This window comes from Lissotriton vulgaris, chromosome 4_1, assembly GCF_964263255.1.
Source record: "Lissotriton vulgaris chromosome 4_1, aLisVul1.2, whole genome shotgun sequence".
Lineage (NCBI taxonomy): Eukaryota > Metazoa > Chordata > Amphibia > Caudata > Salamandridae > Lissotriton > Lissotriton vulgaris.
Window position 1 is genome coordinate 146225225 of NC_141691.1, and position 72089 is coordinate 146297313.

General features: G+C 46.2%; 1 protein-coding gene across 2 annotated transcripts; it reads left to right on the top strand.

The window, feature by feature from the left end:
- Positions 1 to 411: 411 nt before the first annotated feature.
- On the top strand, positions 412 to 53502 carry FGF16 (fibroblast growth factor 16). 2 transcript variants are annotated; one of them, XM_086966732.1, is made up of 3 exons: positions 412 to 884; positions 39758 to 39861; positions 52212 to 53502. In XM_086966732.1, exons 1-3 carry the CDS (start codon positions 611 to 613, stop codon positions 52455 to 52457), a joined length of 624 nt encoding a protein of 207 aa, XP_086822858.1. In that variant the 5' UTR covers positions 412 to 610; the 3' UTR covers positions 52458 to 53502. The 2 variants fall into 2 exon arrangements, with proteins under 2 accessions (XP_086822858.1, XP_086822859.1); XM_086966733.1 differs by having other exon boundaries at positions 52215 to 53502.
- Positions 53503 to 72089: the final 18587 nt, after the last annotated feature.

Here is a 72089-nt window from a genome sequence, read left to right on the forward strand (position 1 = left end):
GAGCGCAAAAGTGCGCGCATCTGTGTGTAAAAAGAGTATTTAATTTCAGCAGCATTTATCGTATTAGACGTTCCTGGAAGGCCATTAACAGAAGGTTAATGCATGGATCCGATGATAACGCTCACCAGAGCTGGCAGACACGTTTATCAGTATGCATGTGAGCACAGCCTATGGGACGAAACCTGACCAGGGTACGAGGAATATGTAACTTGTCCTGCCTTTTTTTCATGATGAAGAGGAGGCAGGCACTCCCCCTCCCCCCAACCCCCTCCAAAAGCAAGTGAATGGACGCGGAGAGGGGCACCGGGCCAGGGGGATGCCAGCGAGGTGTGGCCTGTATTTAAATCTCCGATATGTCGGTGCTGAGGGGAGTGTGTACGTATATAAAGTGCGGTCGGCATGGGGTGGGCAGACACACGTCCAGACATGACAAGCCTGGGGAGCGCGTCGGATGCGCGGACCCGCGGCCCTGCACGGATCACGGAGGAACCGGCACAGAGGCCCCTCTGAGGGGACGAGGCGTCGATAAAAACTGACTTTTTGGAGGAAGAGTCCGGGATTGCGCGCCGGTGCCGCGCCCACACTTGTTGCGCGCGTGTGCCGCCCTGCCATGGCTGACATCGGGGGGTTCATGGGGGCCCTGGATTGGGATTTGCACGGGTTCGCCGCCTCCCTGGGGAATTTAGCGCTGTCGGACTCCCCCGGCTTCCTGGCCGAGCGGCTGGGGCAGATCGAGGGCCGGCTGCAGCGGGGGTCGCCCACCGACTTCGCGCACCTGAAGGGCATCCTGCGGCGGAGGCAGCTGTACTGCCGGACCGGCTTCCACCTGGAGATCTTCTCGAACGGCACGGTGCACGGCACCCGGCAGGACCACAGCAGGTTCGGTAAGAGCCGCGGGCGTAGCGCCTGCGTGGCTGCCTCGGGGCGCTAGCGAGCTCGGGAGAAGCAGGCGGGCGCATGATTCCCATTCACATCCCAGCTCAAGAGAGTCCAGGACAGTGTGTGTGTGTGTGGAGTGTGTGTGGGGGGGGGGGGGGCTCAGGGTGAGTCAAGGCAAAAAGGAACCCTACTATCATACTTCCCTCATACATACCACCTCACACATCCCACCTCCAGAGAGTCCAGGACTGGGGGGTGGGGGGAGGCCAAAGGGGAGTCAAGACAGATGTGAACCCTACTCTCATACTTCCTCGAGGCCCAGGTTTCTCGGGAGAATCAAGACAGAAAAGGACCCTCATACATACCACCACAGGGTCCAGGCATCTCGGGGACCCCAGGGCAAGGCAAGTCAGTGTGTGAAGCCTACTCCCTCACTATTCCGGGGCCAGGAACTCCCAGGGGCTCACGGCGAGGCAAGTCAGGGAGGGACTTACTCCTATGTTACATCACCGGGGGTCATCGGGGCGTGGCAGGTCTGTGGGTGTCCTCACCTCGGGGTCCCTCGGGGCGGGGCAGGTCTGTGGGTGTCCTCACCTCGGGACCCTCGGGGCGGGGCAGGTCTGTGGGTGTCCTCACCCCGGGGTCCCTCGGGGCGGGGCAGGTCTGTGGGTGTCCTCACCTCGGGACCCTCGGGGCGGGGCAGGTCTGTGGGTGTCCTCACCTCGGGGTCCCTCGGGGCGGGGCAGGTCTGTGGGTGTCCTCACCTCGGGGTCCCTCGGGGCGGGGCAGGTCTGTGGGAGTCCTCACCTCGGGGACCCTTAGAGACCTCGGGTTGAAGGAGGTCGATGGGAGTATATCTCACACAGACCGCTCTTTACTCCGGGGCTTTTGGGGTACCTCTTGGCTAAGGAGGATGTGCCCCCAAAGGCTGTCTCAGGGTCAGGAGTCAGGACCCACAGTGGAGCTCAGAGCGAGGCAAGTCCATTGACGTTCCTCATTCACCTGATGTCTCTGTTACTGGTCTCTCGGAGCCGCGTCAGAAATGACTCAGTGGATGGATGGATGAATGAATGTGGGATGGATGGATGGATGTGGGATCGATGGGTGAGTGGGTGGATGGATCAGTGGGTGGGTGGGTGGGTGAGTGGATCTATGGGTGACTGAGTGTGTGGATGGATGGGTGAGTGGATGGATGGGTGGGTGGATGGGTGAATGGATGGATTGGTGGGTGGGTGGGTGGGTGGATGGATGGATGGGTAGGTGGGTGGGTGGGTGGATGGATGAATGGGTGGATAGGTGGGTGGATGGATGGATGGTTTGGGTGGATGGATAGGTGGATGTGTAGGTGGGTGAAAGGATGGATGATAATATGCACTTGCCTTCATTTAGTGCCCTTAAATGGTTTGGTAAAATTATATTCGTTCATACAACATAACATAGAAAGACTTATAGGTAATGTAGGTAGAACACGTTTTTGGAAAGTGGGAATATTAGCGTTATGCCAACTTGGGTGAATGCCAGCTATCTTCATCCAGAAGTGCGGCCAGTGTAAACAAGCAGAGCTATTGCGTAGGCACTCACTTGTGGCCAGGTTAACGAGCTCAAACGTGTAATGACACTGCCTGGAGGCGCTATAAACAGTGCGCGCGCACACCCATCTCATACTTGGTAGCTACCCGAGCTCGGCTTTGCATGCCCCATACAATGAGTTTACACAAGTGTTTAGGCTGTGTGCACACTACCACAAACATACTTTAAACTGTATTGGGGGCGGGATTCAGGACATTTTAATTTCACGCACATTTTCTGGAGCAAGACGTAGTGAAATCATCGCGAAGTGCCCGGTTCGCGCTTGAAGGGCACTGCCCGGCATCGCTGCACGGGTGTGATGGGAGCATCTGCAAAGCGCTCATCCGAGGCGCATTCCTGCATGTCTGCTGCCTGGCAGGGTGCAGGGTGGCAGTCTAGCCAGGGTGAACCGGGGCCAGGGGTAGTAGGGTACAGGATCTAGGGGTGCCCAGGGTACAGGAACCAGGGGCACTGGGCATAGGAACCAGGGGTGCCCAGGGTACAGGAGCCGGGGGTACTGGGTATAGGAACCAGGGGTGCCCAGGGTACAGGAGTCAGGGCTGGGGAAAGGAAAACTGGGGACCCCGGCGTACAGGAGCCGGGGGTACTGAGAGATAGGAACCTGGGCTACTAGGAGATAGGAACCATGGGTGCCCAGGGTACAGGAGCAGGGGTACTAGGAGATAGGAACAAGGGGTGCCTGGGGTACACGAGCCAATGATACTTGGGGAAAGGAACCTTGGCGCGCCCAGGGTACAGGAGCCAGGGGTACTGGGAGATAGGAACCTGGGGCGCCCAGGATACAGGAGCCAGGGGTACTGGGAGATAGGAACCTGGGGCGCCCAGGATACAGGAGCCAGGGGTACTGGGAGATAGGACCCTGGGGAACAGGAGCCAGGGGTACTGGGGATAGGAACCAGGGGTGCCCAGGGTACAGGAGTCAGGGCTGGGGAAAGGAAAACTGGGGACCCGGGGTACAGGAGCCAGGTGTACTGAGAGATAGGAACCTGGGCTACTGGAAGATAGGAACCAGGGGTGCCCAGGGTACAGGAGCAGGGGTACTAGGAGATAGGAACAAGTGGTGCCTGGGGTACACGAGCCAATGATACTTGGGGAAAGGAACCTTGGGGCGCCCAGGGTACAGGAGCCAGGGGTACTGGGAGATAGGACCCAGGCGAACAGGAGCCAGGGGTACCTGGGATAGGAACCAGGGCTGCCCAGGGGTACCGGGGTATAGAAACCAGCAGTGACCGAGGCGCAGGAAATGGGATGTTCGGGGTACAGTAGTTCATGAACTAGGATTGGGGGACACTTCAAGAGAAGCAGTGGACAGTAGCTAGGTGGGAACGTTGCTCAGGAAGTGCGCGTCCTGGCGTGAGAGGGGGTGACGAGGGGTGGCAAGGGTACAAGCACTCAGGTGCCCGCGGTATTAATAACAAGGATACCGAGGACACTGCCACTGGAGGCGTGGGTACTGAATGTTGGCACCAACAGTACCGTGTTTGGGTTGCTGTGACGCCTGAAGTAGTGGTACTGAAGGTACCGGTAAGAGATTTGCCGAGAACGCCGGAATTAGGGGCGCTGAACCCCCGCCGCTTTATCAGATACAGTGGATAGTGTGTGTGTATGTGTGTGGGGGTGTGCGTGTGTTTGGTTGAGGGCGGCGGCACTGTGCTCTTTATCCACAGGCTGTTTCTGCGTCTACTACCTGCAAGTCAGCAGATAACTCCGTAATATGGAGAGAAGCGAGAGAGACAGAGCGAGGGGGGTGGAACCGAGAGAAGGGAAGGAGCCGGGCTGGGAAAGTAGACTGGGGCACATGAGAGGTAGAAAAGGAGAGAGAGAGGCAGTGAAAAGAAAGTAACAACTAAGAAGGAAAGGAATGGAAATGTGAGGAGGAGAGAAGGAAGGAAGTAACTGTAAAAAGGAAAATAAAAGTTGAAGAAAGGGTAAAACTAAGGATTTATTGGTGTAAAAAGAATTAACAGATGGAGAGGTGAAAAGAAGAGCGGTGAAAAGAAAGAAGGGTGGGCTGGTGTTTGGATGGAAGGACCAGCGCATGGGGGGCAGCGTCGAAGGCTGAAGGGAAAGGAGAAAGGATGATTGAATAAATGGAATGATAGGACGGTGAATGAATGGATGAATGCAAGAGCAGATGGGAGGAAGGGTGAAGTGACCGACGAGTGAACAGGTGAATGGTTGAGTGATAGAAATTATTGACCTGTGTGAATAGTGTATGGGCGGATGTGTGACGGTGAAAACATGGATGAATGAAAGGGTGGATGGAAGGTTAAAAGGATGGATGGGTAAATGAACAGAAATATGGAATCATTAAAGGGTGTATGGCTGAACGGATGAATGAAAGAAAGGAAGCTTGTGTGGATGGGTGGATACTTTGGTGGATGGGTGAAAGGATGAATGCATTGAATGACAAAACAAAGGATGAATGGAATGGTGAACTAATGGGTGGATGGAAGTTAAAAAGTGTGGAGGAAGAAAGGTTGAAGGAGACTCTCCTGGGGCGGGGCGGCCTGCTGCCTGGCATTGGAGGTACGGAGCACCGTTGGGGTATTTTAATCGCGTGGCTCCTCCCCTGTGTGCCCAGGCCCAGGGCGCTGGAGCTTCAGGTCTGAACACACTTAAACAGGGAGGCACAGATGGCAGTGAACCGAGTGGCTGCAAAGGAACAGGAACCCTGTGGGGTGACTGAAGGGGAACCCCCAGAACTGAGAGCCCTGTAGCAAGCGATAACTGCAGTACAATACTGTGCGTGACTGGGTTACTAGAAGTGGAATTTGTAATGGCACTGGACTAGGGGTACTGTGGGTACTGGGACTATGTGGGCGTGGTGGGATTGGAGTAATGTGTGCTGTGGCTGCTAGGACTATGTGTGCAGAGTGACCTGAAACTAATAGTGCTTAGAGTACTGGAACCGAGAGTACTGGAACTAGAGGTGCGGAGGGTACTGAAACTAAAGGTGTTCAGAGTACTAGAAGTGAGAGTACTGGAACCAGAGGGGCGGTGGGTACTGGAACCAATTGTATTGGAACTAGAGGTGCTGAGGGTACTGAAACTAGAGGTGCAGAAGGTATTGAAACTAAAGGTGCTTAGAGTACTGGAACCGATGGTATTGGAACTAGAGGTGCTGAGGGTACTGAAACTAGAGGTGCAGAGGGTACTGAAAGTAAAGGTGCTTAGAGTGCTGAAACCAATAGTATTGGAACTAGATGTGCTGAGGGTACTGAAACTAGAGGTGCAGAGGGTATTGAAACTAAAGGTGCTTAGAGTACTGGAACCAATAGTATTGGAACTAGAGGTGCTGAGAGTACTGGAACCAATAGTATTGGAACTAGAGGTGCTGAGAGTACTGGAACCAATAGTATTGGAACTAGGAACTAGAGGTGCTGAGGGTACTGGAACTAGAGGTGCTGAGGGTTTTGAAAATAAAGGTGCTTAGAGTACTAGAAGTGAGAGCACTGGAACTAGAGGTGCAGAGTGTACTGAAATGAAAGGTGTTTAGAGTATTGCAAGTGAGAGTACTAGAAATAGAGGTTTGAAGGGTACTGAAATTAAAGCTGCTAGAGTACTGCAACCGAGAGTACTGGAACGAGAGGTGCAAAGGGTTCTGGAAGTAGAGGAGGTGAGGGCACTGGTATCAGGGGTGCTGATGGTACAGGAAGTAGAGGGCACTGAAGTCAAAGGTGCTTAGAATACTAGAACTTGAGGTGCGGTTGGACCTGGAACTAGGGGAGCTGACGGTACTGAAACTAGAAGTGCTGGTGGTACAGGGACAACATGGGTGTGATGAGTACTGGAATTATGCTTGCTGGGTGGGCTAGGACTATGGCTGCTGAGCAGCTTGGAGGTAGAGCTGCAGAGGGTACTGGAACTGGAGGTGCCTTACGGTACTGGGACTATGTAGGCGTGGTAGGTAGGTATTCGAATGATGTGCGCTAAGGTTCTGATGACTATGGCTGCTGGGTGTCCTGGGACTAGAGGGGTGCAGAGGGTACTGAAACTCGAGATACTGAGGCTATGTGGGTTTATTGGGTCCTGGAAACATGTGTGCTAAGTGTACTGGGGCCCTGAGCTCCGAGGGGTCTGGGGCTGGAGGTGAAGATAGCACTGGGACTATAGGGGCTGAAAGCACTTGGACTATGTGGGTGTAGTGGGTACTGGGAATATGTGTGCTGAGGGCGCTGGGCGTTTAGGTGCTGCCAGCTTACTGAGGGTTCAAGCACTATAAGTGCTGAGATCTTGGGACTTTGGGTGTTGCGGGCCCTGGGGCTGTGGGTGCGAGGGTCCGGCTCCTAAATGCGCCATGGGTCACTAGAGCGAAGGGGTCCTGATGATACATAAAGTGGGGCCACTGATTGTACTGAATGGAGGGTACAGGGGCTGAGGTGGGATGAAACCTAGGAGGTTACTCCTGAATTAATCTTTCGTAGAAGAAGAACTTTAGGAGCTGGGGTCCCTGGAAGTCAGGGTTCTGGTGCTATTGGTTGCCGGCGCACCAAATGTGAATAAACATTGGATGTCAAGGGGCACCAAAGATGCTGGAAGGAGGTTCTGGATCTATGGGTTCTGAGGACAGGTGTGATGAAGATGCTGCAGGTACTGGACCTAAAACTATTCTGGGAATTGGAGCTGCCAGTTCTGAGGGTACTGGAACTAGAGTGCAGGACTCTGGTGATATTTACACCACAGCTGTAGGTTTACTACATGTTCCTAGTAAGACTTCCCTCCTGTGCACACCAGACCCTTATCCCTTTCCTCCACCCTACCTTCCAAACAGGTGCTTCTCCTCTGCTTGGAACGCGCCCTTCCTCTCTGCTTACCCTCTGCCATAGCTTCAAAGCTCCACCGCCGCCTGCCTTGGCCACGCAAGGATCATACCACCATGCCCCACAAAGAGGGGCGCTCAGCGAGCACCCCAAACGCATCAACCCAATGCCAAGCAAAGTGGGTGGCTTTTATATTTTTACTTCATATTCAATCAAGGCATACTACCAGGGACTTTTGTTTGTTTACAACACATTCAATCCCACTTCCCTTTTAGCAGAGTTAAAATGTATCAAATTCATCAAATTTAGAAGTTTGTGTACAAGTTGAAGAATACAGATCCTGTCAGCCTTTTTTGTCTTTGTGGGATGGATAAAAGGAGTGCCACCGAGTTGGGGATCAACAATACCATGGTATCTGTACGCAGTATGATTCGCTTGGTAAAAATTATATAATTATAAATCCACTAAATATAGGTGTTGTTCATAATACGCATGCAGAGCACTGGAAAGCAAATTCACAATAAGCGATTAGAAGGGACCTTGATGCACAGGATTACACAGAGTGGTCAGCGGGGATTGCCAGGATTAGAATGTAAAGCTCCTAATCCACATCTCACAATTTAGACACTTGACTTCCCTTCCAGGTACATGATATTGACACAAGCAAAATGATCTTAGCTTACTTCCATTTGATTGACTTGGTTATAACAAAATGAATATATCTACTTGCAACTATAAGCCATGCACGTGTTGTGTGGGCTTTGACTGTGAGTACAAAATCACAGTGTTGCATATATCACATATTGTAATTGGTATTGTTGGGTGGTATTGACACAGCTCAGCATCTGTGGTTTTCATTGCATCTTGGTACAAGGGCTGTCTGAGGGGTGTTGTGTGTTTCTGAGGAGCTGCTTGAATCCATATTCCATGTCCTTGTCCCAGTGTTCATGACATGGTGTCTGTGCCCTGGTGTCAATCATTATCCCAATCTTAGTGCCTCAGAGTCCTTATCTCAGTGTCGTCTGTACCCTATAGTCCACGTCCATCTGAGGGTTAGCGTCTCTGTCCTGAGGATCCGTGTTCTTGTTCTGCTGTCAGCATACATGTCGGTGTGCTGGTGTTAGAGCACCATCCTTGTACTGGTGTCCATGTCCTGGCGTCCGTGTTTTAGTGTCCTTGTCAGAGTATCATTTTCCTTGTCCTAGTCTCTGTAGCATGGTTCCTAGTGCTCATATCCATGTCTGGTTCAGTATTGGTTTGCAAAGGTCAATGTCCTGATGTCCGTATCCATGTTACGGTCTGTATCGGTTTCTATTGGCTCATGTGCTAGTCTTCATGTCCATCTCATGGTCAATATCTGTCTCCATGGTCCATGTTCCAGTGGTTGTGTCCATGTCTGGGTCAATGTTGGTTTCCAAGGCTCCATGTCCTAGTGTCTGTGCCCATGTCTCAGTCGTCAATATTGGTTTCTGGTGGGTCATGTCCCTGTCCTCGCCCCAGTGTTCATCTTAGGGTCACTGTCTCTTTCCTGTGTATCCATCTATGTCCTAGTGTCAGGCTACATGTTCATGTTCTTGTGTTAGTGCTGCTATCCTGGACCCAATGTCCATGTCCTGACGTCTGCGTCACAGAATTCATGCCCCAATATCCGTTCCCTTGTCCTAGTCTTCGTATCTGTGGTCAGTATCAGTGTCTGATGGTGCACATCCCAGTGTCTAGGTTGATAGCAGAGTCAATATCGCTTTCCAAAGGTCTGTGTCCCATTGTCTTTGTCCTTTTCAGAGTCGATGTCTGTCTTCGATGATCCATGTCCTAGCATTCGTTTCCAATGGTTGGGTCAATATAAGTCTCCGATGGTCCATCTCCTAGTGTCTGTGTGGATGTCAGATCAGAGTTAGTATTGGTTACCAGAGTCCATGTCCTAGAGTCTGTGTCCATATCAGAGTCAGTATCAGCTTATGGGGGTCCAAGTGTCTGTGTACATCTCAGAGTCAATGTCGGTCTTCAATGGTCCATGCCAGTCAATTGTTGTTTCCACAGGTACATGTCAATGTGTCCATATCATGGTCAATGTGTGTTTCTGAGGTTCCACGTCCATCTCAGGGTCAAGACCTGCTTCCTGAAGGCTCATGTCTGTATCGGGGTATCCACATTGATGGCCTTGTCCCTTTGTTCATATCCAAGCGGCTGTATCCCATGATCCAGAGAGTGGCCCATTGCTAGTCCCCTTGTTCCTGTGTACATATGAGTTTCCGAGACTCACAACTTGAATGGATGGCGTTTCTTATGTGATCTGTTTGCAAGTAAAGCATCCTTTCTGATATGGGATTTTTCACTTTTGCATGTTAGGCAGTATGACCAATGAGGATGTCAGAACTAATGCTGTAAGACGCAATGTTTTCTTTATGCCTTATCATAAGGGCACACACAATATCTGTAGCAATAGGGTTGCTACCTTTCTCACAGAAACATACCATTTATTTGTTTAAGGATTTTGCAAAGGTTTGGACATGATACTTAAATAGAACTCTGTATAAAATCGACTGTTTTCATTTTAACATGGTTTTACTGTCTTTGTTTACTTTGCATATCAGTTGTACATCATTAAGGCAGCTCTAGAAAATATTTTAGTGCTTCTTAAATTTGCACTTTAAGTACGCACTGAAAACAGGAAAAAATACACGTTTTAAGTGCATTTCCTAATTTTTGCTTTAGCCAGTATGTAAAAATACTGGCCATGCTGGTAAAAATAACGGCCAGTTGGCAACTTAGTCAAAGCATAGTTCAGAAAACCGGGAAAGGCAGAATTTTGTCTTTGGAATTGGAATGCGTGAATAAAAATGTTGTCAGTCTGGTTGAGTTTTTGCAATCAGAAATGTAGAGTTAAGGGAGGGTTTGTGGGTATTTCTGGAAAGCCGTACTTGCAAAAGTAGGTGAACACCCTCCCCCAAGCTTGTGAATTTATGAGTATTTACATACCCTTTGTGGGTGTTAATCCCGCTCTGTAAACAGTTGCAAGTTTACACATGTCATGGACAGGAGTAAGTGTGTTTCCTGATGGCATTCGGGAGGGCGCATGTGGAAAAGTAGTAAGGATATAGGCGGAAGTGGTTTGAAAAGTAAACATTAGGGTCAGATTTCGGAATTCAGATTTGGTGAAAGTTCCAAATGCGCACATTTTATGCAATAGGTCTGGGAAAATGAGGTCTATCATAGCTTTACAGGCAAGCCCTGGGGGTAAATTATGTTATGTTACACAGTTGCCTTTTATTTTATTTGTGTATCCCATAAAAGTTAGAAATGTGCTCCAAACACAGGAATGATGATAACAATTTTTTTATTTTTTTATTTTTTTTACCTTTCCTATTATTATAAACCGACTTGCTTATAAGGAATTCAGAGCTGTTCATTGTGGTAGAATATACATTTTTAAAGTCTTACAATAAACAATCACCTTTGATGTTGGAAATGTCAGATAGGCAACTACTGCCAAAATACTCAAATTAATTCATCTGTCATCCTATATGCATTTGAGTACGGATTTGTCACACGGCTCTATGCAGAAAATGCACAGAAATTGCGTGGCATCATATTAGCATTGATAATTATTGTTTTTTGTGCAGTCATTAGCACAGGGCATGGGGTGGGCATGCAAGATGCAGTCAATGAGATTAGTTTCTGGTTATTCACAAACATATTGTGTGCAACTTTTCAAACCAAACATTATGAAACACTTAAAGGTGGAAGTAAATTATGTTATGTTACACAGTTGCCTTTTATTTGGCCTCAAAGTGCTCTGGTGCAAAGCTTGTCTGCGGTTATGGGTTTGCCCATAGACTGCCCTCTCATGGCGGGAAAGAGAAGTGCACACACCTATATATCATTGGGTGTAGGGGAACGGGTTGCTTGCAGAGAAAGGCATTTCCACATGATTTACCACGACAACGCAGATTGAACCAATTCAGGGTAGCGCTGTGAAGCTCCACAAAGTCAGAAATCGAACGAAGATATAAGAGTAAACTGACTCGAGCTTTCCACATGATTTACCACGACAACGCAGATTGAACCAATTCAGGGTAGCGCTGTGAAGCTCCACAAAGTCAGAAATCGAACGAAGATATAAGAGTAAACTGACTCGAGTGGATTCCGATGTTAGCCAACCCAGCTCCCTGAATTGTGCCCTCTGGCTTCTGAACATTTCGTTTCAAGGCAGCAGGCGTGTGAAATGCACTAGTTTGCACATTACTACTGAATGTGAGTAGAAACAGTCACTTTGTACACCTGAGAGGTCACCTGAAGTTAGTTCCTTTGGGATTGGTCAAAGCTGGTGCTTTTGTGCTGTTTCTAAAACAAAAGTCGTGCCATGGCCAAGCGGACATGTGAATGCAGGTGGAGAGCCAGGGAGATAAGGATGGGACCAGAATGGAACAGGAAAGGACATTTTTCTCTCTGATTACTTTTCACATAATTACATTTTAAATTCCAAGGACGGTGGAGGATGGACTATTAGTAGCCGTCCAGGAGCCCGCTTGGCTTGTTACTAATCCTTCCTCAACTCGAATGACAATTTAGAGGGCATTCCTGACATGCAGCAAGAGCCTGGCGTGTTAGTGACTCTGCCCCAGCTCTACCAAATTTCTTTTACCAGCCTAAATGGAGCTCTTGTCCGCCCTACTACCCTTTCTGACTCCCCGCCTGGCATCTCAATGCATCTGACTCAGCCCTCCAGCTTTTTCAAGGCACTGGCCTGACGGGATGGGCACTGCCCACCCTTGACTAGCCTCTCAGGGGTATCCTTGTGACATTAGATTGAGGCAGACTCAGAAGTGCCAGCTTTGCAGAGGCACTTAAATGGAGTGATTACACTACGCACGACCAGCAGTGGATACACGCGCCTGCGTAGCACCAGCCTGAAATGTGACGTGGAGTGTCTCAGCCTGTGCCAGCACTTCTCAGGAGGATTACAGAGCACTTCATAGCAAGACAGTCTCTGCACTACTTGGTAGAACTCAAGTACCGTATCTGAACCTCTGAACAGAAGTACAGTGCTTTGAGTAGCGCTGAATCGGCACTTCTCAAAAGGATTATATCTTTAATATCCCTGTGTAAACAAATCTTAGCAGGTCTGCAATACTTTTAGTAAAATAGTATCAGCCACTGTAGCATCACTTCTCAGCAGAAGTATAATACTTTTAGTAACACAGTATCAGCCAGTGTTGCAGCGCTTCTCAGCAGAAGTATAATACTTTTAGTAACACAGTATCAGCCACTGTAGAAGCACTTCTCAGCAGAACTGTAATACTTTTAGTAACACAGTATCAGCCACTGTAGCAGCACTTCTCAGCAGAACTGTAATACTTTTAGTAACGCAATATCAGCCACTGTAGCAGTACTTCTCAGCAGAACTGTAATACTTTTAGTAACACAATATCAGCCACTGTAGCAGTACTTCTCAGCAGAACTGCAATACTTTCAGTAACACTGTATCAGCCACTGTAGCAGCACTTCAGCAGAAGTGCAATATTTTTTATTAATACTCCATAGCACTTCTCAATAGTACTGTAATACTTATAATAAAACTGTATCAGCACATATCAGAAGGTCTACTATACTTTTAGTAACACTGGGGCATATTATCAAGAACGGCGTTAAAATTATTGCCGGTTTAGCTGCAGAAAACTGCTGCTAAAGCGGCTATATTGGCCTTGATAATATGCCCTGGAGGAATTCAATAGAAGCCCATGTTTACACCAGAACATGGGCTTCTATTGGAATTCTCAAGGGCATATTATCAAACCCATTATTGCAGCTTTAGCGGCCGTTTTCTGTCGCTAAACCGGCGATCATTTTTAATGCCGTTCTTGATAATATGCCCCACTGTTTTAGCACTTCTCAGCAGTACTTCCTTTAATATTGCATCAGCGCTTCTCAATAGGACTGTAATGCCTTGAATAACATTCTATCAGCATGTTTCAGCAGGACTAAAATACTTTCAGTAACACTGTACCAGCTACCGCATCTGCACTTCTTTACAGAACTGCAATACTTTCAGAAATGGTATCAGCGCTTCTCAACAGGACCTTAATACTTACAATATCAGCGTATCAGCAATTGTATCAGCACTTCTCAACAGAACTACAGTACTTTCAGTAACACCATATCAGTGCTTTTTAAAAGGGCTGTGAATCGTGATACTTTTAATAGCACTGTATCAGCACATGTAAGCCGGCTTACTTTACTTTTACTAACATGATATGCTCATTTGTCAACAAGACTGCAATACTTCCAGTAACACTGTGTAAGTGCTTCTAAATAGGACTGTAATACTTTTAATAGCAGTTTAATAGCACATACCAGCAGGCTTACAATACATTCAGCAACACTGCATCAGCTATTACAGCAGCACTTCTCAAAACAACTACAATACTTTCAGTAACACTGCACCAGTGCTTCTAAATAGAACTGTAATACCTTTAATAACACTCTAATAGCACATAAACACATATTAACAGGCCTACAATACTTTCAGCAACACTGCATCAGCTATCATAGCAGCACGTCAAAAGAACTACAATACTTTCAGTAACACTGTATCAGTGCTTCACAATTGGACTGTAATACTTATAATAACACTGTATCAGTACATCTGAACAAGCCTGCAATACTTTCAGTAACACCCTATAGGCACTTTTCAGCAGGACTGTAATACATTTAATAACACTGTATCAAACACATCCAAGTAGAGCAACATTAGTTTCAGTAACAAGTATGCTTATTTGTCAACAGGACTACAATACTTCTAGTAACACTTTATCAGAGAGTCTCAATAGAACAAAATACTTTCAAGAACACTGTCAGACATTCTTAACATGACTACAATACATACAGTAACAATGTAGACGCACACCAACAGCATTACAGTTCTTACAATAACACCATATCAGCACTTCTAAATATGATCACAATACCTTCAGTAACACAGTATTAGCACCTCTCAATAGGACATCTTACCTTCAGTTAGTAATATGGAACTCACATTTCTAAACAGAAGTACAATACGTTCATTCAGACAGCATCACCATTTTTCAGCAATAACATTGTAAAATTAGTTTTCAACAAGGCTACAGTACTATCAGCTGGACAGTATTGTTACTTAGAAGTACTACAGTAATTTTGTATATCTAAAAAAATCGCAGTGCAATAGTATCAGTACTTCTTGGCATAACTGGAATGCTTCAATAAGACAGCATCCATGCTTCACGGCATTGCTGCAATATTTCCAGTAAAAGAGTATTCACTCTTGTTGGCAATGTTGCTATACGTTCAGTAAGTCTGTATCCACACTTCCCGGCAGTACTGCTATACGTTTAGTAGAACAGTGCCCAGTCTAAAAGTATAGTAAGTTGCTATACTTTCAATAGGGCAGTGACCAAACGTCCAGGCAATCCTACTGTGTTTTCAGTAGGACATTGTAGCCACAGCTTGGCAATGCTGCTATGCTTTTAATAGGACAGTAATGACACTTTGTAGCAGTACTGCTAAACTATAAGAAGCTCACTGCCCACACATCTTAGGAATGCTGCTATACTTTCTATAGGATAGTGTTCACAAGTCTCAATAGTACTACTATACTTTCTGTAAGACAGTGGCACTTGTCTCAGTAGTACTACTATACTTTCTGTAAGACAGTGTCCACGTGTATCATTGGTACTACTATACTCAATGTAAGACAGTGCCAATGTGCCTCAGTACTACTACTATACTTTCTGTAAGACAGTGTTCACTTGTCTCCGTAGTACTACTATACTTTCTGTAAGACAGTGTCACTTGTCTCAGTAGTACAACTATACTTTCTGTAAGACAGTGTCACTTGTCTCAGTAGTCCCACTATACTTTCTGTGAAACAGTGTCACTTGTCTCAGAAGTACTAGTATACTTTCTGTAAGACAGTGTCACTTGTCTCAGTAGTACTACTATACTTTCTGTCTACATATTATATCAATACGTTTTTGTATTGATTCTTCTTGCCAAGAAAGTCTAGGCTTATAACCTCTCTCCAATGGATCTGCCCAACACTGATCGCGACCCTTGGTCTTGAAGTATGAGACAATGTCAACTGACTGTAGTTACTGACAATTTTGTGAGAATCACAATCCAAAAGCACAAAGCAAAGCAAATGGATTCATTGAAATCGTACGTCCATAAATATAACCGGTTTTTATTTCTTGATGCTTTATTTTGATTATGGCTGATCAAATTTTTGAATAATCTCCAATAAATATTCATAGTAAAACTATGGAATCAGTGCTACTTCGCCCACACGGCTCAATAACAACTCCACTGTGTCAGTGACACAACTCCCCTGTGATGTCATATTGTCTGTGGTACAGAACCAGCACATCCCTGCAGTGATGACATATTGTTTGTGGCACATCACTATCACATGATCACACTGATGTCATATTGTTTGCGGCACATCACTATCACATGATCACACTGATGTCATATTGTTTGTGGCACATCACTATCACATGATCAAAGTGATACCATATTGTTTGTGGTACGTTATTAACACCTGTCTGCAGTGGTCATATTGTCATTGGTGCAGGACTAGAATATCTCTTCAGTGATGACATATGGTTTGTGGTACATAATTAGCACATGTCTGCAGTAAATGTAAATGTAAATGTACAGGAATTTATATAGCGCAAATCACCGAGCGGTTTCTAAGCGCTTACTTAGGGAACCCGTCCTGGTATTCCCCTGTGAGATAACCCCGGCAGGGTATCCACAAGGTGAAAGCCAGGCATCCCGCCGCGAGGGGCCGTTGTGGAGATTAAGCAAGCTATTGCCCAGAGAAGCAGAGTGTGAACCCGTGAATCAAGTAGGCACCGGAGCGAGAATTGTCGAGTCCATGGACATTTTGGGACTCAAGACCCCGCCGAGCCGGGAATTGAACCCTGGTCCCAGGTTGACCTCTGCCTGCCTCCTTTAACCAGTGAACCACACTTCTCCAGTGATGTGATATTATTTGTGGCACAGCATTAGCGCATCTCTGCTGTGTTGTCATATTGTCAGTAGCACAACACAGCATGCCAGATTGTCTGTGAGACAGCATTAGCACATGTCTGCAGTGAAGTCAGATTGTCAGTAGTACAATACCAGCACATGTAATGTAATGTAATGATGATACTTGTAAAGCGCACTGTTACCCCATCTCGGGGTGTCCTGGCGCTGAAGACCGCTGGGGAACCCATCCTGGCTTTCCCTGTGAGATGGTCCCTTCTGGGTATCTCCAAGGTGAAACCAGGCATCCCCGGCGTCTGAGGGGGGCCGTTGTAGAGATGAGGCAAGCTTAATGACCAGAGTTGCCGAATGTGATCCCTGGTTAGAGTAGGCACCGAGGTGAGAATTATCGAGTCCGTTGACCCTGGTCCACAACCCTGCCACGTCGGGAATTGAACCCTGGTCCCGGGCCGTTCTCTGCTTCCGGGTCTGCCGCCTCTAACCAGTGAGCCACACCACTCCACATGTCTGCAGTGATGTCAGATTGTCAGTGGTACCGAACCAGCACATCTCTGCAGTGATGTGATATTATTTCTGGTACATCATTAGCACTTGTCTACAGTGATGTGATTCTATCAGTGGTGCAGGACTAGAATATCTCTTCAGTGATGACATATTGTTTGTGATACATCATTAGCACATGTCTGCAGTGATGTGATATTGTCTGTGGTACATCATTAGCACATGTCTGCAGTGATGTGATATTGTCTGTGCACAGCATTAGCACATCTCTGCTGTGATTACATATTGTCAGCAGTACAACACCAGCACATGTCTGCAGTGATGTCAGATTCTGTGTGGTACATCATTAGCACATGTCTGCAGTGATGTCAGGTTGTCTGTGGCACAGCACTAGCACATGTCTGCAGTGATGTCAGATTGTATGTGGAACAGCACTAGCACATGTCAGCAGTGATGTCAGATTGTATGTGGAACAGCACTAGCACATGTCTGCAGTGGTGGTATATTGACAGTGGTGCAGCACTCACTCTTCTCTGTAGTTAGGCTATGCAGTCAATGGTAGAACACTCACACTTGTCCATAGTAACTCCACAGCTTGAATAATGCCACCTCATAGGTGTCAGTGGTAGAGCACTAGCCCTTATTCACAGTAATAGTATATTATCAGTGGCACAGCACTAATGTCTCCAAAGTGATATCATATTGTCCGTAGTTTACACTCGCCAGCAGTGATGTGACTGTCATATGTCAGTGACACAGCACCAGCACCTCCTGCAGTAAGACGTGTCAGTAGTGCAGCAATCACGCTTCTCCGCAGTGATACAGCACCCAAGGGTGTTTTTCCCACCTACCCTTTCCGGGTGTGTCTGGCTCTCACTCCCCTGCAGAGGGTGCATGAACAGCGGGTGCCCTGGTGGCATCTTGCTGCCTTGCTACCTGGCTGAGGGTCATCTGTGGTGCTTGTTGGCGCATGCGCGGTGCTACCGCCTATAGAGGGTGCCCTAGCAGGCTGCCTAGCACTGCTTTGCTGCAGCACATGACTATGACAGGCTTGTGATGTCTGAGGTGTGGCCGGCCTGGGCAGCAGGCAGGAGACTCTCCAGAGGACAGGATAGTGCGCCCCAGGGTGACACCGTTGGCGGGGACGTGTGCCTGCACCCTGCTCCTGGCGCCATTGTCTGCTGCAGATGGACTGACGCTGGGATGCACGCGCCTAGAAAACGTTTTAACTAATGTTGTAAGGTTGAGTTTAAAATAACCATCGTCATACCTGCCAACTTACAAATAAATGTCACAGTGTCAGGAGGGGGTGGGCCTTGGAAGGGGGTGGGGCCTCATACCGTGAGCTACCCAAGAGACACCCTGCCCCTTACCCTGCCACCCGACTCCCTCCCCCCTCTCTCCCCCCCCCCCCCCCAAAAAAGGTGTTGAGGCTGATTCCAATGTACTGGGTATGTTTTTACACCTCTTAATGGACATCAGAAGCTGGAAATCTGCTTCATGCAGTGGTTTTCAGCTTGTCTTCCCTGCCACCGTGTGATTTCGACTCCTCACCGTGTGACCGTGTAAAGGGAGCCGAAATCGAATGACACGTGGTGGCCCCATGCGAGTTGGCAGGTCTGCATCGTGAAAGAGCCAGTGGTGAAGGAGCACCAGGGCCAGACTGGCCGTTGGGTATCGTTTCCACGGTGGGCCAGAGGGGTGTGGGACTTTTTTTTACTGGGCGCTGGTTTTGCAGCAGTGTTGCAATATCGACCCCCAAAAGCGGGAGCGGTGCTTCTCATCCCCCCCTCTCCGTCCCACCCCACCCCTGGGATCTGCCAGGGCTGGTTGCTGTTCGCAATCCGTCCCTGGGGAGCACACATTACACAAGAGCCCTTGGTTGCTCTGTAGCTTTTAGAATGATTTTTGAAAGCACATACCTTCATGTGGAGGAGTCGCACGCAAGTCATCGACTTTCTAGAACATTCGTCCCTTTGATATTGTTTGGCTTTGTAAACTTTGATGTGTTAAAAAAATCTGTGAAAAGGAGACTTTTGTGGCACTAAGAGAAAAAATACTCATGAGAGGCGTTAAGTCACGGAGAGCCCTGGTTCAGCCGTGATTATTGCTTACAATTAGTTGCAGAGCTAAACACACAGCTGTGAACGTTTTTAGCACTTCACGATTTAATCTGTCCGCTGTGACCAGGGCTGGGCAGAGCCTGGCAGCCGCCTGCAGACTCAGAAGGAAGGGGTGCCAAGGAGAACTTGCAGAAAGCAAATGTTGCCTTCTGGCTCTCCCCTTCCAGTGTCCATCCTCCACCGAGACCGCTCCAGCCACCAGAGCTGGGCTGGGCATTCTGCCAATCTGGCACTTCCCCGGTAGGATGCGACAGGGAGCTGCTTTCAGAGCAGAATGAGCTACCATGACCCAAGCACGGCCCTTATATATAATGTTTGACAAAAGCTTGCCTTCACCAGTGTTATATAGCTAACTGTTGTGAGTATTCCATACCTTGCTAGTTTTCTAAACTATGCTAACCAGTTTGCCCTCGCTAGTCTGTGTTCCATCATTGCTTCTATTCAGTGCTTAATTTGAGCCAGAGATTTCCGGTGCTCAGCACCGGTACTTAATCGTCAACACCGGTGCTTATAGCACAACCTCAACCCAAATGTATTGGAGCGCTTTTAATGAGCACCAGTTAAGGACACATACATTTTTTGTAGGCACGGAAAGATTACGTGATTTGCCCAGAATCACAGGATGTTGAACCTATGCCATTAGGCTGGACTGTTCCCATGAGGCACAGGGTCAAGACTGATTTGCATATGGCTGTGTCTGAACTGGGGTGACGAAGAGAGCTAAAGAATGATGATGGATTCAACCCAGATCTGTGACTGGTGGTGAGTGTCTGGAAAGTTTCAGTGCTCCGTCTATCATCTCCTTGTGTTTGCTTGGTTCACTCTATAGTCACTGCTTCCGACAGCGGGGCAGGTATTGGCACTGTTGTGTAAGCCACCTTCACTGTGCAGACTACGCTTCACAGAATGGTGCCACCGTAGGCCATGTTGTATGGACCTGTTTATTTTGTGATTTACACTACCCAAAATGGTGCATGCATTGGCGCTGTTGTGTAAGCTGCCTTCTCTTTGGTGGCGCCACTTCTAAGACTGGTGCAGTCATTGCCCATGTTGCACGATCCTGCTTCACTCAGTGACTAACACTACCCAGAATGCTGTAGGCATTTACTCTGTTGTATAATCCAACTTCATTTTGCAGACAGCCCTTCCTAGAATGGTGCAATTTTTGTCTATGCGCCTGTTCACTTTGCGACTAACACTACTAAGAATGCAACAGGCGTTCTCACTGTTGTACGAGTTCGCTTCACTTTGCAAACAGCACTTCCCAGAATGGGCCACACATTGGGCAGTGTGGCACAAGCTGACTTCACTTCGTAGTTGAAGCTTTCTAGAATTGTGCATAGAATGGGCACTGTTGTCTGAGTTTGCATCCCCTTGTTCTCTACACATCCCAGAATATTGAACGCATTGGCCCTGTTGTGTGCACCTACCTCACTTTATAGGCAGCGCTTCCAGAATGATGCAGATATTGGTTGTGTTGTACAAGTCTGTTTCACTGTGTGATTGACGTTTTCTAGGATGCAGCAGGCATTGGCAGTCTTGTGTGAGCTTGCTTCACTTCGGAGACAGCGCTTTCCAGGATGGAGCAGGCATTGGCACTCTTGTGTGAGCTTGCTTCACTTCGGAGACAGTGCTTTCCAGGATGGAGCAGGCATTGGCAGTCTTGTGTGAGCTTGCTTCACTTCGGAGACAGCGCTTTCCAGGATGGAGCAGGCTTTGGCACTCTTGTGTGAGCTTGCTTCACTTCACAGACAAGGTTACATGGTGCAGAAGGCATTGGCAGTCTTGTGTGAGCTTGCTTAATTTCACAGATAGCGCTTTTCAGGATGGAGCAGGCATTGGCACTCTTGTGTGAACTTGCTTCACTTCACAGACAGCGCTTTCCAGGATGGAGCAGGCATTGGCACTCTAGTGTGAGCTTGCTTCACTTCACAAACAGCGCTTTCCAGGATGGAGCAGGCATTGGCACTCTAATGTGAGCTTGCTTCACTTCACAAACAGCGCTTTCCAGGATGGAGCAGGCATTGGCACTCTAGTGTGAGCTTGCTTCAGTTCTCATACAGTGTTCCATGGAGCAGAAGGCATTGGCAGTCTTGTGTGAGCTTGCTTCACTTCACGTACAGCATTTCTAGAACAGAGCAGACATTGGCACTCTTTCGCCAACCTGCTTCACTTCTCAGACAAGTTTCCAGGGTGCAGTAGGCATTGACACCTTGTGAAAGCTTGCTTCACTTCACAGACAGCACTTTCCAGGGTGGAGCAGGCATTGGCAGTCTTGTATGAGCTTGCTTCACTTCACAGAGAGCCTTTCTAGAATGGAGCAGGCATTGGCACTCTTGCGAGAGCTTGCTTCATTTCACAGTCAGCGCTTTCCAGGATGGAGCAGGCATTGGCACTCTTGTGTGAGCTTGCTTCACTTCACAGACAGCGCTTTCCAGGATAGAGAAGGCATTGGCACTCTTATGTGAGCTTGCTTCACTTCACAGACAGCGCTTTCCAGGATGGAGCAGGCATTGGCACTCTTGTGTGAGCTTACTTCACTTCACAGACAGAGCTTTCCAGGATGGAGCAGTCATTGGCACTCTTGTGTGAGCTTGCTTCACTTCACAGAAAAGATACCGGGGGGGGTGACAGAAGGCTTTGTCACTCTTGTGTGAGCTTGCTTCATTTCAAAGACAGCTCTTTCCAGGATGGAGAAGGCATTGGCACTCTTGTGTGAGCTTGCTTCATTTCACAGACATCCCTTTCCAGGACGGAGCAGGCATTGGCACTCTTGTGTGTGTTTGCTTCAGTTCACAGACAAGGTTCTAGGGTGCAGAAGGCTAGGGCACTATTGTGTGAGCTTGCCTCAGTTCACAGACAAGGTTCCGGGGTGCAGAAGGCTTTGGAACGCTTGTGTGAGCTTGCTTCAGTTCACAGACAAGGTTCCAGGGTGCAGAAGGCTAGGGCACTCTTGTGTGAGCTTGCCTCAGTTCACAGACAAGGTTTCGGGGTGCAGAATGCTTTGGTATGCTTGTGTGAGCTTGCTTCAGTTCACAGAAAAGGTTCCAGGGTGCAGAAGGCTAGGGCACTCTTGTGTGAGCTTGCCCAAGTTCACAGACAAGGTTCCAGGGTGCAGAAGGCTTTGGCACTCTTGTGTGAGCTTGCTTCACTTCACAGACAAGGTTCCATGGTGCAGAAGGCATTGGCAGTCTTGTGTGAGTTTGCTTCATTTCAACAGATAGCGCTTTTTAGGATGGAGCAGACTTTGGCACTCTTGTGGGAGCTTGCTTCGCTTCACAGACAGCGCTTTCCAGGATGGAGCAGGCATTGGCACTCTTGTGTGAGCTTGCTTCACTTCACAGACAGCGCTTTCCAGGATGGAGCAGGCATTGGCACTCCAGTGTGAGCTTGCTTCAGTTCACAGACAGTGTTCCATGGTGCAGAAGGCATTGGCAGTCTTGTGTGAGCTTGCTTCACTTCACGTACAGCATTTTTAGAACAGAGCAGACATTGGCACTCTTTCGCCAACCTGCTTCACTTCTCAGACAAGGTTCCACGCTGCAGTAGGCATTGACACCTTGTGAAAGCTTGCTTCACTTCACAGACAGCACTTTCCAGGGTGGAGCAGGCATTGGCAGTCTTGTGTGAGCTTGCTTCACTTCACAGAGAGCATTTCTAGAATGGAGCAGGCATTGGCACTCTTGCGAGAGCTTGCTTCACTTCACAGAAAAGGTACCGGGGGGGGGGGGGGCAGAACGCTTTGTCACTCTTGTGTGAGCTTGCTTCATTTCACAGACAGCGCTTTCCAGGATGGAGCAGGCATTGGCACTCTTGTGTGAGCTTGTTTCACTTCACAGACAGCGCTTTCCGGCATGGAGCAGGCATTGCACTCTTGTGTGAGCTTGCTTCACTTCACAGACAGCGTTTCCAGGATGAAGCAGGCATTGGCACTCTTGTGTGAGCTTACTTCACTTCACAGACAGAGCTTTCCAGGATGAAGAAGGCATTGGCACTCTTGTGTGAGCTTACTTTACTTCACAGACAGAGCTTTCCAGGATGGAGCAGGCATTGGCACTCTTGTGTGAGCTTGCTTCATTTCACAGACAGCGCTTTCCAGGATTGAGCAGTCATTGGCACTCTTGTGTGTGTTTGCTTCAGTTCACAGACAAGGTTCTAAGGTGCAGAAGGCTAGGGCACTTTTGTGTGAGCTTGCCTCAGTTCACAGACAAGGTTCCGGGGTGCAGAAGGCTTTGGCACGCTTGTGTGAGCTTGCTCCAGTTCACAGACAAGGTTCCAGGGTGCAGAAGGCTAGGGCACTCTTGTGTGAGCTTGCCTCAGTTCACAGACAAGGTTCCGGGGTGCAGAAGGCTTTGGCATGCTTATGTGAGCTTGCTTCAGTTCACAGACAAGGTTCTAGGGTGCAGAAGGCTAGGGCACTCTTGTGTGAGTTTGCCTAAGTTCACAGACAAGGTTCTGCGGTGCAGAAGGCTTTGGCACTCTTGTGTGAGCTTGCTTCAGTTCACAGACAAGGTTCCAGGGTGCAGAAGGCATTGGCACTCTTGTAGGTGCCTGTTTCCTTTCGGGAACATACGGGAGGAGCTGGAGCAGCCATGTAGGACGAATGAGGAAAACTTTCTCTGAGGCAGGCTGACTACAGGAGTTTTCCCTCCCCTCCCCCCATGGGGTAGGTGTTCGTTGCATTTAGGGCTTGACATTTGCGAGCTGCTTGGGAAGTGGAGGGTGGCAGTGGCCACACCCGCACAGTGGTAGTTTCTTGCCACCAGTTGGTAAGAACGGAGCCCCCATCTTTATACTTAGGTCCTGATGGATGCCCTGGACCCACCTGTGCCAACAAGGCAGAAACACGTTGACCATTTACACAACGGTTAGGGGATAATAAATTCCCCACACACCGTTCACTGTTTTTAATATCATATAGTTATTAGTCACATTAAAATTATTTAAAATAACTATAATGATTTTTACTTTCACTCGCATTCTCACGGGCCCCCACTTAGCTTAGAAGTGCATCCCTGTCGTCAGGTGTATGCCCGCCCTCTATCACACGAAGGTTTTAGAGGGTGAGGACTGGTCAATGATGAAGCATGACACCAGGTGGTGTGTGAGACCAGTCCGTCACATTTTGTGAGATGCCTTTGCTCACAACACAATTGTCACTACACTAGGAGCAGCTCTTTTTGTGGAAAAAAATGCCAGTTTCCTTTCACAGACCACGCTTCACAGTACAGTGCAGGCATGGCCATTCTGCACACACGCCATTGTTCGATGGCTTGCTTGTGTGCATTGCCCAGACATCTGATCTCTCTCAGCTCGTATGAAGCTTAACACACTTGTGCATGCAGCAGGTGGGCGGTAAGCGGATCTGAGCATGCTGCCCCCCTTTAACAATGGCACGCACAGGCGAATGTGGGCAGGGTGCCAGGAACAGAAGGGCACCCTGTGCAGATTCCCCTGTATGCCAGCGCCAGCTACTACCAGCGATTGTCTGTGTCAACATAAGCAGAAAATAACTAGTGATGACTGTTAGCACAAAAAATCCATGGAATGCCAAATGGTGTGTGTATTAGAGGTAATATATCCAACTGAAACAAGTTTTAAATTATTGAGCGTAAGTTGGGAAGCGTTAGGAAAAGCTCTAAACCCTCAACATTAGTTTGATGACTGAGGGATGGGTATGATGTGTGTACTCCTGCATTTGATCAACCTTTGTCATAAAAATCTCATTCATAGATAATGAACCAATTATTAGCGTCCTAGATGGATGGTCAAGATCACTTCAACCAATCAAGCGCGGAGAAGGCAGGCACTGACCACTGATGTCTGCCAGTGAGAGGGTGAACTAGGGACATAGACCAGGGAGGGATATTTGGTCTGTTGCCTGCATTGGGTGGCATTTGCCAATAACCTTCAGGTCAGGCATTAACAGCTGTTAGTTGCCCTCCCCCTCCTTAAACACTATTAGCACTTTGATCAGTGGGATTAGAGGCACCATCATCAAGGAGACGTTGCTAGACTGATTCATTCTGTTGGTTTTGGCCTCACACTAGGCATAAGGATGTTAATGATAGCACTGGTGTTGCTAAGGTAGAGTAATTGTTGCTACTACTTTTAATCTCATGAATGCCAGCATTGACTGTGTTGGAAGAATCCATAGAGGCTTCTTGTTGGTCCACAAGAAGGTGATCAGCACCGATGCAGTGTTTAGGGTACCTACTCGCTAGCGCTTCCATGGTCAACAATTCATCAAAATGCCTAGGGTAGCGGAAGTGACATCATACTCAATTTGACCTTTACTTTTGATTCACATACACATGCTTACACATACTAACACTATCACACACTCTTGTGCACATAAACCCAGTCTCACCCGCAAGCACCAGAATGCACTTTTTATTTACGCAAGCATGCATTCAACATACATTTAACTGCATTTTTCTATTTACCTTAGCTTACACATAGGGTCTTATTCCAGCTAATGTACTCCATTTTTCATTACAATAATAGTGAATAATAGTATTCACTGTTTGTAGAATAAAAGAAATTGACAGAAACCAGGCGAGGGGAGCTCAAACCAGCATCCATTAGGAAGAACTGTCCCTGTGTTCCAGGCACTGATTTTTCCACCTCTGAGGCCAGGGGTCGCAGCTGCGACCCTTGGCGACCCCTAAATGACGTCCATGAGCATTACCCCTTTTGCTTTTGTGTAGATATCTTCAGAATAGCTATTCACAATATGGACTAGATATATTTATTTCACATTGACGTGCAGTTTTTATAGACCACAAGCAAATAAATGGGCGAGAAACCAGGGTTCTCTGCATTGGCCAAAGAGAGTCGCAGTGTATCTTCTCCACGGTGAAAAAAGTCTCCTTCGCAACCCCTCCCACTCTTCTCAAGACAGTAAAACTGATATCACTTCAAATTCCAGAAATAAATGGAACACCTAATTTTCTGTTTTCATGAGAGAAATGGTGTGAAAGGAATTTATTGTCTTTGAGTTATAGGGTTCCAGTAAAGAGCTTCAAAAGTATTTTCATTTGAAAGCCATTATTTTTCGGATGACTGTTCCTATGGCCTTTGGCCTTAGATTCTAGGACGAACTCCAAAATGGAAGGAATTTTTTTCAACTTAAAAGAGGACATGCAGGACAGCTCTAGTTCACCCTATCCAAGGAGTATCTCCCTCAGGAAATAAGTGAGCTATTTTGGGACCATTTCTTACAGAAGTCTTAAGGGCACCAGAAACACAATATGAAAACATGCATCTTTTCATCACTCAGCCTGTGATGCCAACTACCACATGTATCTCTATCCAATTCTTTCCCTTCCAAATACCTCTAGATTGTGAGCAAGAGTCAAAACAAAGCAGAAGTTGCTCTCATTGTGGAAAAGAGTATAGGGGACTGGTAAACCAAATCCCATCATAGAAACACACAATTAACATCAAAACGGAGTGTTATTGCTCACAGCATCAGGCAATAACTGCTGTTAATGTCATTATCTTTTATTTATTGGCTCGAGCTGCAGGTGAAGGCCTCTAAGGATGGGAGGTAGAACAGCCATTATCCGCTTACTGCAGAAGCGATGAGTTATTAGGGATGTATGATGTTACAATGCATACTTTTACAATGCATACCTTTACAACACATTTTTTACAACGCAACATCCATTACAACGCATTTCATTACAACGCATGCCATTACAACGAATTTTTAAAAACTACCTTTACAACGCATTCCATTACAATGCATGCCATTACAACGAATTTTTAAAAACTACCTTTACAATGCATTCCATTACAACGCATACTACCTTTACAACGCATACCATTACAACGCATACCATTACATTGCATGTATGGTAAGTATTGGATAGTGTAGGGTTAAAAATTACTATTCTAACTCCAGAGGGGTGCAACAGTAGGGTAAGTGTTGGATAGTGTAGGGGTAAAAATTACTATTCTAACTCCAGGGGGTGTAACAGTAGGGTAAGTGTTGGATAGTGTAGGGGTAAAAAATACTATTCTAACTCCAGGGGGTGCAAAATAGGGTAAGTGTTGGATAGTGTAAGGGTACTATGTGTTGTGATGGTATGCGTTGTAATGGTATGCGTTGTAATGACTGCGTTTTAATGACATGCTTTGTAGTGGTATGCGTTGTAGTGTCATGCGTTGTAATGGTTGCGTTGTAATGGCATGCGATGTAATGGATCTTGCGTTGTAAAAGTTTTGTTGTAATGGTAGTGCGTTGTAAAAGTTGCGTTGTAACAGTTGTTTCCCAGTTATAAGCATCCCTCAGCTCAGCGCCTAGCAAAAGGAAGTAGTGTAGGTAGCATTAATGACGCCTCCATCACCTCTATCGCTTCTCCTGTAAGCATCCCAGTCTACTGGCAGCAACATCTCCTGATCCTCAACCTCCTCCAGCCCATCCTTCCACATGTGTGAGTCTAGCATACGATGGGATCACTCGTCACTGGAGGGTAAAGAAGGGGTGCTCTACTGTTACGGATCCAAGACCATTACCGCCTCCACCTCACTACTTTTACGTTTTGTAATTAAAGCGCATACATCTGCAGGTCCCACCGTCTGCAAAGGGGCCACTAAAACACCCCCTTCTTTCAATGGTATGGTCCTTTGCCGCATTCTTCACAAGTCATCGTAAATTTACCAAATCCCACAAAAGTCACGACTTCCCAGACAGCCCTCCAAGTCATTGATACCACCGCGCCATGGGGACTGCGAAAAAGCCATTTCCACGACTGGAGCAGAACAAGATGAAACAGGAGCTGAAATTCGATGGGGGATATGGCTCATGGCCCGCCTTTTAAATCTCGCGCCTGAGGCGACTGTGAAACACCTATTAGAACCTGGGATTACAGAAATTCCCGTTAAATGCCAATACTGGGCTTAAGCGCCTCATAGAGGGTGAGACTTTTGCACCTGTGAAGTCACTCTCCCCACTCACATGCATGTCCCCTCCAGTGCCTAATTTGTAAAAAAAAATTAAGTGCCACAGCCTTCATCAGGAGCACACCGGAGCCTACACCACCCATTACCCCTGCCAGCGCTGCCAATAACAGTACCAAACCAGCTACTAACCATCACACCCTACAAGTGTAGCTATTCAGACTATTGCAGGCCCCCAAAGCTATAAGATTAGCGTGGGCGGCAGGTAATAGTCTTTTTTAACGTATATTGAATTAGTAAACAACTGTTGGCCTCACTCTGAATCAGAAAAATAGCCCACGATGTGGCAGACTGTCATAAGTGTCAGTGCTGTCAAGTAAGTGCTGGGTCTGAGTACCGGAAACCACTGGGTCAAATTAAGCACTGGTCTCCTCAGATTCACTTGCATTCACCATCGCCCGTGGTCTCCACTCCTCTCGTGGCCCTCTCTCACGCTCCTCTTCCAAATAATAGTTTGCAGCAGCTTATTGGCCATGATATGTGCCATGCATGTAACCTGCAGAGCGCATCATTCGTTTCTTTGCTTCCTGATTGCTGAAACCCTCTCTCCTCTCTCACGTGTCTCTACCAGCAGTTTCCCACCTCTCCTGCCCTCCACGTGTCTCTACCAGCAGTATCCCACCTCTCCTTCCCTCCACGTGTCTCTACTAGCAGTATCCCACCTCTCCTGCCCTCCACGTGTCTCTACCAGCAGTATCCCACCTCTCCTGCCCTCCACGTGTCTCTACTAGCAGTATCCCACCTCTCCTTCCCTCCACGTGTCTCTACCAGCAGTATCCCACCTCTCCTTCCCTCCACGTGTCTCTACCAGCAGTATCCCACCTCTCCTTCCCTCCACGTGTCTCTACCAGCAGTATCCCACCTCTTACCACCCTGGCTGAGCGGTGCCGTGAAAGGCCCTGATCATGAGAGTATCATAGGCGTAGTTGTTATTTATCACACCTGATAAAATCTGATCCCTGGGGCATGGAATTTATTTGCTGTGGTAAGTAGCTTCTATCCCGAGTTTCTGGGGAATAACATGCATACTTTGGTGCTTACAGAAACAAAAATGTGTAATTACTGTAAGGTTTTCTCCAGTTAAATTCAAGCTTGACCTGCCAAAATGTAACCTACATTGAGGTATTTAACAGACCTGTGATTACCAGATGCAGTAACTACCACACAACTCAGAATTCGGACTCCTGAGCAAACTGAGCAAACAGGGGTTTGCACAGGGGTCGGAGAACACCGACCCACTCATAGTCAGGGTGAAAAGTGTTTTACAAGCAAATGTGACATTGGGTGGTTCTGTGTTTCAAGGAGAAAGACACTCCGCCTTCTCCAGTTTATTTACAAGTGTAAAAGACACTAGATGGACATGTGAAAGGGACTCCCTAGGAGCTAAAGTGTTATCAGTGTCTCAACTCTGGCATCTCTACACCAGCCTCCACAGTTACAACCAAGAATGGCCGAGGGCGCCCTGGCACTACAGCTGGCGACGACAGCGGGGAATAACAAGACGAGGTAGTACAAAAGCTGGGAATGACAGCGGTGGCTAAGATACACAAAAAACAGTCAGATGCCACTCCTCTGTCCTACAAAGGACACTATGCATAACATCAAGACCTACAGTGACAAACCAGACGGAACACTAACAAAGAGGAAAAAGAACTAAGAAGTTCTACAATATGGCACCCGCCAATGAGCCACACACTTAAAAAGCCAACATACACTCAAACATTCAACCAACTCACTCAGCAAAGCAACACTCAAGCTCCACGGGATCTTGTGTCCAAGATCATCTGACTCACAGTCACAACATTAACACCTGAAAATGAGCAGGGCTGCCACTGGCAACCTGAGCATCACCGCCTCTGATGTGTGAGTGTCTCACGTCCATGCATCTGCAGCCAGTCCACAACACTCCTTGCCTGTCCACTACAGCATATACTGGGTAAGAAGGGGGGAGGTGTTGGGTGCAGCCCTTTGTATTCCATTAGATGTCTTATTTAGGGGGTTAGTGTGAACCTGGGGAGATTTTGTCTGATGCAGTAGACGTTCTAAGCAAGTTAAAGGACGCTGTTTTAACTCAGGTTTGTTGGGGCTTCGTGAGTTTGTCTGTGATGTTAGATTTACGGATGAGTGTCTGTTGTCTTGGTTGGAATGCTATTGTCTTTGTTTAGATGTGTTGCCTGCGTCCTGGGGGTGCAGTGTATGTGCTGTGCATGTTCGCTGAAGCCCATTGTGTGTCCTCCTAGCAATACCTGTCTCTCTTTGTGTTTTGTGTTAGTGAAAGAGGGTGATTTATGTTTGGGATTTGGACGCGGTGTGCAGTGAGTGCTTTGTAGTGTGGCTGTGAAAGGGGGTGATTGCTGGTTGGGATTTGGACTCGGTGTGCAGTGAGTGCTTTGTAGTGTGTTTGTGAAAGGGGGTGATTGCTGGTTGGGATTTGGACTCGGTGTGCAGTGAGTGCTTTGTAGTGTGTTTGTGAAAGGGGGTGATTGCTGGTTGGGATTTGGACTCGGTGTGCAGTGAGTGCTTTGTAGTGTGTTTGTGAAAGGGGGTGATTGCTGTTTGGGATTTGGACGCGGTGTGCAGTGAGTGCTTTGTAGTGTGTTTGTGAAAGGGGGTGATTGCTGGTTGGGATTTGGACTCGGTGTGCAGTGAGTGCTTTGTAGTGTGTTTGTGAAAGGGGGTGATTGCTGGTTGGGATTTGGACTCGGTGTGCAGTGAGTGCTTTGTAGTGTGTTTGTGAAAGGGGGTGATTGCTGTTTGGGATTTGGACGCGGTGTGCAGTGAGTGCTTTGTAGTGTGTTTGTGAAAGGGGGTGATTGCTGATTGGGATTTGGACTCGGTGTGCAGTGAGTGCTTTGTAGTGTGTTTGTGAGGGAGGGAGCGATATTGGGCCTGGTATCCATTGTGTGCTGCGTTCCTTCATCTCTGTTTGTGACTACAGGCTGGATAGTCTTGCCTTACAGTGGGTTTATTTCCTTGCACGTTGTCCCCTGGTTTATGATATGTTTGTGACTGAGGGAGGTAGGTGCTGTCTGCTTTGCACACATTCCCGTGCCTGGTGAGCGCAGCACATGCAATGTACTCATATCTAATATTATTTGATATTTATAGCAGGTTTTATCGCATATGTATCTGAAACCACAAACTAAATTATGTCTTGTTGCTTCATTCATGAGTATAATTAATACCAATCTCTTGCACTCATTTAATGAACCCCCCAAAAATGAAAGGTTGAGTGGGCCCAGCAGGGGTTCTAAGCTAGGAACTTTGACTGTCTCCCAACTTCAGCCCAGTGCATTCTTCATGACATTCAGCTGCACCAAGATAACAAGCATTTGCAATGCAATCGGTCTCGCTGTTTAGCTATGCAGCACATTAGCCTGGGTGCTGAAACATCTACTGGTCTTTAATATGGAGGGAAAGTAAGCACTAAACTGCGTGCCTCGCCGGGTATGGGAACACATGGAGAGAAATATTGCCTTTCAGCGGGAAATGGTATAGTTCAAAGCTTTGTTTTTAATATTAAAGCAGGGCCTTCGCGGGTCATATCACTGAAAATACAAGATTTGAAAAAAATATTATTGTCTACGGGTGCTCTTGGAGGACAATTTCTATGGACTGGAACCTAAAGAATGCAAAAGTAATTCTGGTATTTTACTCACCTCAGCTGGTCGTTTTCTAACAAGAAAGTTAACCCCTTCGAATCTCATGACGAGCTCAGCTGGTCATGAGCCACGGTGCTCGTGTGCTGATCAGGAGCTGGGCTCGTCATGACCTTTTGAACGCTCGCACGCTGGGCAAATTCCCCTGCTGTGCGAACGTTCTAAAGAAACGGGTGTGGTCATGACGAGCTCAGCTCATCATGAGCACACGACCACCGTGGCTCATGACGAGCTGACCTCGTCATGAGCACAGGGGCGCTGTGCACGCCTCCCCCCGCCGCCCCCCAGCACAGCATGGGAATTTGCCCAGCTGCGAAGGGGTTAAATAGAGACTGTTGCAAGAACTTTTTTCAAATGAATGTCTCTCAGTACAAAGCAATTCTGTTATTTTACTGACCTCTGCTGGTCGTTTTCTATCAAGACAGTTAAATAGAGGCAGCTCAACAGATAAAAAAGTCCCTAAGTGGAAGTGGACAAGTCCTAGTGCTGATCTTCAGAGCCCACAAAGTACATACACATATAAGTAAGTATATAATAAGTATATACGAAAGTACATACTGAGGTCTCCAATGCTCGACCTAAAAATGACTATTTAGATAATGCACACAAGAAACTGAACTGCTTGTAGACACTGAACATCAAATGATAGCATTAAGCAACTCAATAGAAGGAATTTTATAATCAGTCTGTGAAAGGTGAAAGGCTGGGCGGCCAGTGCATGGATTTCAGCCTTTGAGGTGCCTTGCTCAAATATCTCACCGGCATCATCCGATCTATCAATTTTACACAACTCTGATGTGTGAGGCACTTGGACCTCCAAATAAGTTGTTCTGAAAAAAGACAAAAGTCATGTCTTCTGTTCCACGTTTATCAAAGAGTTGCATTAGATGAGCGTATGGAAAACTAGTAAGTATATCAGGCCAAGAATGTGGACATTAACAATGGTGAATGCCTCTTGCAACCTGTATCAATGCAACATCCATGCCCGTGGTCATTGTGGCCCTGCATGACGCCTGAACACTAGGGGGGCTTATTTACAACCACCTTACGCCGCCGGAGCGTCACTTTTAATATGGGTAAAAGTGATGAACCGGCGGCACAAGGGGCTTGTAAATAAGCCCCCATGTTTTAGTGACCCCCCCCCCCTTGTCTCTGCACCACTACACGGGGGCGAGGGCTGTGGATGGCCAATAACCCTGGACTTTGTCCGCTTTCAGGCTATTAGTCAATTACACCCCTGTGCACCAGCTAAGAAGTCTTTTCATTGCGTAAACATATGTGGAAAGGAACACAGGGGCATATTATCAAGGGGGGCAATAGGCAATTTTCGCCACTTTAGCTGCCGTTTTTGGCCGCTAAGCGGCGATAATACTATCGCCCTATTAACAAGTTGTCGCTAACAGCAGTTAACAACAGCTTGTAGGCGATAGTGAGTGGTTTGGGGGATGCTTTGCATGTCAGCGATATTTATCGCTAATGAAATGCAAAGTGGGCGTACCCAACCTGTTAGCGACTGAAAGCAGTCGCTAACATTGTATCGCCTATTAGCAACACAGGCGTAGTGATGGAAATATTCACGCTATGCGTGAATATTTCCAAAAACTAACACCTGCTCAGACCAGTTCTTAGCCATTGTATCCAATGGGAGGTGGATATAATGGCTAAGACCATGTTAACGATAATGTGTGAATATCGCTGTATTCTCAGCGATATTTACGGATTTTGCCGCTATCGCCAGGAATTTTATCGCTTTTGAGATAAACGTTGCTAATAGCACGTTATCTCAGCGATAAAATCCTGTGATGCGCGGCGATAAAAAAATTGCAGCTAACCCTACTTAGCGATAAATATCGCTATTTGTTGATAATATGCCCCACAATGCTGTACTGAGGACGGCTGAGGTACTGCAGGAGTATGCAAATATGGTACTCCACCTTAATATCAACTGCAAAATATCGTGGTACCCAGGGCCGGACTCGGAACCAAACCTGGCCCTGGCAGAGAGCTCTGCCGGCCCCCCTGGGAGTAGCCGAGCACTCCCAGGGGGGCCTGTTTCGACCGATTTTGTTACAGGTGCCGATTTTGCAGGTGGTGAGTTTATAGGTAAGCAAAGATTATTAATAACTCCAGATATGTGTATCTTGACAATACAAGTGTACTGTGTGGAATGTTGCCTGTGAAGAAGAATTGAATTTCGAAACGCGTCGGCAGTCTGAGACGTGGTTGTGGGTGTATGGATGTACACCGTGGCTGGAGTGCTTCCCGAACCTGTGGGTAACTCGGAGCTTTCATGTACACGCGGCAACCCAGCCGTAAAGGGAAGCACCACCGCATGAAGGCAGGACAGCAGCGGGCCATCGAGCAGGAAAACTTACCCTGGTCTCTTGGAGCCACGGCACCTATGAAGTACCACGCACGCCTCGGGGCCCATCAGAGGGTCTTTTAAAGACATTTCCACATGCAACTGTACTTGGTGGACTACATATCCCAGAACACCTAAGCCTATCAGGAGGCATTTAAAGACAGCCTATCAGAAGGCAGCTAATGTTTTTGCACGGAATAAAGAGTGGTCTCAACGCAACACCGTGTACTGTGTGGAATGTTGCCTGTGAAGAAGAATTGAATTTCGAAACGCGTCGGCAGTCTGAGACGTGGTTGTGGGTGTATGGATGTACACCGTGGCGGGAGTGCTTCCCGAACCTGTGGGTAACTCGGAGCTTTCATGTACACGCGGCAACCCAGCCGTTAGGGAAAGCACCACCGCATGAAGGCAGGACAGCAGCGGGCCATCGAGCAGGAAAACTTACCCTGGTCTCTTGGAGCCACGGCACCTATGAAGTACCACGCACGCCTCGGGGCCCATCAGAGCGTCTTTTAAAGACATTTCCACATGCAACTATACTTGGTGGACTACATATCCCAGAACACCTAAGCCTATCAGGAGGCATTTAAAGACAGCCTATCAGAAAGCAGCTAATGTTTTTGCACGGAATAAAGAGTGGTCTCAACGCAACACCTTGTACTGTGTGGAATGTTGCCTGTGAAGAAGAATTGAATTTCGAAACGCGTCGGCAGTCTGAGACGTGGTTGTGGGTGTATGGATGTACACCGTGGCTGGAGTGCTTCCCGAACCTGTGGGTAACTCAGAGCTTTCATGTACACGCGGCAACCCAGCCGTAAGGGGAAGCACCACCGCATGAAGGCAGGACAGCAGCGGGCCATCGAGCAGGAAAACTTACCCTGGTCTCTTGGAGCCACGGCACCTATGAAGTACCACGCACGCCTCGGGGCCCATCAGAGGGTCTTTTAAAGACATTTCCACATGCAACTGTACTTGGTGGACTACATATCCCAGAACACCTAAGCCTATCAGGAGGCATTTAAAGACAGCCTATCAGAAGGCAGCTAATGTTTTTGCACGGAATAAAGAGTGGTCTCAACGCAACACCGTGTACTGTGTGGAATGTTGCCTGTGAAGAAGAATTGAATTTCGAAACGCGTCGGCAGTCTGAGACGTGGTTGTGGGTGTATGGATGTACACCGTGGCTGGAGTGCTTCCCGAACCTGTGGGTAACTCGGAGCTTTCATGTACACGCGGCAACCCAGCCGTAAGGGGAAGCACCACCGCATGAAGGCAGGACAGCAGCGGGCCATCGAGCAGGAAAACTTACCCTGGTCTCTTGGAGCCACGGCCCCTATGAAGTACCACGCACGCCTCGGGGCCCATCAGAGGGTCTTTTAAAGACATTTCCACATGCAACTGTACTTGGTGGACTACATATCCCAGAACACCTAAGCCTATCAGGAGGCATTTAAAGACAGCCTATCAGAAGGCAGCTAATGTTTTTGCACGGAATAAAGAGTGGTCTCAACGCAACACCGTGTACTGTGTGGAATGTTGCCTGTGAAGAAGAATTGAATTTCGAAACGCGTCGGCAGTCTGAGACGTGGTTGTGGGTGTATGGATGTACACCGTGGCTGGAGTGCTTCCCGAACCTGTGGGTAACTCGGAGCTTTCATATATATATATAGGTATGTAGATGTGGAGTTCATAGTAAATCTGTGCTAACGTATAGCATAACCTTCTCCATATTTTTGTCTCAAAATGTATTCTGGCACCACAATATTTTTGCTGTCGATATTTCGACATACATCCTGTAAATACAACCTACAGGTAATGGGATAAATGGGTGTAGCATACCACTGCCCATGTGTTCAAATGCAACTTACAGGTAATGGGATAAATGGGTGTAGCATACCACTGCCCATGTGTTCAAATGCAACTTACAGGTAATGGGATAAATGGGTGTAGCATACCACTGCCCATGTGTTCAAATGGGATAAATGGGTGTAGCATACCACTGCCCATGTGTTCAAATGCAACTTACAGGTAATGGGATAAATGGGTGTAGCATACCACTGCCCATGTGTTCAAATGCAACTTACAGGTAATGGGATAAATGGGTGTAGCATGCCACTGCCCATGTGTTCATGCATGACCACAAGTCCCTCTGAGGCTAGTGGGAAGGTGCAAAGCTCCAGATTCATCTGTGCAGCAGAGTTCATACTCAAGGTCAGGTGGCCTGCACCCTTTGTGCGCTGCTTATTCCAGCGCTGTTTGGTGCGCAGATACAGGCGTTATTTTCACGCCGTGCTATGCTGTCTCTCTCCGGTTGCTAGGGGCGACAGCCTCTGGTAACTAAGGAGTTTTACGCGCAACACAAAGCACACTGCTGGAGCAACACACTATTTACTCGGATTCAACACCTCCTTGTCAATGGAGCGGAACAGACCTTCGGGGCACACGACTCGTGAGCTCTGCTACTTTTGCAGCTCAATCTCCCCATCAGAATCCAGAGTTCAGTTAAGCATCAGATGCACGAGCTCACATTTCATTACATAGCACATGGCGACGAAGAGTAAATCGAGACAAAAACTTCACGGGAACAAAATTAGGAGAAACACTTCGGAAAAAAAGTAAAATCGGTACAAAAGATTGAGCGAGGGTAGGAACATTGTAATAAGGAAAAGTGTACGTTTTATGGAGAAAAGACAGAACATGTAATGGCAATTTCAAAGGAAGTTATGGGGATCTCCCCTTGTAAATAAAAAGTTAAAAAAGCGGGTCATCCCCTTGAAAGTTGGACGTAGTGGGAATGAACATTGTTTAAAAAAAATCGTCTGATGTTAATGCAAAAATAATAAAACAAATAGGGACCCAGAATGAATTATCCTGAGATTAATCCCAAATAATTATTGGTACAGCTTGAATCTCATGGAACCGATGGGTACTCTCTGGAAAGAAGGGAGGGGGTTGTGAGGGGCAGGACACCAGCCCTGGTCTCAGAAACACATTAAAAGCCTTCTTTAACTTTTGCCCAACCTTCTCTCCTACTCCCTTTGAGGGTCATGGCCCACACAACAACTGGCTATCCATGTGCTTGAGCTGTTGCGAGGCGCTATGTTTGCTTCCTGTCAGATGTAAGGATAGGTGGGTGAATGAATACCACTCTCTGGAGGCCCACAGACAGTGAGCCATAAACTGTAATTATCATACCGACTTAAAAAATCACTGAACTCTTTAATATCACGTTTTGAGACCCAAAGTGATTCATAGCCTATCACCTCAGACATAAGTAAATCACTCAACACAACATAGGCAGAGCTTGACTTCCCCATAATTTAGGGTCGAGAACACAACTTCTTAAATTACTTCTTTGAATTGGCCCTACCTCCAAACAGCCAATGAGCAGGGCTTGAAATGGAAAAATAGAAGTGCAGGTATCTGTACCACAGTACCTGCTTGTTCTGAGAAGTGCCGGTACTCTCCAATTAAAAGTATTATGTCTCTCTTAAGAAGTGCTGGTACTCTCAGTCTCAAAAGAAAACAGTGCTAGTAGTCAGTACGGGACAGCACCGGCCCATTTAAAGCCCGGTCCCCAGCCCAGGAGCCCCCAGTCAGTCCCAGTGTGTCCCAATCTGTCCCAGTCTGTCTCCCTGAGGCTGCTCCCTCCATTTTGTCAACAGCCAGACTAACAATGGAATTCCAAGGAATTCTTTAGCATTGCAACAGCTGAATAAACCCTGCCCCAATCGGGGATATAAATCTCTTGAGCTTGTGCACAGGCAAAGGAAACCCCATAACATGCTCATGTTACAGCAGCTTCCAACACGGTAGAACGCGAGAAACGTAGAAAAGGGACAAATAAAACTAGAAAAATAAAGTTTTCGAAAAGAGGTTAGATACCAGTTTCAAGAAAGCAATCCGGGGTGGAAAAGGTAACTCTGCCTGCAGCCAGTGTAAGGCGAGCAGAACTCTGCCCTTTGTGTCTGCTGTGCGCTTTCTGCGCCTGGCTTGCTATTAATTCTTATATGTTAAGTTATTGACATTTCTATAGCACTTTCAAACATTATTATGGCACCTTGGCACTTTCTTCATTTGGGGCCCTTTTATATAGAACTGGAAGAGCCACGTTTGGAGTGGATATGTTGTCTTTGGTTGTGTGATTAGGAAAATGTTTGCATTTATTCTTATTGATCAGACTTTTAGGATTATTGGAAGAGTCTTAAGATCTAATAGGGCAGAAGTAAACACGTGACCACTATGAAACCACTAGATGGCCTGCCATTTAGAATGTCATACTGCAGAACACCAGCATAAAAATATATGTGTAAGTGTTTTTTATAGGTTTGTGCTTTTCCACTGAAAACCAGAGCACGGTTTTGTGCAAGGAGAGAAGGGAATTGTTGGCCTGTGAATATTTATTTATTTATTTCTAATTCATAGTAGCATGTTCTATTAAAAGAAAATAAACAATACCTTTAAATACCACATTAAAAAACACAAAGGGGCATATTATCAAGAACGGCGTTAAAATTATCGCCGCTTTAGCGGCAGGAAACTGCCGCTAAAGCGGCGATAATGAGCTTGTTAATATGCCCTTGAGAATTCCCATAGAAGCCTATGTGCTGGTGTGAACCTGGGCTTCTATGGGAATTCACAAGGGCATATTATCAAGCTGATTATCGCCACTTTAGCGGCAGTTTCCTGCCGCTAATGCAGCGATAATTTTAACGCCGTTCTTGATAATATGCCCCATAGAAAGTGCGGGTTTCAACAAAATACTGTAAACATTAAATTCTCCAGATTTTCCAATACATCAAAACCAGATAGGTTAGGGGAAAAGAGAAATTTGAGATTGTGGGGGAGGAAGGGTGATGGCTGTGGCCTGCCTGCTTCTATTTTATAAATGGGATCATGGGAGAGTTTACAGAAAATTTAAAGTAAGGTGGAATTGTAGAATGCTACTTCTCACCCGTGAGGGTGTCCAGGTGCTGAGTAGTTGAGAGTAGGCGTGTGGTGAGCCTGGGTCCTAGTACAGTGAGTCTCAATGGTCCCGCGAGCAGAACGAATTGAAAAGCCAGGTCTTCAGCTTCTTGTAGAATTTAAGAAGTGAGGATAAGGTCCCGAGGTGTTGGGGGAGGCCGTTCCACAAGCGGCCCCTGAATCCATGCGGTAACATTGAATCCTGTTACCAAGAAGTCCTGCTGTCCGAACTTTTTCGCATTCCAAATTGTCGCTCGCTGATCGCTTTTATTGGGTTTGTGTCATGTTGTTCTCTTGTCATTCCCTCTATTGTAAAGCGCTCTGCTACCTTCGGGTCTTGTTAGCGCTATAGAAAACTTCTAAATAAATAATAAATACTTTTGGCAGATTGGTGGGAGAATGATCAACCGCCCATTCTGCTTCTATGGATGCGGGGTGTGTGTGAGTGAGAGTGATGCTGTCACTGGCAGTGCTTTTGGATGGGGAGCCAGTGGAGTTTTTCTGATGAGTGGTGTGAGCTCGTCACCGAAGGTCGGGGACGAGTCTGGCGGCAGTGTTTTGGATGGTTTGTCGTCTGTGAAGATGAGTAGGGATTGCTAGAGTGCGTTGCTATAGTACAATCTGCTTCCGATTAGGGCCTCTATTGGTATGGCTGGTGTCCAGTGGGAGATACTTGAAGATTTTACATACAAAATGGGATACAGAAGTACCCACATTATAAAATCATTGACTTGAAAATTTGGTGTATTAAATGCATTAAAATGCTAAGCATTGCAAAACTCTACTCCTTATAATACAATAACACGCTGCATAAGTAGACTAGAAATTACATGACTGTAAGTGTTTTAACTTGTTGCTGCCAATTTCATCTCAACTTGTCTTTTTTCCTTTTCATAGTTTGGATGTTTTCTCTTTCTTTAGGAATTTTGGAGTTCATTAGCCTGGCGGTGGGGCTTGTCAGTATCCGTGGGGTAGATTCAGGACTCTACCTCGGGATGAATGAGCGGGGCGAGCTGTATGGGTCGGTAAGTCTGTGCTTTTTATGTTTCAACCATTTGTTACTATGTGGTGATGGATCAATAGTTGATGTTATGTCTGTCACAGTTGCACAGCTTCAGGAACATGTCATGTCACCAAGTGAAGGGTAGAGTTCATGATCATGTGAAGGTACATGTTTAGCCAATTTCTGACAGCCATACTTTTGGAACTTTCTTGGAGTTGCAGAGACATTGAAAAATGATACCAGATGTATCATATGATATTCAATTTAAGGGCTCTCTGTCTCTCCGATTATGTATCTCTCCACTTCTCTGCCCTTCTGGTGATCAGCATCTCTGGTGATCAGTGTTTCTGATTATCTGTCTCTTTAGAATTGGCCTTCTCTAGTTCTTTCACTTTCTCACTCTGCGTTTAATTTAAAAAAAGTTTGCTTTGTTTAAAATCAATCACAGACATGGGAATCTGCTGACCCCAGTAGGCCGCCAATTCTGTGATTACAGCAAACGATAGTAGGTCATAATTTGCGACTTACCTCATTAATATTCATGAATTAGGTCAAAGGGCAACTCACCTCCTAGTAGTACATTGGTCAGTTTGCAAAATACCACACTGATCCCAAAATCAATGGTCAGAAATTGCAACCATTACTTTGTGACCAGTGTTTAGTATCTCTGGCCCATGGATGTAGAGAGAAGTAGAGTAAGCCTATACTTGCTTATATGTACTTAACCTCTCCCGTGCTCATGACGAGCTCAGCTCGTCATGACCCGCGTGGCGCTCACACGCGGACATAATTCCCCTGCTGGGCTGAGCGTTCCACGCAAACGCGTGTGGTAATGACGATCTCATCCCGTCATGAGCACAGCGCCATTGTGCAGCATGACGAGCTGAGCTTGTCACAAGCACAGTGGAGTTATGTGCACCCACCCCCACCTCAGCGCCGCGGGGGAATTAGCCCTGTGGCGAAGGGGTTAATGTCTCGATATTCTGGTAGCATGATATTCTGGATTCAATATTATGGTGTACTACCGTTTAGTTACGTCTGCTTTTCTGCTCATCTAACTGTTCGATAATGCACGTCTCTGGCTTTCTGCACGTCTGGTAATGCGGCCAACAAACTTGCTCTCTCTTTCTGGTTATCAGGCTCTCTGGTTAGCCCTCTCTCAAGCTGTCTGTTTCTTCCCCTCTCCTGTTAACAGGATATCTAGTTATGAACCTCTCTGGCTAGCTTCTTCTTTGACTAACTGTCTCTCCTATCATCCCTCTCTCCAGTTATCTATTTCTATAGTCAGCCTCCTCTCTTGTTGCCAGCCCCTCTGGTTATGATCCTCTATGGCTAGCAGCCTCTCTGGCCGACTGCCTCTCTGGCTATCCCTGTCTCCAGTAATGTTTCTCTGCTCATCTGCCTCTGTGGTTAACCCACTCTCGAGATTCTGATTTCTTTTGTTATTGCCCTCCCTTGCTATCAACCTCTCTTGTTAACTGCCTCTCTGGTTAACTGCCACTCTGGCTAACTGCCTCTCTGGATAGCTGTCTCTCTGGCTAGCTGCCTCTCAGGCTAGCTGTCTCTCTTGCTAGCTGTGTCTCTGGCTAACTGTCTCTCTGGCTAGCTGCCTCTCTGGCTAGCCGCCTCTCAGGCTAGCTGTCTCTCTTGCTAGCTGTGTCTCTGGCTAACTACCTCTCTGGCTATCTGCCTCTCTGGCTAGCTGTCTCTCAGGCTAGCTGCCTCTCTGGCTAGCTGTCTCTCTGGCTAGCTGCCTTTCTGGCTAGCTGTCTGTCTTGCTAGCTGTGTCTCTGGCTAGCTGCCTCACTGGCTAGCTGTCTCTCTGGCTAGCTGTCTCACTGGCTAGCTGTCTCACTGGCTAGCTGCCTCTCTGTCTAGCTGTCTCTCTAGCTAGCTGCCTTTCTGGCTAGCTGTCTCTCGTGTTAGCTATGTCTCTGGCTAGCTGTATCTCTGGCTAGCTGCCTCTCTGACTAGCTGTCTCTCTTGCTAGCTGTGTCTCTGGCTAGCTGTCTCTCTGGCTAGCTGCCTCTCTGGCTAGCTGTCTCTCTTGCTAGCTGTGTCTCTGGCTAGCTGCCTCTCTGACTGGCTGTCTCTCTTGCTAGCTGTGTCTCTGGCTATCTACCTCTATGGCTAGCTGTCTCTCTTGCTAGCTGTCTCTCTTGCTAGCTGTGTCTCTGGCTATCTGCCTCTTATTGTCATTCTCTCCAGTTATCTGTTTCTATTGTCAGCCTCCTCTCTTGTTGCCAACCTCTCTTGATATTAGCCTCTCTGGCTAGCTGCTTGTCTGGGCATCAATCTCTCTAACAAGCTGCCTCGCTGGTTATCCCGCTCTCTAGTTGTCTGTTTCACAGGTCACATTCCTCTCTGGTTATCGGCCTCTTTAACTAACTGTCTCCCTGGCCATCCCTCTCTCCAGTTGTGTTTGTCCGGTCACCCTCCTCTGTTGTAATCAGCCTCTCTGGCTAATTACATCTTTAATTATCAGTCTCTCTAACAAGCTGCCTCTCTGGTCATCATGTTCTCTAGTTATCTGTTTCTCATTTCCCCTTTCTCTCTGGTTATCAGTCTCTCTAACTAGCTGCCGCTATTGTTCTCTCCAGGTATCCATTTTTCTGGTTACCTGTCTCTGGCTAGCCGCCACTCTGGGTAACTTTCTTTTCCGTTCTCCATTTCTCAGGTTGTCAATGTCACTTATTCTAGCTTTCTGGCTGTCTGCCTGTTCGTTCCTCACTGTTTTTCTGCCCCTGGCTCTCTGAGTCGCCTGCTATCCTGTACTTTGATTCCTGTCTTTGTTTGCTTGTCTCTATTGCTTCCTCTCCCGTGCTGTCTTTGTTCTTTGTTGCTTACTTTTCATGTCCTAGTAGTCATGCCTGTCTGTAATGCTGTCATCCGAAAATCTCTTGCTTCGGATGTATAATCTACAAGGCCCTGGTATCAGATTTACGTTTCCACAAATCAAGATGAGTTCATAAAAGGGCAGTGCTGAGAAGCATGCACTTTATAATGTGTCTAAGAGCTCCGTTTGCGTAAATGAACAATTCATTCACGGAGACATCAAGCCAGAGTCTAAGCAGATCGTTCTTTCAGTACAATTTGTAACTCTTATTCACAGAGCATAGCGCGGCCTTTGGCGCACCCTCTGATCGTGGCTAAATGCCCTGATATCCTGTTGCTTCTTTTTCTGGAATCTAGGGGCATATTATCAACAATTAGCGATATTTATTGCTAAATAGGCTTATCGACATTTTTTTTATCGCCGAGCATTGCCAGATATTATCGTAGAGATAACGTGCTATTAGCAACGTTTATCTCTGAAGCAATAAAATTTCCGGTGATGGGGGCGAAATGCGTGAATATCGCTGTAAATCCAACGATATTCATGCATTATCGCTAACAGGGACTTAGCCTGAATATCCACCTCCCATTGGATATACAGGCTAAGAACTGGTCTGAGCAGGCATTAGGTTTTGGGGATATTCGCGCTTAGCGTGAATATTTCCATCGCTACGCCTGCGTTGATAATAGGCGATAGCGATGTTAGCAACTGCTTTCAGTCGCTAACAGGTTGTGTACGCCCACTTTGCATGTCATTAGCTATAAATATCGCTGACATGCAAAGCGGGCCCCAAACCGCTTGCTATTGCCTACAAGCTGTTGCTAACTGCTGTTAGCGACAGCTTGCTAATAGGGCGATAATCTCTTATCGTCCTCCTTGATAATATGCCCCCTAGAGTGTCTGGGGGGTGCCTTTGGCAAAAAAGGGAATGAATGCATGAATTTTATGAAGGCACTACAGACATGGGCCTGTGTTAGTATTATTGATCTAAGTCTAGTGCCAAGAAGCTGCTGCAAGGCGATATTCATTTATTGGTCAATTGTTTATGATTAGTGGACCCTTCCCGGGGTCACATAAATCCAGTGTTCAATCAAAAGCGCCATGAATTTGGCCTCCAACTCCCGAAAAGCCCTTTGCCTCTGATATATTCAATTGTGTTGTGTTATCAGCTTGGTCACATACGTGTGCAGAATGTTTTGAGAGTCTGTCCCACAGCAACGTTGTTAGCAATATCCATTTTGATACAACCATTCACAGGCCGTGCATGTGAGTGCTGAGTATTCCTGGGGTGAGAACAGTGTTTCTCAACCAGTGGCAGCGAGTTCACGGCCAATACATTTCTCCAGGCCACATTGTTTGAGTGACACGCCATATAATTACAGCCCTCGCCTGGCTTGTAATTTAGAGAGAGGCAAGTCTGCTCCAAGTTGCAGGCGATGCCATACCTCCTTGGGATGAAAGGCGGCGCTCTTTTGATCTGCTGTTGAAAGCCTTGCCAGGGCAGGTGTCAGCCTTACTTTAGGCTCTTAATAGCTGCGCTCGGTACCCTTTTGTTGAAGCCATAAATCAGGTCTGATAGATATTTATTTTCTAAGCATGAGAAGGGTCCTTTGCCTCTTCACTGGCACAGACTGAGGCTGCAAGACCTGAACTGGCTCTTTAGCAGCAGCTGGAACCAGCAGACAGCAGTCCCTCTACCTCTCCAACATGGCCGCCTGCTTCACTGCTGTCGGAGCACAAAGCTGTAGATTTCTCTAGGCTAGTCTCTTGTTGCTGTCAATGTAAACAACTGCTACCACGAGGGTATAGTTACCCTAATTAAAATGTTGTACATAGGTCCAATCATCTCTTTTTGCCCAGAAATCAATGACTTATACTGGTTGTTGTTTAGGGCTAGATGTAGGTAGAATAGATTTACCGATTTTTAATTACCGAATTTTACCGATTCGGTTAATTAAAAAATCGGTAAATCTAAGGGGTGGGTATGTAGGTATTCCAGATGTGCTGGAATACCGAATCGGAAGAATTCGGTATTTACCGATTCGGTAAATACCGAATCGGTAATGCCCATTCATTCCTATGGGCTTTGAAGCCCATAGGAATGAATGGGCATTACCGAATCGGTAAATACCGAATTTCACCAGGGTGCAGGGGGTGTCACTTTGACACCCTCTAGCACCCCAAAACTAGGCATGTGCGCCATGTGGCACACAGACATGCCCTAAGGGCATGTCTGTCTGTCACATGGCTAGGTGTGCATGCACACATGTGCATGCACACCTGAATTCAGTATTTTAACACCCAATTGGATTGGGTGGTAAAATACCGAATTTGTAGGGCCTTTGGGACTCAGAAGAGTCCCACCTACATCTGGGAATTACCGAATCGGTAAAAATACCGATTCGGTATTTTACAGAATCGGTAAATTTACAGATTCGGTAAATTTACCGAATCTGTAAAATTAAGGGCCCTACATCTCAAAATCCAATTACCGGTCGGTAACGGCCGAATTTGGCCGTTACCGACCGGTAATTGGCGATCTACATCTGGCCCTTAATTACTTCTAGTCGATGCAGCATGGGTTGAGTTATAATGCATCTCAGATAACCACTTATACAACCATCAGCAAGTGTGGTATTTTATTATATTGCAGTATTTATATAGCACTTTCTACCCCTATGTGGGACACTCAATCGATCAATTAATCAAACTGCATTTGTATAGCGCAGTGACTGTCACTCCTAGGTGTATCTTGGCGCTGTGTCGCAGTTGAAGAGCCAGGTCTTCAGTCTCTCTCTGAAGTCTTTCAGCAAGGAGGCTGAAAAGAGCTGGAGGGGTAGGTCATTCCAGGTCTTGGCAGTGATGTAGGGAAAGAAACAGCCATCCCTGCAGCTGTGATGGATGAGGGGGCACGAAGGCGAGTGAAGAGGAGCGCAGATGTCTAGAATGTTGGTGGAAGTTCAGTCGATGGCTGATGTAGGCAGATCCTAGGTTTTGGAGGGCTTTGTAGCCGTATGTGAGGGCCTTGAACTGGCATCTCTTCTGGATGGGGAGCCACTGGAGGTCTCTGAGGTGGGGGGGCAATGTACAATCATTTCGGGAGGTCCAGGATGAGTCTGACTGTGATGCTCTTTAAGGTCTGGAGTCTTCTGAATCTGAACTGGGTGAAGATGCCGGAATAGAGGGTGTTGGCGTAGTCGAGGCGGCTGGTGACAAGGGGATGAGTGGCAGTCTTTCTACTGTTGGTTGGGATTCATCTGATGATCCAACAGAGCAAGTGTGTGGAAGCAGGAGGAGAAAACTGCATTGGGTTGTCATTTCATGGTCAGTTGGCTGTCAAAGGTGATACTGTGGTTGCGTGTATGGTCGGTTGGCCGCTTTCCCGCTTCGTCCCTCCATGGCACTGTCGCTGTGCAATCCCACTCCTCATGAATGTGCTGCCTCCTTCCCTGCTTGCTGCCTAAGACAAGTTGCTTGGAGAGGGTCTCAATCAATGAAGTTGTTTTCATTGTTGCAACACACCAACCACAACAGTATCCTGCATCAAAGTGACAAATCAACCTTCAATCTGCATAAAATTGAAGTTTTAAGTAACAAAGTTAGCTTTTAAAATGTCAACTACCCTAAAGTCAAGTTGAAACTGTCAAGATAATAATGCTGTATCTTTCATTATAACCTATAACAATTCCAAATATCTTGACTTTTCAAAAAGTCTTTTTTATTACATGCATTCTTTAATTTATCTATCTGTGCCTTAATATTCCCCCTTTAAAATCCTGACCTACCCCTTAATGGTACCCTTCCCTTTACACTAGAAAACCGTTACTAGCCCCTACCCTGAACCCTAAAAGCCCCTAACTACACCTTAATGCTAACATTCCCTGAACCCTCTCAACTACTTCCTACCCCTCATTGCTACTCTTCTCTGCACCCTAAAACCTCTGTAACTACCCTTCTACACACCCTTCCCTGACTGCTAAAAACCTTTAGTACTCCATGATGCTACGAAACTCTGAAACCTACCAGCCATTAATACCCCTTAATGCCTCCCTTCCCCAAATCCTAAAAACCCTTACTAGCCAACTGCCCTCTTCCCCACCTCACTGTAAGTGTCACTCTTTACTTTAGCAGGTGTATGCCCCCTGGCCCCAGCTCCCATTACATTTACCTTATACCTATAAGGCACAACATTTTCCGATTTTATTTTTTTGTAGCACATCTTTTAAAAATATTATAATTCCACAAATTGACCTCGCACACCAAAAAGGCTATATGATAAACACAATGTTAATGCTCTATCAACATTCGTATTGTAACAGAGAAAAAATCCAACTGTTCTCCCCAGAAATTTTTCAAGTTGATTTTCTTCGTTTTATTCTTTCTTTATTTGTTCAAAAACTCGCAGATAAAAATAGCCAACACGTTTCGTCCGAAACCGGACTTCTTCAGGGCTTTGCGCAGTCTATTCTTATGCTAAGCGTCCCATCCGTCCTGGCAGGTGTACAAGCAATGAGTTTTATAGTTATATGGTTGGCAGATTTAATAATCATCCATTCATTTTGGGATCCAGTAGAGTTAGGGGAAGAGTAAAGTATATGCCATAAATTCGGCGTCTTCGTCGCGTGCGTGTGTGGTCGTCTGGTCTCCCGGTCCATGAAAGAATAAAACGAAGAAAATCGACTTGAAAAATTTCTTGGGAGAACAGTTGGATTTTTTCTCTGTTACAATACGAATGTTGATAGAGCATTAACATTGTGTTTATCATATAGCCTTTTTGGTGTGCGAGGTCAATTTGTGGAATTAGATGTACAGAACAAATTTTTATTTGTTCTATGTTGGGATCTAGGGGGTTGTATCCCAGACCATTTGCACCCTTACTTTGACTAATATTAGGAACTTGACCCTTGGTGCGGCCTCTAAAGCCTCAATCCCCTTCTTTGCTGTTTTAAAAATATTATAGTAAACATTTTTGACAGGTGATGCTCTACAATAGTAAGTAAGAGAATGGGGGAGTCAGGTCCTGGGACGTGGGGCTAGCTGGACCATTAATAGACTTAGTTTATGTGATCCTTCGTTTTCGTCAATTAACGAAACCGAAGGATCACATAAACGATCCAGCAAGATACTGAAAAGAAAGAAACTCAGTCAGGACCAACATTCTACCCACGAACCGGCGATGGCTGGTAAAACAGATACATCGTATAAAGGCAGAGCCCTGATGAGAATCCGTTGAGTTGACACACCGGATTCGAAACGCGTTGGGGTAAAAAAGATTAGACATTTATTTGTTGAATAGACTGAATGAATTAAATTAGAGTCTATTTCTTCTTTTTTGAGCTAACTACATCAAGTTGTAGTTCACTGACTTATGATTGTAATCAATTGTCTATTCTAAATCACGAGTTCGTATTTTTGACTCTTGTCTTTACATAATTATGAATGACTCTTGTCTTCACGTAATTATGGATATTTGATTGTGTATATATCAATTTGAACAACAACTGAGATTGCATGTGCTGCCAATCCTTTCACTCACTTTTTTAAGTTAGAACACCTGACCTTTAAACAAATGTTCCTGAGACAAAAGATGTCTTTTTACTTCTATTTTATTTTGAAAAAAGGAGATATTTTGTTATTAGAATATCAACAGAATTTTTAAAGAATTTTCACGAAATTTTTTTTGACCTTATGTACAATTGACAACTCATCATTATATAAACACAACAAAACTTTTTCTGTAGAAATCTTTTTTTGGACTTTATAGACAACATGTAATACAAAACACTCAGTCACACTACTCACAAACCACACTATTTACATATCTACAAACAATACAAAAAGAAAACATATAAATTGTATCTACAATGTAATCACTTGATTTACAATGAAGCCTAGAACCTAATTGTATATTTACAAAGCTATTCAAAAGTAAATATCATCCATTTCCTGGTTTGTTAAAGGCTTGAGAAGTCTACGCGTTTCGAACTCATATGAGTGAATGAGTTCTCATCAGGACCAAGGTCTCTCAGTCACTTAGAAACCAGAAACAACAACAGTGAATAATCTGGACACCCAGCCATATAATTCAGGGGTGGCCAGGCTTTTAGGCGACTCTGGGCGCTTGAGCCCCGCTCTGACACAACTCCTGTCAGAAACCCATAGATCGGGCGCACACGCTGACTGCAGCTTTCTCTTCCGTTCTTTTAGAAATTAATTCCAAGTGCCACGGACCATTTTTGTGACCTAACACTAAACCGGCTTCTTGAACAAACAGCCTCAAGACACGAGCCGGAGCTCAAGCGCCCAGAGTCGCCTAAAAGCCTGGCCACCCCTGAATTATATGGCTGGGTGTCCAGATTATTCACTGTTGTTGTTTCTGGTTTCTAAGTGACTGAGAGACCTTGGTCCTGATGAGAACTCATTCACTCATATGAGTTCGAAACGCGTAGACTTCTCAAGCCTTTAACAAACCAGGAAATGGATGATATTTACTTTTGAATAGCTTTGTAAATATACAATTAGGTTCTAGGCTTCATTGTAAATCAAGTGATTACATTGTAGATACAATTTATATGTTTTCTTTTTGTATTGTTTGTAGATATGTAAATAGTGTGGTTTGTGAGTAGTGTGACTGAGTGTTTTGTATTACATGTTGTCTATAAAGTCCAAAAAAAGATTTCTACCGAAAAAGTTTTGTTGTGTTTATATAATGATGAGTTGTCAATTGTACATAAGGTCAAAAAAAAATTCGTGAAAATTCTTAAAAAATTCTGTTGATATTCTAATAACAAAATATCTCCTTTTTTCAAAATAAAATAGAAGTAAAAAGACATCTTTTGTCTCAGGAACATTTGTTTAAAGGTCAGGTGTTCTAACTTAAAAAAGTGAGTGAAAGGATTGGCAGCACATGCAATCTCAGTTGTTGTTCAAATTGCTTGTGGCAAGCAGTGCTGTTGGGAGCCCACACCCAGTAGTTTTGTTGTTAATGTGTATATATCAAAGCAAATAATTTTGTATATACAATTAGCTATGTGTATGTTTTTGTGTTGTAAATAACTGTGAGTTGTAAATAAGCGTTTATTGAGCAAAATATAATACAATAAGGTGTCTTTTTCATACATCAAACAAAAAAAGGTAAAAATTAAATAATAAAAGGGTTATAGTGATATACCCGGATCAACCAGGAAGTTTCACTTGGTTTTTTCCCTCAAAAACAGAGGATTTGAGTAAGTGTGTGGCTACAATAGTGAGTGGCAGACTGTGGCCATATATGGAGCGGAAGTTTGGGGTTTATTTCCGGGAAGCCCTTCCAGATGGTGGGGAATATATGCGTGGCTAGACTTTTAGGACTCCCAAGATCCACATCGAGACTTATTACCCATAATGAAGCAGGACTAGGATTCCTTAAAGACTTGGTGGGTCTGGAACCATATTGTTATGGGTAAAAATATGGGGCCTCATTTATGATAAGTGACGCATCGCTGCGTCAAAACAGCGATGCGTCACTTTTCATTGCGCCCTCCTTGCGACACCAATGATGCATCATATTTACAGTATGACGCATCATTGCGCAAGGAGTTACAGATACGTCAGTATTTCTGGCGTATCTGTATGGCGCAAAAGTGACGCATTGCTGGAGTGTGTCACAAAAGAGACGCAACTCCAGCAATGTGTCCTTTCACATGGGGCAAGCCCCATGTGAAAAGGCCTGCGTCAGTCTCCCGCCTGCTGTGAGGCAGGCACAAGAAATTGATGAATTTATGTCCTAGAAGTGGCGCAGTGAAATCTTATAGACCATGACCTTTTCTTGCACCAAAACGCCCCCCTTGCATACATTAAACCTGGCGCAGGTATAATGTGGCGCAGGGGTTTACAAAGTGATGCATCTACCTAGATGTGTCGCTTTGTAAATATCACGCTACTAGGCGCATTTTGTACGCCACTGGTACGCACTGGCGGTGTAAAAGTGACGCACAGCCTCATAAATGAGGCCCACGGTCTTCTCTGGAGCTGAAGTTTACATGTGACATTGTTGAAGAAAAGCAATGCGCAGTCACTTCCATGGTTAGATTATGTTAAAAAGTCGCTTCTAGAGCTTGCGGTGATTCATTTATGGGCAAAAGAAGGTGATATTAATTCCCTTTCCAAGGCTCAGAGTAAGCTACAGTTCTTGCAATTTAGAGAAAATTTAAGGCTTGAGAGAGCAAATAATATGGTAACAATCCAGCATTACACTTTGCTTGCCCCATGAAACGGTATGGAACCCTGGGGCATATTATCAAGCCTGTGCGCTAAAATTATCGCCGCTTTATCGGCCGAAAACGGCCGATAAAGAGGCGATAATGGGCTTGATAATATGCTCTGTGGAATTCCAATCGAAGCACATGTTAGATGTGAAGACATCTAACATGGGCTTCGATTGGAATTCCACAGAGCATATTATCAAGCCCATTATCGACGCTTTATCGGCCGTTTTCGGCCGATAAAGCGGCGATAATTTTAGCGCACAGGCTTGATAATATGCCCCCCTGTCTCTTGTGGGTTAACCCCTTCCATGCTGATGACAGAACGGTTCCGTCATCAGCATCGGTTGAGCTGTGCTGATGACGGAACCGTTCCGTCATGACTCCGCCCGCGCAAGGCGGAGTCAGCACAGGCGCAAAATACGCCCCGCACGGAAGGGGCTAAAGCCCCAGAGCATAGATTTTATCTTTCACGATTGCGACTTAATATGTTCCATTACTTATGTTTTTTCTCCAGTTACTCGATCTGGGTTTGCTTAATTTTATGTTATTTTGCCCACTGTGTGCGTTTCATAGATCACGTTTTTTGTGCCCCATTGTCAGAGGGAAAGTCACATAATGAGGGTTTGATTTTCCTCCAGTGCCTTGAGTCACCAATGATCTGTATTGCTATTTGAACTTTATCACCCATGCTTTGAGATCAAGGAAAAGATATATATTGTGAATTTTCGTTTTTGATTGACATGTTTTTTTAGGATGTTTTTGTCTCGAATTTGACTATCTTTTAGAGCTTTATTTTTAACTTTGATGTACTAAATTGTTTTATTATGTGCTTTTACGGTTGAATATCTGTCCAAATAAAAATTTACTGAATTGATCTGATATAGAGTTTTAAGATAGACCGTGTAGGCAGTCGAAACACATCAATTGTAGTCACAATAAAATCCTTTGAAAGTGAGCCTGAGCCTACTGGAGCCTGTTTTGATTTGTAAAAGGGCAAGTTGAAGGGAGATATATATATATATTCATTCTGAATTTTATGTGGGTCTTCATCATATGTGGAATTGGGTAAATTTTATTGTCCTGGGTCCCACAAAAACCTACCACATGCTTGATTATACTATTGATTGAGAAGTTACATTTTATGCTGAAAGAACAAACCTCAGCCAGTTTGGAACTGCATCTATTGTGCTGCCTTTTCACAAATATGATGTTGACTTAGGCTGGAAATGCAGAAGATTGCTAAACTCTTCAAGCAATTCATGTCTTAATTCAGTGCTTTTTTTTTCACAGAAGAAGTTAACAAGGGAATGCGTTTTTCGTGAGCAGTTTGAAGAGAACTGGTACAACACGTACGCCTCCACCCTATACAAGCATCCGGATTCTGAGAGACAGTACTATGTGGCCTTAAATAAAGATGGCTCCCCGCGAGAAGGATACAGGACTAAGAGACACCAGAAGTTTACCCACTTCCTACCGCGGCCTGTGGAAACGGCCAAAATCCCTGTCATGTACAGAGACCTCTTCCACTATAGGTGATGTTTCCAGGTGATGGCTCTTGGTGCCATGTACATACAGGATCTGGGTCCCACCTCTTCTCGCTGAAGCTCTCTTTTCATAGTCATTCCTATAGACTCCTTAGGCAACGTAGAAAAGCACTTACATTGACTTCTACACACTACCGCTCCTCGCCGTTTTAAATGTATATCGGGGCTATTTCTGTCGGGGAGGTAGTGGGTGGCAGAAGGTGTGGGACCACTGCATATAACCTTTGGTCTTCACTTTCTGTCCCTGATGTCTACTCAAAGAAAGAATGTGGAATATAACATGGTATGAATGACACTCAAAAAGAGAAGAGAAATTAAAAAAAACAAGTCCCCCTACTAATGGATGCAAGAGGGAACGAAGCACCACAGACTGACACAGATGCTGCTGATAAGCTTGGAACTGATATATGCTAAGAAAAAAACTATGGATGGTACCCTGCTGAAGAAGAGTTTTTTGGTTTTGTGTGGGCTCATGGATTGATCCCGACGCGTGATGTTCCTGCTGTGGGGAATGTTATTAAGATACAGGCATGGATACTGTGCATAAGGACAAAACCCTATTTATATAAAAAAATGTATATTATATTTATTTTATATATTTATTTATTTCAAAATAACTTTATTTTTAATGAGAGATGTTATGACCGGATTTTTTTCGACATGGAGAAAAAAAGGTCCTACTGATAAAGGAGACAAAATAATAATTTTGACTTTAAGAGCTTGCTGGCAATAAAATTGTCTTTATATTGTGGACTACTTTTTTAATTTGTTGTTGTTTATTTGCTTACTTACGACCAATCAATGTGCTTTCTTGTGCACGGTATTTACAGGTCAAAGGAACACGTTTGCCGAACTTCAAAATTCCAACAGTTTAGCCGTTGAAATGAACACTTTTTCCATGAATTAACAAACATGATTGTTGATTGACCCAACTCTCACTGAACCAGTGCATGCAGTAATAACTCATGGCTTCCAAAAACTGTTTCTCCTTACTTACTCCAACTATACATATTTCCACAAGTAAGTTTGCATGCTGTACCAACAGGAAGCTGGGGGATGTTTTCAGCTTTAGAAAAGTCTGCAAGAAGATTAGGACATCTCTATCAATGTTCTGATTAGGTTGATTAAACACTCATTGGTCAGATCTGCAGCAGCTATTTCGTGAGCACTGTGACCACCCACTCTTCTAAATGATTCAGGTTCTCATTTAGGGTTTGTCAGGTCTTTTCTAAGTTTTACTTTTTCTTGGCAACACCCACTGAATTTACAAAACTGAGCGTTTTACGATAAGTCTGTTCCTGGTCGTACAACACATAGTTAAATGCTTTTTTTTTTTTTTTAAATTTTTGAAAACCTTTATTGATACCAGAACACACAGCTATTCAGCCTGACATCCCGGAGGCAAGGCAGCAAGAATAAAGGAGAAAGATAGTGTCAAACAATTGAGACATAATCATCGAAGGTTAATTTTATATGATATAAATACAACAACAGGCGCCCGCGGGCGCGAAAGTGGCAGTGTGTAGAATGTGACGCTGGGTGTCAGGGACGGGTAGGGAGTGAGGCAGGGAAACACGTATCAAGGATAAAATGCAGAATGGGAAAGAGGCGGGAGGGGGAAGGTATCAGGAGAATATAATACACTAGAGCTCAGTTGGCGTCACAGGTTAGGGAGAAGCATTATCATGTTGACTGATTGGCTCAGGCGGTAAGCACACATCCCCCCTATATTCATTCCATGCTCCCCAAATTTTGGTCCAGGTTCGAGGTCTCCCTCTGGCCACATAGACTGTCTTCTCCCTAAACATGCACCAGTCCATGTTGGCCTTCCACTGTATCAGTAGGGGGGCCTCGGCCGCACCCCATCTCTGGGCTATGTCCCTCTTAGCTACCATGTTCCCAAGGGTAACCCACCTAGTCTGTGCAACGTTATGGTCGGAAGGCTCCCATATGTTCAAGAGGCATCGACGGGCCTCCGCATGGGCAGTCACGCCAGTAACCTCCTCCATAACGCGGTGTACCCTTCTCCAGTAGGAGGCGATCACCGGGCAGTCCCAGAGGATGTGTAGAAAAGTGTCAGGAGCCCCACAGCCCCTGCGACAGAGACCGTCAGGCGAGAAACCCATGCGCATCAATCGGGGCCCTGTCATATACTACCGGTGCAAGACCTTAAACTGCACGAGGCGAAGACGGGAAGAAATGGCAACCTCCTTAGGAGAGGAGACCGCGCTCTGCCAATCCTCGTCGTCCAATTCAAGGCCATCGGCTACCCACTGGTCTCTCAAACTAAGGAGGAGGTCCGTGCGTGCATTGATCAACTTCTTATATGAGAGTGAGATTGCGCTGTCCGGCATATGCCCATCCAGGATCCTGTCTTCCAGTGGGGAACTTTCGGGAATGACGCCGTCCGGCGGAGAGACCGAAAGCAGCGCATGTCGCAGCTGGGCGTAGCGAAAAAACTCCGTCGCGCCCAGCTGGTACTCAGCTTGTAACTGGGGGAAGGTCTTAATCAAGCCCTTGGAGAGCATGTCATCAACCCTGCTGATGCCGATAAGGTCCCACCTATCAAATCCCTTGGTGTGCCATAGTCTACCCAGGATGTCGGAATCAAAGAGGGGAGTGAACCTTGTGAGTCTGCCCTGCCACCCTTGTGCCTTAGTAACCGCTCGCCAGGTGCGGACAGCCGTGCGGGTGGGGCCCGTCAACTTTCGGTCAAAAGACTTGGAGTATAGGGCCCGATAGTAATTACCATCGCCCATCAGCCACCTATCCATGGCATAGCCGGGGCTCACCACTGGGCCATAGAAGCCATGGTTTAGGGCAGCTAGCTGCGAAGACCAGTAGTAACGGCGCACGTCTGGGAGGGCGATGCCCCCATCGTACCAGGGGAGCGTGAGTTTGTGAAAGGCAACGCGGGGGCGACCCTCCCAGAGGAGGGTACGGAGAAGGCCCTCGAGATCACGAAAGTAGCGGGCTGGGACAGGGTCTTGAGCGTTTTGGAGTGCGTACAGGAACCTGGGCAGGGCCATCATCTTGAAAAGAGCGGCACGGCCAAGGAGGGAGAGTGGCAGATTACGCCAGCTGTCCACGTCACGCCGCAACCTCTGAAGGGGAGGAAGCAGGTTGTTGTCATGCCTTAACTTGGGATTACCAGAAATGTAAATGTCCAGATATTTGAAACCGCGTGTGGCAATCTGAATACCGCAGCCCCTAGGGAGACGCGGAGTATCCCCCTTGAGGACATATAGGGAGGACTTGGCCCAGTTGATAATCAGGCCAGAGTACCGTCCAAAAAGTCTGATGACATCACAGGCCACGATAAGGGATCTGCAGGGGGAAGTCAGGTAAAGCAGTATATCGTCGGCGTACAGGGAGACCCTGTCTTCAAATCCAGGGGCCCATGTAATGCCTCTCAAGTCAGGATGCGAACGCAATAATGCTGCAAGTGCTTCGAGGGCCAAGGCAAACAAGAGGGGGGACAGGGGGCAACCCTGTCTGGTACCTCGACGTAGGGAAAATGGCGCCGAGAGGCGACCATTGACCGTGACATTGGCCATCGGGTCCGCATACAAGAGCTTCACCCAGCTCACAAAGACAGGCCCAAACCCGAGTTTGGTCAGCACTGCCCACAGGTACGGCCATTCGAGCGAGTCGAAGGCCATAGTGTCATCCAGGGACGCCAAAACAGCCGGCTCTTCGAGGGTGTGGGCCCTGGCCATGACCCCATGGAGGCGGCGCAAGTTAAGGGCAGTGTTTCGGTGAGGGATGAATCCAGACTGGTCGGGGTGCACGAGATCGCCAATGACTCCAATCAAGCGATTAGCCAGCAACTTGGCGAGGACCTTGGGCTCCACGTTAAGGAGGGAAATAGGACGGTATGAGCGACAGACATCCCGTGGTTTACCCTCCTTGTGGATGACCACGATGGTAGCTAGTCGTTGGTCCAGGGGGAGAGAGCCTCTCTCAAAGGACTCCAAGAACATTCTACGGAGATGCGGGGAGACCGCGTCCGAACGGATTTTGTACAATTCCACCGGTATACCGTTAGGCCCGGAGGCCTTTCCGGTCCTTAGTGAACGGATCGCAAGGTCAATCTCTTCAGCAGTGATGTCCCTATCCAAGTCCTCTCTCTCCTCCTCGGAAAGGCTAGGCAGGTCAATATCGGAGAGGAAGGCCGACGAGTCCGCCTCCGAAAAGTCAGAGGCAGACTCATAGACCCCCTGGAAGTATCTAGCGAATGAATCAACAATGGCGCTAGGGTCCGTAAGGACCACACCGTCATCTCCGACGAGCTCGGGCACCACACGGCTGGCCATCTCCCTTCTGTCAAGCCAAGCCAACAACTTCCCGGCCTTATCGCCCACATCGTAAATACGGCCTCGCTGTTCCTTGGCCAGGACAAGAGCGGCATTAGTGGCCAGGGCGTGGTACTCCGTTTGTTTCAGCGAGAGAGTATGGAGGACAGAGGGGTCCGGCTCAGGTCCCAATTGGGCCTCAAGGCGCAGCACTTCCTGCTCGATAGCCAGCATGTCAGAGTCTCTAATTCGACGGGTCTCAGCGATGAGCGCCTGGGCCTCGCCACGGAGCACCGTCTTAAAGGCTTCCCAGAGTGTAACGGCCGACCTCACCGAGCCCACGTTCTCGGAGAAGTAAAGATCAATAGCTTTGGCCAGGAGGGAGCGGGCCTTGAAATCACGGAAATACCATGGATTGATCACTGCCGGGCGGTCCGACAGAGTCACTCCAAAGTCAAAGGAGACCCATAACGGGGAGTGATCGGAAATGCCCCGCGCAAGAAAGCGGGCCTCGGAAACGGCAAGTGCGTCCGAAGCCAATGTGAGAACATAGTCGATGCGCGAAAGACTCCCGTGTGCACCCGATAGGAAGGAAAATTGGCGGAGCGTGGGATGCAAAAGTCGCCACCCGTCCACCAGTCCAGTAGACTCAAGGAAGGACGGCAGCCACATCTGCGGGCCACGCAAGTCACGGGGCGGTTGGCGATCAAGCAGACCGGAGCAAACTGAATTAAAGTCACCCCCCACTATCAAACGACCAGCCGGCATAGACAAGATGGCACCACCAAGGTCTTGAAAAGTACTAGACTGGAGCCCTGGGGGGACGTACACAGAAAACAACGTGAGGGAACGCCCTTCCCATCTACTCGCTACGGCGGCGTACCGCCCCCTATCATCAATCAAAGTGGTCTCTATCTCTAGGGGAAGGGATGCGCGCACGAGTATGCCCGCCCCCCGGGAGCCGGAAGAGAACCCCGAATGTGCCACCATTTTATAACCCTTGCGATTCAGAGCTTTACAAGCGTTACCCACCAAGTCTGTCTCCTGAATAAGGACAATATCTGGCATGTGCCGTTTAATCAGTTGTATCACCACCCCTCTCTTGATGCGATCACCCAACCCGTTAACATTCCAACTGAGAATTCTTAACATCCTACCCCTCATCCCTCCACTGCCCGCCCCACCCCAAGCCCAAAAACACCCGCATCAGAAACAGTTCAGGAGCACCAATGTCCCATTGCCACATTAGAGAAAGAAAAAAGAAAACAACACAAACCATAACTGTGCCCAACAAACCCCCCACCCTGCACCCCTGCATTAGACTAAAAAGCCCCCCCAACCAGCAGTGTGCCTGTCGCCCCATTAACTACTCTACAAAAGACCCAGAGGAGTGAGGAATCCCCGTGAAATCGTCCCGCCACCCACCATGTAGATAAAGGAGAGAATAGTAAGCACCAAAAACACCAGTCCGGCGGTCATTCGAGGCAGGGGTAGCCTCAGCTCCCAGTTCATTCTTGCCGCTCCGCTCCGCCCGAGGCGCCTCCAACATCATCTTCTTGCTCATCACGCGCTGGCGAAACAGTGTCCAGCCATTCGCTGACGTTCTCAGGATAGTCAAAAAAGAAGGCACGTCCCTTGTGTTCCACACGGAGCTTCGCAGGGAACTGCATGGAGTACTCGAGACCCATGTCTCTGAGGCGTCTCTTCACCCCCGCGTAGCTCAGCCGCTGACGTTGTACCAGCCTGGTGAAGTCCGGATAGAAGTGCACCTCCGCATTCTGGTAGTGAAGTGGTCCGTGCGATCTGGATGCCTAGAGGATCGCATCTCGGTCTCTGAAATTGAGGAGGCGCGCCACAATCGGTCGCAGCGACACTCCCGTTTTAGGTGGTCCCCCTGGCACACGGTGGGCACGTTCCACTGAGAAAAAATTACTCAGTCCAGAGGGCGCCAAATGAGTCTTAACCAAGTCCTCCACAAACAGGTCCGCTGCGCCATTCTCGGACCCTTCCGGTACCCCTACTATACGGACGTTCTGTCGCCTGGCTCGCCCCTCAAAGTCCTCCAGCCGCTTTGAGAAAAGATCAGTAGTCGATCGCAGGTTACGGACCTCAGTCTGCAGTTCAGAGACATCCGAGGTCAGACTGGCGGTCTTGATGTCGAGAGTTTTCACACGCTCATTGGTCTTGCCCAAGTCGGCCCTGATGAGGGTAATGTCAATAGCCATGGAGTCCACTTTATGGGACAGAGTCTCGTGCTGCTGCTGTACGTCGGCACGGAGGCTAGTGATGGCACCCATGATGTCCATGAGGGTAGGATCCGAGCCGTCCGGCGGGCTGGTCGATGGGGTCCCTTTAGAGACGGCCCCAGATGTAGGTGGCGACTTGAGGTTTACATACCGCTCCATGCGGTTGTTCTGTGTTTGCGATTTGCCCCGACCACCTTTATTCGATGCCCTGTCCGGATCGCCTCTGCCCGCCATGACGGGTACGTGAGAACAAAGGCAAGGCGGCAGCAGGTCTGGGTCCACAGCCGAGAGGCAGACGGATCAAGAAGTCTCGATCAGGCCGTCGAGGGCCAGGCAAGAGCGCAGTATCTTCACCAAGGAGGCGGCAGGCGGGCACCGCACAGTTCGATCAGGCGAAGTGACGAAGTGACGAAGTCCGGAGGGACAATGGCACCGTCACGGAGCGGAGTTCAGCTCGACGTAACTTTGCTTAGGAGCCACCGATTTGGAAGCCGATTGCAGTCCCCGCCTCAGTAGACCGTCAGCATTACAGTTCCACTAATGTGGGTCAGGATTTCAAGCAGGATAGTTGCGGTGGATCGGACGGTCCACGGAGCTCTGAGCTTACGCGGCCATCTTGGTCGCCCGCGAAGCTCCTCCCTCCGTTAAATGCTTTTTTGCTTTTTTATGAGAGGCTTTTGTGTTGGTGGTCAGTTTTCACATTTTGTGGATATGAGCATTTGCAATCAGATTTGTTGCGGTTTTGCACATGTATCCATATTTTCTCATTTACTCCGAAGGACCAAGCCAACTGGATAAACTGCATGAAGAAGCTGTGTGCTTTTGCATGAAGTAACTTGCTGGTTTTGTTACTGGTGACCTCTTGTGTCTACAAGGTTACTAAAGTAATCTGTGGGGTGGCCCTTCTGGAGAATCACACTTGGCTCCATGCACCGCAGCGCCTGTCCTCTAGTTGCGGACTATAGCTACGTGCGACTGCACTGTTGCATCCAAGCAGGATGTCTCTTGTGAAATGCCAAGGATGGAGTCTAACTTTATTTCATCATTGATCATCAATTTGTAGGTTGATACTTTATTGGAAAAACATTTCACACAATGATTACAAATGTAATTAATCCCTTTGCACTGCCGGCATCATAGTGTATATGAGAGGCTAATTCTTTTCAGATAGTCATGTAGCTTATAAACTATTCCTGAATATCCTGCAAGTATGTCGGGTGAAACTCTTTGTCCAGGGCTATTTCAGCTATGGTCGACATAAGACAAAACAGTAAAACAACAACAGACATAATAAACAGTTATGCATTTTGTACAATACAATATGCATGATTCAAAAACTTAAGACTTTAACTCAAAGAATTTGTAAATGTTTCAATCAGTCTATTCAGTTCAACAAGATTCAAGGATGCAGAATTCAGCAAGCCACTAACATGGAGGCTACAGTGGTAAAAGAAATGGTGGAATGAACTGAAGTTAGTTCCCAACCTTGACAGTGAACATCAAGATTGTTGCATCAGTCGAACATTGCAGTACCTGCCAGACTTTGTGGATTTTATATTAACATATGTTAAGAAGTAACTGGCATATTACTGCATTACTTTAATTCACTTTACTATTTTACTGCATGTTCCTGATTAATAAATATTCTACTTTCATATCATTATCTTTATTTTAGTATGCTAAATTATCTTACACTTTCTTTAAGTATAAAATAGATATAAAAAGATATGCAGCTGTATTACGTTGTTGACTTTCACTTTGCTTTTATGCAGTACTTGTGTTGTTACAGGATATCTTTTATTATCTGTCCTTTTATATACTTATTGTTTTGAGACTGGTACCTTAAATTATCTTAAGCTATAAAGTAGATACAACACAGGAATATTGTTGTATTACCTTAACAAGATTTACTTTTACTTTTAATGTACCTGTTTTGTCATTAGCTATTTTGCTTTGTTGTAGTTTTCTTTCTTTTAGGGTGTTATGTTGTGAACTTTGTTGCTCTACTCTAAAATATCTTTCACTAGAAGTTTCCATTACCCCTCACTATTGGTTTGCCTTCTGGTAGTAAGAAAGACAGGGGCATATCAACAACAACACGCAATAATTATCGCTTAACGCGTTTAGTGCGTTTGTCATTAACGCCTTCTATCGCCGGATCACATCGCCGTGTTAGCGGCGTGTATACAACGCTTTGCTAACAGTCGATGTGAAATTCGGTGATAGACGGTGAGAATGAGCATTAGCGTACGAAATCCTACAATAAGGCAACTGCGCTAATGAAAATGTAGATAATAGGGAGATGTGGACTTAATCTTGCGATCCACCTCCCATTATACAGATAGCTAAGTCGGAAATAAAGCAGATGTTAGATACCAGCGATAACCACGGTTAGCGTGGCATTCATTATCGCTTCACTTGTCAGGGGCCGACTTGCAAATACTGCGACGTCTGGTTAGCGAGTTTTTCCCTGTTGTTTCTGGGAAACAATGCCTACTTCGCATGTTATTAGCGATGCGGGCCGAGGCGTTAATGTGACGGCTGCTAACATGCTCTTATGCTTGTTAGCGGCGCCGCGATAATAATGAGTTAAAATAATCGCAGCTTTTCCAGCACTGTGTGCCGGAAAAGCGGCGTTATGTCTCTTGTTGATATGCCCCTAAGATGTTGAGAATATATTGTTATCTTTATAGATTGCTGTTGGAGTCTCACCTTTTCTGATTCAAGTGTCAATGCACCTCATTGTGCACTGTGAAGCAATATTGGAGAAAATTATGAATAAAGCATATGCAGTGGGGGACGAAAATGTGATGCCAAAGTGGGTAAAAACATTTATATGATACGCCACAGAAGAAGAGGATACCATAGGCCAAGAGTATAGCTGAGGTATGGACGGTGGAGTTACAAATGGATTACAGATGGGGTGGTGTCCATTTCTGCTACTTGAAAGTGCTATAATGTTGATGGACATTGGCAGCATTGAAAAGCAGATACATGAAAAGTATTCAGCAGCTAAGCAGTAGGATGTATTGCTTTTATATAAGATTTTAAAGCAAATGTGAGAACGTATGTCTTCCTGTAGAAAGTCCATCCTAGGAATTTTCTTCACAGCGGTAGAGTTAGCGGTGAGTTGATTGAGTGAAATTAAAAGTTTTAACCCTCTTTTCAGGATTTTGAACTCAGACTAGCAAACAAGAATGATACTTTTTTTCATTGTCAAAAGCTGATACAGCTTTGATCTAGGTATAGAACAGAACAATATTTGCTACAAAATTGAACAGTAAGAGTTCAAAATAGAGTCCACTTTATAGGTCACGTAGACTTAGATATTGGCCATGATACCTCCCAAGATTCGAATCAACCCCAAGACATGCAAGAGGACAAACCAGCTTCGGACGCAAGTGCCAAGACGGAGGAAGAGCCACGAATAGACCAGAAGAAGGAAGATGCTTGAGAGAGCTCTTCCATTTTTTTAGAAACAAGGGGAACCCAGAGGATAACTAAGAACCATGGGTATAACTACGTTATGGAAAACAAAGGTTCCTAGCTCATTCAAATTCATCACAATACAGTATAGGACACAATGGAAAACTATACGTTATGGTCTCCTTGCCCAGCCGGGCAGGGAATTTATTTCCAAGAAACAATGTCAAATATACAATATATCATTGCAAAAATAGCGTGACACAAGCCTGTGCCGTACCAGAAGAAGAAAGAAGAATGAGAGTAGAGTGAAAGGGGTGTTTTTTCAGGCAAAAGAAAGGAGCAGAACAGGGCACTGTAAGTAAATTAGAGAGTAATGACAGTATCGCCTGGAGTGGAGCATACACAATCTTATTAATAATGTCTAGAATGTATGCCCACTCATGGGTGTCGACGTTTCGATCCCTATTGCTCAACTAAATAAATGGGATCATCATCAGGACTTAGAATTAATTATGCCTGAATGTAACGTGAGAGAGCTCTTCCAGCAGGGTGCCCGGCGACTCTCTGATCAAAAGAGAATGAAGCAGCTCCAACAATAGGGGTAGGAAGCTCACCTACAAGGCCTCTGGCGAGAGTGATGCGGGAATTATACCAGTATTGTTTGAGGTACCCATCAACTATGAAGCACCATGGTTCACGACAGCTGCACTCACCAAGACCTCCTTGACAATGATATTGAGGTACAGCATTAATGGCCGCTTAAGAGGGAAATTGCTCAACATACAGGGGCGTAACACGTAGCCCCGCAGGTTCTGTGGTGCTGGGGTTCTTGAGCACCTTGGCCACTGCATCTGATATTTCAGACTCATGGCAAATAGCGAAAAAGAAAAACAAGGGAGACCCTACTCACAACGGAACCAGGGTAACGTGTATATCCAACGAACAATGGTTCCTGTGGCATAACAACTTGTACAATTTATATTTAGTACAACAGCTCAATGGCGTTTTTTAATTATCATAGAAAAAGGGGCTTGGCAAAGAAAAAGGCACACTCATACCAGATTCTGAAAAATGCTTTTGTAATTTACATAAGGCAGTTATAACAACGACATATATACAAACAAAGAAGTGCAATGTGTCCCCAGTGATATTGTGAGCGAAAACAACAACCACATAGACAATAGGTGAGCTGTACAATTTTTCGACTATGAATATTTATAAGAGGGAAATGACCAAACGCAACAATAAATCAATTTGTCATCAGTGACTATCTACAATCATAGAGCACTGTGTTTTAAGGGTTCATTCCCTATGGCGTCGACGGCGTTTCGACCTATTAGATGAAGGTCTCGTCAGGACTAGACAGTGAGGGACATCTCGTGATGTCTTTTATTACAACCCATGCGTGATAAAGTAATACTAGAAACAACTTACAGTGAACCCAGCCGGGCACACTGTCATGGAGTCGTGTGGTAGTCCTATATGAGGGCTTATGGTCAGTGCCGATGTAACAGGGAGATACCTGTTTCGAAGGATAAACCGCTCGGTAGCGTTTTCCCGGTCGTCTGTAGAATGACAGAATCTGTGAATTATACCAGTATTGTTTGAGGTACCCATCAACTATGAAGCACCATGGTTCACGACAGCTGCACTCACCAAGACCTCCTTGACAATGATATTGAGGTACAGCATTAATGGCCGCTTAAGAGGGAAATTGCTCAACATACAGGGGCGTAACACGTAGCCCCGCAGGTTCTGTGGTGCTGGGGTTCTTGAGCACCTTGGCCACTGCATCTGATATTTCAGACTCATGGCAAATAGCAGCAGCTGATCTTCTGAGCCAGCTGACCTCAGTGACGTGTGCGTCCCTCAAGGACAACTTACACGATTAATTATCTTTTGAGGTGTCAAACAGATCTACTTTTCTGGGAGTGGGTGGAGCCCCCTTATGAATATTTTATGATAAAAATACATGTGCCCCGCCTTGGATGTGAGAAGCCCTCTCCAAGCCAATCCTCATCATCTTCCATATCACTCTCAATCAGTGGAGTGAGATTGGTGTCAGCCACTCCCAGCTTGGTTGTCCTCTCTCCTTCTTCTAGCATCTAGCCACTCAGAGTCAAGTTAACAGAGAGCGGGAGTGACAGGAGATGACGCCAGCACTGTGTTACGCAACATGTGAAGGTTTCAAGAACTAGTTCTCAGAACGGTTCATTCCAAGTAATCACTTTCCTGTGTTCTTATTCTGCGTGGCATGCCACTAGTATGCTGAATATTGCTTCTCTTGTGACTCCTGGTTTAACCCAATGCTCATGATGTACAGAGGAGTCCCGACAGTGAGTGACTAGAGGGGGCAACGCACTGAAAGCTTGAGCCAGGTTCAAGCCAGATACCTGGCCTTGGCTCAGCCGAAGGTCCTGCTCTTGGACCCTCGAGCCCAAAACGAGCCAAGCTTTCATGTGGCTTCCACCTACCACCCATGCTGTAACCTTACAACACTTAACAGCAAAGGAGTAACTTTTAATGGAAAACAGGCAAAAACGAAACAAAAAAATCCTCAGCCATCTTGTGGAGGAACTGCACAATGTGAAACCAGAAAACGTGGGATCGATCCCGGTTTCCACCCTTCACTAAACTGTGTGACCTTGGCAAAAATGTTATTTCACCAACCCTTCTTTTTCTTCACTATCACATATTAGGGCATGTTCAGATATGTGAGTTGAAGATGTGTGCTGCAAAAAGCCACGTGCGTTTGATTTAATAGACTGAGGGGTAGATTTACAAGGAACTGACGCATCTGCATAGATGCGTACGTTTCCTTGCGTCAGGGCCAAAAGTCCTTGCACCGCTATAGATGCGCTGTATTGCGCATCTATAGCGCATCCATGGCGCAAGGACTAACAGATGCGTCATAAATTCTGATGCATCTGTTGGCACAAAAGTGACACATTGCTGGAGTTGCTCATGAAAGTGACGCAACTCCAGCAATGCACCACAACAGATGGGTGAGTACCATTCAAAAAGCCCTGCATCATTCCTTACGCCTGGGACGTAGGGATTTTGACGCTGTGAAGGCGTAGAGTGACGCAGTGAAATCTTGTAGATTTCACTACGTTAGTTCTACATGGCCTTTTGTGTGGGAATGTCCACCGTGCATATATTATAACTGGCGCAGGTATAAAGTGGCTCAGGGCTTTACAACGTGACGCATCTCCCTATATGCCTCAGATTGTGAATGGGCCACAATATTTACGCTGCAACTGCGTCACAAAAGTGATGCAATGGCATCGCAATAGTCATGCAAGGGGCTTTTAAATCTGCCCATAAAATGATGCTCCATGTTTAATAAGAAACTAAGACATACATAGTGTACAAAAATATGACACCTGGCATGGTACTTGATTTACTAGTGAGCTTATAGTCAGAGCGGGCATGAATGTTTATACACTTTCAATTTTGAAATAGATGTATCATATTTTTACCTGATCTTTGTTGCAGGATTTAGATGCCAAATATGATAAAGGCTTGACTTGTGTACAAGACCTTCGATCCAAGACAAAACCTTGGCTCGGCTCTGGCTTGCTCTCCCTGTCACATTATGGCTCTCCCACCTCTATGATTGACCGAGCTGTAATTTAACTGCGGCTAAAAACTCTATCTACACCACTGAGAGCCCCAGAAACCACCACCAACTTCACAAGGGCCAAAGTAAAAAATAAATAAACTGCGTCTGAATGGAGTGCTGTGTTGAAGTGTTCTCATCCACTCTGTCCATCAAGCTGTTTGGCACTGTGCCTGAGTGGACACTGTGGTGACACCCGCGAGTGGAGAAAATAGGGATGGCCAGGAACGTGTCTGCTGGCCTGAGCAGCACACCTGAACCTCCAGCTTACCCAGCCAATGCATACGAGGCAAACACAGACCTCTCACATTGCCCAGGTACATGTTTTAGTAGCTCATCCAGTTAGTTTTGTAGGTCTCGCCTTGGCAGAGCATGTGCTGCATGCGCTGTCTCAGCGAGACATAAAGTAATCTGTATGTTGGGTTAAATTTCATGTTATTTGTCTTTTCGCTTGCTATTGGCTTAGTTGTGTTAGTGTTGTTGGTATCTCCTTTTCTGTTGGCTGTTGGTGATTTCCTAACTTCCATGTAGTACCCATACAGCGGCACCTAATTTTGTGTTATTTCACTCTGCTTGCACTTCTTTCAGTACCATCTGTTTAGCACGCTGTAGTCTTCCTTTGTAATTGGAGACTTTCAAGCACGCTGGATGCCCCCACCTCCCTTCTGCTTGATGGGCTCTTTTCTTCGTGGAGCCTGCATCGCACTGCTGATTCCCCTCCCCTTGTTACGTCTTGCCTGAGCCACTTTTTATTGTTTATGGAAAGCAGCTGCTTACTCCCACGCGCCATTGTACCCCCCCCAAAATCAATACACTTTGTGTTGCTTGGTCACATTCTTTTATTTATTTTATGTGATTAAGGAGCTTTGCTCACTCTTTTCCCTGTGCGCCGTGTCGATCAAACAAAGCCGTGTTATGCGCTGGCCCTTTAATTCCCCGGGCTCAATGCGGCTGGTGATGCCCTCTTTCACTTTCCACGGGAGCCTGGTTTAGCGCGAAGGCCGGCTGTTGATTGTCGCTTGCCCCGCTGCTCCACCGTTGTTTTCCATTGTCTTGCGGGGGTGCAGGCTCGGCACACGCTGCCCCTGCAATGCTGCTAATCAAAGCGGTCTGCTCCAGGTGAACCGATGCTGCTTCCGCAGGGGTGTAGGCTCTCTTTACACTGCTCCCACTGGCCGGTAGCCTGCCAGAAAACACTGCTTGAGCAGATGGCGAGGGTGGAGGTTCTTCCTATACTGCTCCCACCGGCCCAATGGCGGTTACCGCTGCTGGAAGGGGACAAACGCAGCCCGGTCTGGCCCGCCGTTTTAATCCTGGCTGTCTAATCCCCCATTCACAAAGGGCGCAAAACCAGCCCTGCCGTATTCCAATTCCTTCCCAGCGTCGTCATCCCTTACACGGTAGGGTTTCTCCCTATTCTTCTTCTGTCTCCCTGTGAAGAGATGGTGGGAGGTGGTGCTTTGTGGCTGCGGTGTGTTAATAAGTCGATTGGTTTTGCGTTTTTTGTAATGTTTGGGATATTCCAGGGTGCTGTCTCCTGAATTAAACATTTGCTTTTATTTCCGGACTTTGTGGCACTTTGACGTTGTATTAAACACAACCTGCATTGCTGTAACATGTTGGAATATTTTTTTTTCATACATAACCTATATTTATAAAGCGCACAGTCACACATGGGCTTCTTGTGGGTGAGTGACAGGTTTTTTGTTTCATGTTTTACATAGCATTTCTCAACTCAAACAGCGTTTGTTGCAATCAATGCATTTTAATGGTACTCATTTTACCTACCTTTCAAGGATGAAATACTAAATCTCATTGCCAGGTTTAAACTGATCGTCAAGCTCCAAGCATTTCTTGACAGCCAGCGACATGGGGCCTGATGCACAAAGCTATTTTGCAGTTGCAGAGTTCAACGTTGAGCCTTTGCGACTACAAAATAGCATTTTTACGGAATTGAAATTAAGGTTCCAGGCTAAATACAGAATCAGTATTTGGAAAGGGTGTGTAAAGAGCATACCTTCCAAATACCGATACCTAAACTTATGTAATAATGTTTTGCAACCTACATCCAGTTGCAAAACATTAATATTTTACAACCAAATCCAAATTGATGGTAACCATTTACAAAAGACAATGGGCCCCTTGGGATTGACGATAAACATTTTTAGAAGCTTTGGTCCCTTGGACCACTGCCTGCTTCTAAAACAAGCATTTGCAATGCAATAAATCTCGCATTTGCAGGAGTTTGAGCTGTTGGCAATGTAAATGACAATGCCTTTTATTTACGTGTTGGTTTTTAACCCGTTTACCACGGCCGTTATTTCGGCGCAGTGCGGGCGTCCTACCAGCCAGGTAGTGCTCGCGACAGCCAACGGCCGATGGGAGCACGGAAAGGGTTAAAACATAAATGAAAGGAATTGCCATTTACAATGCCAATAGCTTAAACTCTTGCAAATGCGTGACCTATTGCATTGCAAATGCTTGTTCTTGATTTGCATTCTAGGGCTTGTGCTCGGATGATTTTATCAGGGAATAAACAGTACTGCAAGTCCCAGAATGCAAAGAGAAAACGTAGACCTGGATGAGTTATCTATGAGTGGACGTAGCACTCTTTAGATCTCTGCAGAGGTAAGTCTGCACAGATATGTCACAGGCAAATTTCAAAAGGGCCTTTTACTTCTGCTACTGTACAGGATCAGAGTGGACATTGTGCACAAAGGTATATATGATTTTGGGGTATGCAAGACTGCAAAGCATGCCTTGTTAGCCTCTCAATGTTATTGAACAGAGTTCCTTTTGGGGATATTTTTCATTTGAATTTAGACAGAAGTGGAAGGATGATATCTGCTGCACTGAATCAGACTTTTCATTTTGCTATTGACAGTGTGGCATTTCCTGTGTCCTGCTGACTCCTGCTTTGATCCTGGGCTATACACTGATCGACCTTCTATTTTTAAATAGCAATTCAATACAACCAGTGTCACTAGGTCGGATTCTGGCACAAGTCTCTCAGTGCTTCTGTCGGAAGTCTCATACAGCCATATTCATCAACATGAAGTGCGCTTGCAAATGGCCAGATTCTGAGAATCTGGCCGTTTGCGAGTGCGATTTTTGCATTTGGGATTCATCATCCCAAATGCAAAAATCGCTATTACCGAAATCACATATTTGCGAGGAATTGGATTTAAGGAATCTCTAATGGAGATTCCTTAAATCCAATTCATCAACCAATTGGAAATTGCGAATTCGCAATATTTGGTTGCAATTTACCACCAAGTCTGACTTGGTGGTAAATTGCAAAAAAAGAGTAAAAAGCACTTTAGTGCATTTTTTTCTTTTGCATGTTACACACACACATGTCCTCTGGACATGTGTGTGTGCAACGCCTGTTCAAATGTGCATTTGAGGGGTGCTACAGGGTGTCCTTTGGACACCCCTGGCACCCTTCAAATCGCAATCTTATTTGCGATTAGCAAATTGCTAATCGCAAATAAGGAATACTCCCCATTCATTCCTATGGGCCTTTTGGCCCATAGGAATGAATGGGGAGTTTTTCTTTATTTGCGATTAGCAATTTGCTAATCGCAAATAAGGAATCAGTAGGAATCGCAATAAATTTTGCTAATCCTACATGAATCCCGTTTTGCGAGTCCTTAACAGCGAATCGCTATAATTCGCTATTAGGGCCTCGCAAAACGGGAGATTGATGAATCAGGCTGATACTGTCCGTGTCTCTAGAGGTATAGTTCTGATTTGAGAAATACATTTGTTCGTTTTATGTAATGTGGGAGACAGATTTAGGGGTATGTTTACCAAGATTTTGGGCCATGTTTGCATCACAGTAAGGACAAAAATCGTTGAAAAATCTTTTTTACCAATTTATTTTCCAGTGCAAAACTTGTTTTGCGCTGGAAATATCACTTGCAAGTAACTCAAAGCAATGCATAGCACTACTTCGCATTATTTAGCGCCAAGAGGGCGTTCCCTGGGCATCCACTCACGGATTTTGACGCAAAACCCTACTTACTTTCAAACTTTGCATGTGTGCTGCACTGTACAGCACACATTCAAAGTGGGAAAAGTTTTAAAGTTAGTCGAAGCATAGAATTTTGTACTGGAAGGGTATCCTTGCACCATGGCGCACACCAACACATTCTAGCGCCAGCGCTAGGAAGATGGGAGGAGAGTGCCATATTTCTGTAAATATGGGGCAATCCTGCTGTCTCCATCTCACTCAACGCAGCATTGTTGGCTTCTGTGCTGCGTTGCACGAGATTTTAGTAAAGTCGGCCTTATTGCCTAATGCCAAAGCTTTCTTTTGTGTAGCGCCACTGCCTGAAGCCAACACCTGTCTGATCTATGCAGAGTAAGGATACCGCTGCTATGCAAATGCTGGGAGGTCTGTGCAATCTGTGTTGTAGTTCTGGTGTGTGAAGACTAAAACTTCACTTGTGGCCCCTAAGAATAGACCTCTAAATAATGTGTATTTGTAAAGTGCACATTCGGGAAAGGGGTTTAGAGCTGGTATTTATTGTTATCTACCTTAATGATACTCACATTATCAACCTGAGAAGGATGAAAGGCTGAGTGGATCTACTAGATTAAAATGTTTTTCTACTGTTTAAAGCGAACAGATGCAATATCTGCATAGCCACTGAGAGAGATTTACTTTCCTAAAGCTTAAGTCTGCTAGTCTTTGTAACTAAACTGTATTATAAATGCATTTAACCAAGACGCATCATAACCATGACGAAGCACAAGATCTTGTTATGGGGCAGATAGTACGTAACATCATAAGGCTTTCTTGATGGAAAGAATATCGAATTGAAATGTTGCCTAAGTGGGAAGAGTTTAGGTGTCATCTGTCTGTGGTGACAAAATAGTGCTGTTTTAGTGTCTTCCCGACATACACAGGTGGTTGTGCTTCTGTGGGTAGTGTGTGGAGGATGAGAGAGGAATTGAGCACATTGGCTTTACATTCAATTACTGTGTTACTGTTGCTGGGAGAATCTAGGTTAGGTGGCAGTTGTTGTTTTTGTGTCTGTGATGTGCAGTGAGATGGATTCTTATAACATTCTGACTTTGCCTCTTGTGGTAATGATGTAGAATGAGCGATAAATGCCCATCCCCTACAATCCCTAATCAGTTCTGGTTCTTCACTGTGATAGGTTACGCTCCTGGGGGCATATTATCAAGAACATGCGATAAAATTGTCGCTGCTTTATCAGCAGGAAACTGCCGGTAAAGCAGCGATAATGGGCTTGATAATATTTCCTTGTGAATTCCCATAGCAGACCAGGTTCTGGTGTTAACCTGGGCTGCTATGGGAATTCACAAGAGCATATTATCAAGCCCATTATCGCTGCTTTAGCAGCAGTTTCCTGCCGATAAAGGGGCGATAATTTTATCGCCTGTTCTTGATAATATGCCCCCTGGTCTTGAGTGAAAATGGCCCTAAACCACTTGATGTTAGTATTTTCCTTGCAGCCAAAGCATACTTTTTTGAGGGTTTGGTACGATTCTGCATCAGTAGATTGGTAAGACTGGGGATTTTACATTAATACTGAATTTCAGGTGATCTTGAATATTTTTTTCTTTGTTGGGCGAGAAGTGCCAATGCACCTCTTCTTGAAGGAGGCAATAGATCGGCCAAGGTGCTAGCAGAAGGTAGCAGTAAGTGCTGCTGGACCTGCCACGAAGGGAGGAGATCCATTCTTGAATGCCTTCTTAGATGCCAAGTGGCTCATTATGATGGCGGAAGGACTGCCACGTCCGAGCCAGTGGTGGCGGTCCTTCTGCCATCACTGAGCATTTTACCCACTGCCAAATTAGGATGGCGGTGGGTATTGCGGTGGATGCAAAGTCCGTCCGCAGCTTTTCCACCAGTGGCAATTGCACCGATTGCCTGGTGGAAGGAGATGGTCCACTAATATGGTGGCAGGGCCTAGCAGGCACCGTCCACCATATTACAACGTGTCCTGGGAGATGCCTTTCCATGGCGGCGCTGCCACCATGGAAAGGCTGGAGGGGATTGG

Coding starts and splice junctions, on each gene's coding strand:
- FGF16 (XM_086966732.1), top strand. CDS start 611: ATGGCTGACATCGGGGGGTTCATGGGGGCCCTGGATTGGGATTTGCAC. Junction 885..39,757: donor GCAGGACCACAGCAGGTTCG/GTAAGAGCCGCG, acceptor CTCTTTCTTTAG/GAATTTTGGAGTTCATTAGC. Junction 39,862..52,211: donor GGGGCGAGCTGTATGGGTCG/GTAAGTCTGTGC, acceptor TTTTTTTCACAG/AAGAAGTTAACAAGGGAATG.